This window comes from Electrona antarctica, assembly GCF_951216825.1.
Source record: "Electrona antarctica genome assembly, chromosome: 11".
Classification (NCBI taxonomy): domain Eukaryota; kingdom Metazoa; phylum Chordata; class Actinopteri; order Myctophiformes; family Myctophidae; genus Electrona; species Electrona antarctica.
In genome coordinates this window covers 32,406,572-32,478,660 of record NC_136792.1, presented here as the reverse complement: position 1 = coordinate 32,478,660, position 72,089 = coordinate 32,406,572, and the positions used below count along the sequence as shown (strand labels likewise).

At 43.1% G+C, this 72,089-nt stretch overlaps 3 protein-coding genes across 6 annotated transcripts in view; 2 read left to right on the top strand and 1 right to left on the bottom strand.

Annotated features, from left to right (window-relative positions):
- Positions 1–748: 748 nt before the first annotated feature.
- On the bottom strand, positions 749–21,479 carry serpini1 (serpin peptidase inhibitor, clade I (neuroserpin), member 1). The gene is made up of 9 exons (XM_079513591.1): positions 21,344–21,479; positions 15,838–16,147; positions 12,795–13,025; positions 9,724–9,918; positions 7,295–7,499; positions 4,954–5,051; positions 4,071–4,157; positions 2,785–2,874; positions 749–1,373 (listed from the first exon to the last, which is right to left on the bottom strand). Exons 2-9 carry the CDS (start codon positions 16,118–16,120, stop codon positions 1,297–1,299), a joined length of 1,266 nt encoding a protein of 421 aa, XP_079369717.1. The 5' UTR covers positions 16,121–16,147; positions 21,344–21,479; the 3' UTR covers positions 749–1,296.
- Positions 21,480–38,839: 17,360 nt separating this feature from the next.
- pdcd10a (programmed cell death 10a) lies at positions 38,840–55,410 on the top strand. Of its 4 annotated transcripts, XM_079513593.1 has the most exons (10): positions 38,848–39,176; positions 39,802–39,874; positions 42,108–42,190; positions 42,239–42,386; positions 47,412–47,465; positions 48,890–49,007; positions 52,139–52,265; positions 53,100–53,178; positions 53,321–53,403; positions 53,904–55,410. In XM_079513593.1, the coding sequence occupies exons 4-10, from the start codon at positions 42,294–42,296 to the stop codon at positions 53,983–53,985; spliced, it is 636 nt and encodes a 211-aa protein (XP_079369719.1). In that variant the 5' UTR covers positions 38,848–39,176; positions 39,802–39,874; positions 42,108–42,190; positions 42,239–42,293; the 3' UTR covers positions 53,986–55,410. The 4 variants fall into 4 exon arrangements, with proteins under 4 accessions (XP_079369722.1, XP_079369719.1, XP_079369721.1 ...); XM_079513595.1 differs by having other exon boundaries at positions 38,849–38,990; positions 42,108–42,386; XM_079513596.1 differs by lacking the exon at positions 39,802–39,874 and having other exon boundaries at positions 38,840–38,990; positions 42,108–42,386.
- Positions 55,411–59,930: 4,520 nt separating this feature from the next.
- Positions 59,931–72,089, top strand: part of LOC306932112 (cilia- and flagella-associated protein 337-like) — a 47,602-nt gene continuing 35,443 nt past the window's right edge. The window contains exons 1-8 of the mRNA XM_079513814.1: positions 59,931–60,057; positions 60,548–60,859; positions 61,252–61,425; positions 62,080–62,163; positions 63,385–63,556; positions 66,127–66,294; positions 66,893–67,041; positions 69,733–69,975. Coding sequence (XP_079369940.1) covers positions 59,977–60,057; positions 60,548–60,859; positions 61,252–61,425; positions 62,080–62,163; positions 63,385–63,556; positions 66,127–66,294; positions 66,893–67,041; positions 69,733–69,975 — 1,383 coding nt within the window. The 5' untranslated portion in view covers positions 59,931–59,976. The remainder of the gene's footprint in view (positions 60,058–60,547; positions 60,860–61,251; positions 61,426–62,079; positions 62,164–63,384; positions 63,557–66,126; positions 66,295–66,892; positions 67,042–69,732; positions 69,976–72,089) is intronic.

Here is a 72,089-nt window from a genome sequence, read left to right as displayed (position 1 = left end):
AGCATCCCTCCCTTCTCTCTCTCTCTGCTCACCTGACCTTCATCTGACCATGGCTGTGAATCAACAATGTATATGTGATATAAGGCATAGTATAGGAATTCATCAGCAGTTTAGCCAGTTTAGCCTATAGCGTAAAACAGTGGTTCTCAAAACTTCTTTTTAATTTCAAGGACCCCAGTATGGACCCTCGTAACTCTGACAGCATACACATTTGGCCCATTTGGTTCCTAACTATCAATATAGCTGGAGACCCCCTAGAACCCCCCCAAGGACCCATGGGGGTCCCCAAACCCCACATTGAGAACCACTGACATACAAAAACAACAACCCAGAACTGACGAAATACTGGATATGGATATGGTGTTACTAAGATGGTGTGAGGAAAATTAGCAGTGTATGCTTTTTTATTTCTTTCTTTTTTTTAGCAATAAATATCTAGCATATTTAATTTTTGTATTTATATATATTTATATATTGAACACAATGACCAATGTACAGGAAGATAATTCAAATGTGGAACGCAAAGTACACAGTCTGGACAAGCAAGAGTGTTGATATAGCCTATGCGTATATGTAAGGACCGAAAATGTCTGTGTGTGTGTGTGTGTGTGTGTGTGTGTGTGTGTGTGTGTGTGTGTGTGTGTGTGTGTGTGTGTGTGTGTGTGTGTGTGTGTGTGTGTGTGTGTGTGTGCATGTGTGCATGTGTGCATGTGCGCGTGTGCGTGTGCATGTGCTTGTACGTGTGCATGTGCGTTTGCATGTGCGTGCGCGGGCATGTTTGCATGTGAATGACTATAGAACTTAAAGAACTAGTGTGTGGATTACATGGTGTTCTTTTCTTTGTCTAATATACGGCAAGTAATATAGTACAATCCACCCTTAATGCGTATAATATTTACATCTCTTTCATCTCTGTATCCCAAGTGTTCAAAGCGTACAGTATCAAAACACAGTCACATTATATGTGATATTTCAATACACCATAAAATCATCAGTGTTAATTCAGCCGTTTGTAACTCTGAGAGTGTACAGGTGGAGCCAAATGGACCCATTTGTACACTCTCGGAGTTAAATTAATGGACATTGAGGATTTCACTGTGTATTGTTTAACATTGGCTTCATATAATATTTCCATAAAGAGTATAAAACACAGCTGGAGATGGCGAGAGAGGATAGGTAGCGCTTTATGACGTCAGGGATCTGATTGGCGGTGAGTGCGTGACCTCATATAGCGGGATCGCAGCTGGCAGGGATCGGGATCGGCGGGTCGGTAGGTAGGGCAGGCGATCGCTGTGGTTACATGGAGTCAAAGTCGTGGTCGTTAGGATCGATGACCTCCGGGGTCATGACCCTGCCCATGAACAGGATGGAGCCTGGGGGGGAGGAGAGTGGGTTTCAGTGGTGGAAAACATACTCAAATGTATCAATGCTGCAATATAGAAATATGATGTTACAAGTAAATGTCCGGAATTCAAAATGTACTTAAGTAAAATTACAAAGGTATTGGCATAAAAATGTAGCCTACTTAAAGTACCAAAAGTAAAACTACTCATTGTGCAGAATGTCCCATTTAAAGTTTTCAAATGTATAAAAATCTTTTGAAAATGGCAGATCTACAAGCTCACAATGCATCGCATCGCATTGTGAGCTGTATAGGGCTGAAGTGGGTAATGCATGTTTTCTTTTTAAATAATAAATATGTACAAAGTAACTAGTAACAAAAGTTTTCAAATAAATGTAGTGGAGTAAAAGTACAATATTTGCCTCTGAGATGTACTGGAGTAGAAGTAGTTACTTTACACAATTATGAATATCCTTGTGTATGAGTTATATTGGATGGTCAATTTTATAATGTATTGGAGGAAAGGGATGAGGACCAAAACCAACTGCTATTTACGGTTTGTCTGTCGGTTACTAAACAGCATCATGTTCTCATCCATATCCAAAGACTATGGCTCTGTTGGACTCTAACGTGTTGAAGCACTCTAAGGTTTCTTTTAGTTTTATTTATTCGCACCATAAAATATAGTACAAAAGGTCACATTCAGTCTTTGTTATTTCCGATTCTTTTCGATGCTAAGAAGCTGGAATTTGCAAGCAGGTGTTTGTTGTGAATTGTGGAGGTATATGTATACTAGTGTAGTGGTCTAGATAGTGGGTAGGCATTAGGCTGCGCGATGTATCATATTTATTATCATCATCACAATATACATTTCCACTATAAACACATCACAACACACACTGGCTGAGTTGAAACAGCAGAACACACGCACGCACGCACGCACGCACCATGCACACGCATGCACGGACGGACGCACAGGCTCACACTCATCTCTCATCACTCTACTCGTTTGCAAGCCTGTGGTCAGTCACGGTCTTATAGTTTGCAGGTTTTCCATGGTGTTAGCTTGCTAAGGATCACAAAGTGCACTGGTTTTGTCTTACAAATATGAGGTTCCATGCTGGACAAAAGTAAATTAAATCCTCTTTGACTGACGCCATTCAGAACCAATGAGACTTGGGTGGGCACACTGTGGGCCAATCAGATCACAGGGTGGGTCAGTGCCCATCCGTGCAACTGGTAGATCCACCCCTGAATGCACTCTCTAGTCTCAAGTCAATGGTTCTCAAAGTGTGGTACCCTATTGGTTCTTTAAGGGGGTTCCAAATCGACCCATTGGACCCTCGAACAGTCCATTCTGTTCCATTTGTTCACTTTCAGAGTTATGGGGGTCCTTGACATAAAATAAATTGATAGCCACTGCAATAAGTACACATACACACCTGTCTTCCGGTTTCTGATGACAAAGAAGAATGGGTGGTCTGCCATGACTTGTGGATACAAAACCAAAGTCCTCGTCAGGGCTATCATTCCTGAGAGAGAGAGAGAGAGAGAGAGAGGAGAGAGAGAGAGAGAGAGAGAGTAGGTGATGGGGACTCCTTTGTCACTAATACACACTAACAGATGGGGGCAGTGTTTAATGATATTTGAGAGATTCTGAGCACCTTAAAACCATGTATGCAGGCTACTGTATTGTATGGAACTTGTATAAATTACATTTTATACAAATAAATGCCAACATGTTCAAGCCCAATCATGGCCTTCATCAGGGCAGACAAGAGACACCACAAGAGAGACACCATAAACCACAGCATCCATATTGTGGGGAAAGATTTTGCAGAACATAGCAGATGGACAAGCGTTGCAACGCGTTGTAAGCTTGTCGATTGCCTATTTTCAGCGAAAGCTTTCCCCGCACAGGAACAGAAAAGTCACTATGGAGCCCTGAGGCATTCCTGTCAACCATAGGGTTTAAGTTGTTAGGTGTCTTTGAGATGGCCCGGGCTGGCCTAGCGGTCCAGGCACCTAGGCTGGTAATCCTACTGTGATCTATCAATAAAGGCAAAAAGCCCCAAAAATAAAAACCAATGACAGCCAGGTGTTATCAATTATTCTATCACCAGGGTTAAAATAGAGTTTGAAGTTACAATGGGTTTGTATAGGGGCGTGTCTGACAATAAAATGAGCATCAAATGACTAAATACTGAATCAAGCAACTTCTAAACTGTCTAGTGTGCTCACAAAAGCCTGAGGAGACGTTAAAAGGACCCTAAACATGTTTGAAATTGAAATATACAGTACTACTGCTTTACTGCTACCCATGACAATTTATTTGTGTCCTATACTCAGTATTCAGTATAGTATACTGAATTTAGTCTGTGTATTCCTGTGCTTATATATTGCATATTGTGTATACATTCTGTACCTTGTTTGTATTTTAATATACTTAAACCTGTCATGTTTATTATTATTGTGAAATTGGAGAATTGCATAATTGGTTTGGGCTCAGGTGGCATTAGTCAGCGCTCATCACTATAGCCAATCAGCTGTACTCTTCCTGTATAAAGGTGCACTGGGTGTCACACTATTCCTGAAGAAGATCCCAGTGATCGAAACGTTGAATCAATAAACCAGTGGAGCTGACTCTATTTCTGACTCTATTTCTTCCTCTTGAAATTGAAATATCCCTTTTAATTATGACGATTACGATGGTGGTGGCGATGCTTACCTGATCCAGCAGCTCCCTCGGAGCCCTCCTCAGTCACCTCTAGGTAGGCCTTCTGCACTGCCTTTCCAACATACAGGTCCTTACCATCTGGGAAACGCACGCACGCACACACGCACGCACGCACGCACGCACGCACGGACGCACACACGCACGCACGCACGCACGCACGCACGCACACACACAGGCACGCACACAGGGATACACACACAGATACGATACACACACACACAGACACAGATGTGCACAAAAACACAATTGATTAAGTGAGAAAGCCACTTGTTGATGTGAGGGAGTTTGTGAGAGAATGAGTTGCTGCTGATAAACTAATCTCAAACTAAAACGGTATATGCATTAAACTCCACTCCAGTTTTTGTGAACACAGAAATAGCACCATGTTGGTAGTAAGTAGTAAATGCCAGTTGATTCATACTAATAAGAAGGTTTTTGTTGGGCCAGTTGAGTTCCAATCCTATCATGCCTTTGTGAAATAGCATGAAATGAGCCCCCCACACTAGCGCTCTATTTCCAAAACAATTACAATTCTGATGCATTCTAAAACTACATTATGTTCCTGCTGTTCTACAGACAACCAGTTGAAGGAAAAAGTGGGGTTTTGCTTTTATGAAATATGAATCCATTAGGGTGTTATGTTAGATGCTGCTGAACATGTATTCTATTGCTTGTTTGACAACTTCAAATACTCTTTAATCTTAAAATAAAATGTATATTCTTGGTGTAGCGCTTGTCTTTACCAGTCACATGATGCAAAGCAGCAGTGTTAAAGTTACAATCCAGGAGAAAGACATGCAGAATGTGTGTGTGCGTGCGTGCGTGCGTGCGTGTGTGCGTGCGTGCGTGCGTGCGTGTGTTCCTGCCATCTCACCAGTCATGGCAGAGAGGTCAGCATCCTTGGTAAAGATGTTCCTGATGCCCAGAGCCTGCAGAGTGTCCCTCAGGTCTACCTTCTGCTCCACTTTGAACCTGAACAGGTGTTATATTTAAGTTGCAGTTGAATTGTGGAATCTGTGCAATATGGAGCCCTCATTAGTTTTTCTTTTCAGAGCTGGTTGAGGGCCCTTAGCTGGTTGAGGGCCCTCAGCCGCGTATATCTAATGTGCAGCTGAGCATAGACATGGTAACGCCCCGTCTGCCTCTGATTGGCCTACCAACACTGTCCTCCGAGATGCGCGGTTACTCCGTGGTGGGAAAATAATACAAGAGAATGACAGCTTGGCACGCACGACAGAATGCGAGAATACAGCCTTGTAACTAACTTGTAAGTTTTATTTTTGTAGAAGAGCCAAACTAATATTGTTTATGCTGTTTGCTTTGATTGAATAATTGATTGAACACACATGTACGATGTAGGCTACTACTGTGGTGTGTACTTAATACAATAATGTTTCACGTTTACACATACAAATAAATTACACAATAATGAACACATTAATTAGAACACACCCAAATTAAACCATATTACGGCGAACATGTTCAATCAATCATTCAGCAGAGATCAGACTATCCAGCATACCGTAGCTATATCCACCTCAGTGGACAGTCAAGACGGGCAGTGTCGGTAGGCCAATCAGAGGCAGGCGTTACCATGTCTATGCTCAGCCGCACATTAGATATACGCCCCTCAACCAGCTCTGAAAAGAAAAACTAAATTCAACAATGCTGAAAAGGAACTGATTAATAACAGAACACTGAAAGGTTTTGGGGGGGTGAAATCCAATGCCAACTGAAAGAAACAGAAGACTTCAGCATTCACTGTATGTGCGTTTTCTGGTTCTATAAATGTGTTCATTAATGGAACAAGAACCAGCCTAATTCAGCCCAATCCTTAACTCCACAAACAAATGCACCAGATAGTGCTCGACTATTAATTGCCGTGATGGAATGGGATTTGTGAGGGAGCTTTGAGGTCAACAACGTGTCCCACAAGGAACAATACAAGTATATATACATTGTAATACATTGTAATACATTACAATAATTATAATAATATAATATAACCAGTAAGACGCCTGAGGGCGAAGTCTCGTGCACGCATCCGCCTGGGTGACAGCAGACTGCTGGGCGAGCGCTGGCGCTTTGGCATGGGGGGTTAAATCAACATATGGAATTAATTCTGTACTGGCCATATGGAGCGTGTCTTGAGTCTACACTGTACAGGGTTTGATGAGGGCCCAGTTAGGGCCGGGCCTTAATTTTCGGGCCTGATGACAACTCTACTTTTCGCCGGCTGCCGGGCATGGGTGCACTAATAATTTTGGGGCAGGGACGTCTAGAGTTTAAATGGACAGGTATCAGTCAAAAGGGAGACATCGAAGCGGAAGGATGGATGGATCAACATATGGCATGTCAGAACAGGACAGCTCCATATATGGGCATTCCCATATATGGGCTTTGATGACATCAGGGATCTCCATCCCGGGAAATGCACGATTTCAAAGTAAATGCGACCTGCGGTCGCAATAATATAATTGTCATCAAGAATCATAAGCAGCTAAGAACCTAATAGCCTATCTGTCTAACAGTAGAAGTGTGCAGTGAAGCTATGAGTATACATTCTAGAGTGCTATGTGCTATGTCTACATAAAATGTTACTTATAAATCTAGTTTAGCCTTTGTATACAGGCATTTCACCATGTGTGCAACTGGCGATTGGCATAACGACTAAATTGGCAGAAAAAAGAAAAGAAAGATTGAGGTAAAAAACAACAAAAATGTTAGCAAATCCAGCGAAATGCATGGTGGTCAATATCCTCCTATTCTTTGTAGTCCCTCCTTGAATGAATTTATGCATAATGGATACTTGGATAATGGACTTTGCAATGACACACAAGGGCAAACTGCATTTCCAAGCTAGTGCGCCTGTTTGATAAACACCACATGTTTCTAGGCACAGTGCATCTGAAACAAGTCAAACAAACGTTTTCAAAGGTCATTGTGTGTGTGTGTGTGTGTGTGTGTGTGTGTGTGTGTGTGTGTGTGTGTGTGTGTGTGTGTGTGTGTGTGTGTGTGTGTGTGTGTGTGTGTGTGTGTGTGTGAGTTAGGAGTTTTACCTGATTTACATATACTTAGTTGCTCGCTGGTGTAAAAATGGCATTCATAAAATCACTGTCCTAAAATGACAATGTCCTAACAAGTATTGTAATGCGTGCGTGCGTGCGTGCGTGCGTGCGTGCGTGCATGCGTGCGTGCGTGCGTGTCTATCTCACCGTGGCATGTAGACCTCTACTTTCTGCCTCTTGACGTTGTTGGCCCACTCCTCCAAGAGCGGTGCTTTGATGATGGGCTCCAGGGAGGCCAGGGGCACCTCCTGCCGGGGCAGGACGATCATCATGGACATGTCCTCTCCCTCGTAGGGCATCTCCAGCACCTGGTACACACCGCCCGCCTCCTGGGAGCCGTCGCTGAACTCGCCTGGCGGAGGGGAGGGCGAGAGGGGGGCATATTACACCACCGACCGTGACCATGTGAGCGAATGCATACAGACACGTATGGGTCCATTTGGTTCCAACTGTACACTCTCTGTACACTGTCGGGGTCAAATTAACAAACTGTGATCCTAGAGATAACACATCTTATCTATCACAATCTCTATCCTATATGCTGATGTTCGCAGTGCACCTGCACTGCACCTTTCTGAGTTAATTCCCTACGTGAAATATAATAAAAAGTCATACGGTCGGTACCTCACATGAGAAAACCTCATAATATTAATGTTCTTTTTTATCGCAGTGTGCAGGACTCTTAGTTTACCTCCCAGTGAGTATGCTTCTCAGTGTTTTTCTGTGCGTGGGTGTAATCCTTATGTTTGGAAGGATACTGCAATTCAATTTCTTCGAACAGCATAGAACATTTTGCTCTCCCTTGCCAACATGCACGTGCGTGCGCACGCATGCACGCACCCGCGCATTTTACCATCTCCAAGACCTGATGATAACTTCCTTCAGATGCAGCCACTACAGCACAATTAAGTCGGGCTTTGCTGACATTCACAAACACTATTTCTCTTTTGAAGATACTCAATAGGGCAAAAACAACAGACTGAATTTATTTTTTCTCCATCAGTTTTAAAACTAAAAACAGAGTAAAAATGGGGGCTGAAACTGCTGAACATCCTCTCAGTGCATAGTGTTCTAACTCTGGGTTTAGAGCAGCATGGGCGTAATCCCCTACAAACCAGTGGGTGCTCACTTTTTAGAAATTGCATCTGAGCCAGTCTTGCATCTTTTATTTTGGCGCTTTTTCCATTTAGTTGGTTTATGAGTTAAGTAGATTGTGTGCTCTTGGTGGTATTGAATGAAGGTCAAAGCACAATTATCCTCTGCTCAAATGGACTTTCTGTTGTATCAGTAACAGTACATATTTTGGAACTCAGTTAATTACAGCAAAAACATTAAAAACCACAGCAACTTGTGCGCAACTTGTGCGCACACACTCAAGGGCACACATAAAGAATAAAACAGTCCAATTGCAGTGTAGTATAAAAGTGTATAGCCAGACAATACCAAAGCAGGCCAAAAATAATTAAAAAAAACAATAAACTGCCTCCGGATCCACAATGGGGAAATATTCCACATGATATGAATATTTCAGAAAATATGAACCAATGTCTAGAGACACCCTGGAAACAACATGGGCCCTAGATAATAAACACACCAAACTCACATTATCTTCTCAGTTCTTCTCACATACAGTATGCACAGCCCCGCATTCAAATATGATGTGTTCACCCAGAACCACAATGAAATATACATACACCTCCTCTCATCTCCCTCATACACACATACATTATGTATTCTGTACATGTGTATTGTACAGTATATTGTCACTGTGGGGGAAGACTCCTTTTACTGTATCTCCCTTTGGATAAAGGAGCTATATAAATGCACCATTTATGTATTTATGACGCATTTACCATTTATGACAAATATTTGAAAAACTTTGCCTGCCTTGACATACACAAAATAGAGATGCCAGTTTAAGTCTGTTTGTGGGTTTTATGAATATTTTATCAATGAAAACAAGAGCCTGTGACTAAATAATTACTACGTTTGATCCATTGGAGCACAGCTTCCTTTCCTCCAGCATGGTTTCCATCCAACAGAGACAATGTAAGATATACATACAGTATGTAATAATGCATGCATACAACTGCTCATCAGTACCAGTGGTGGAAAAAGTAGCCTACTCCGTTACAAGTAAAAGTCCGTAATTCAAAATGTAATTGAGTAAAAGTACAAAACACAAAGTACGAAATTTAAAGTACGAAAAGTAAAAGTCATTATACAGAATGTCCCATTTCAAATGTATAAAAATCTTTTGAAAATAGCCGATCTACAAGCTCACAATGCGTCGCAATGTGTTGTACTCGGCTATTTTCAAATGGCCGAAATATACGGTTGAAGTGGTTAATGTATATTTTGTAATAATAATCAAAATCTACAAAGTAACTAGCAACTAAAGTTTTTAAATAAATGTAGTGGAGTATGAGTACAATATTTGCCTCGTAATGGATGTAATGGAGTAGAATAAAAAGTATTGGAGATTGAAAATACTCAAGTAACCTCAACCTCAAAATTGTAGTACAGTAGGCTACTTGAGTAAATGTACTGAGTTACTTTCCACCACTCATCATTACCATAGTAGAAGTCTCCCTGCTGGTACATCATGAGGGTCTGGACCTCGGAGCCGTCGTCCTTGCTGAAGGAGAAGGTTCTGGTGTTCTCTGGTCGGAACTGGTTCTTCCAGGAGCCTCTGAAGTAGACGGCGTTCACCAGGGTCAGCCTGGTGATGCTGCTGAAGTCCTCCGCCGACAGCAGCTCACGGATCTTGCCTGCAAGGAGGAACACGTGCACAGTAACAATCCTCAGTGTTCATTTACCCACTTGCATCCTATAGTGTCCCTATTCCGGGAGCGAACATTATAAATAGCAATAGTCGATCTAGAAGCTCACACCGCGTCGCAACGCTCCTAGATGGGGTTTAGCCTATATGGTACAATATATTGTACCAGTTCTACTTGAACGAAAAGTGCTCGGCTACATATAGCGAAAAGGTCCTAATATCGTAGGCCCATATGGTCTCCTTCAACCAATTGTAGACGGCGTAAAAGTCTTTATTAAAGAACCGGTTTGACCCTCAACCTCCTCACCTTTCCTATTCTTAGAAAGTGTTCATTAGGAAAGTGAATCCTAGCATCCCTATTCCGGGAGCGAACATTATAAACAGCAATAGCCGATCTAGAAGCTCACAACGCATCGCAACATGACGTGCTGTGCACTATTTTCGGCTAAGAGATAATGTCTATCTATGATCTAGTATAGAGTCCTGTGGGACCCCGGACAAAGTTAAGTACTGTAGCCTATATACAGTGGGGTTTAAAGCGGTTAAATCCAGTATACGTTAAGTTTTTTTAAGTTCTATCGCTTCACTATCATTAAAATCGTGGTATTTGGGGCCCCACTTTGCAATACCCTCGCAACCCACCAGTGGGCCTTAAGTTAGCCCACAGCCACAGGTTGAGAACCACTGCTATAAACTCTTGTCACTATATTGATGGAAACAAGACATACCAAGACTCATACACTGTAACAAACTCACTCTAGGTGTGGTTCTCCACCCAGCCTCATACTGTAACAAACTCACTCTAGGTGTGGTTCTCCACCCAGCCTCATACTGTAACAAACTCACTCTAGGTGTGGTTCTCCACCCAGCCTCATACTGTAACAAACTCACTCTAGGTGTGGTTCTCCACCCAGCCTCATACTGTAACAAACTCACTCTAGGTGTGGTTCTCCACCCAGCCTCATACTGTAACAAACTCACTCTAGGTGTGGTTCTCCACCCAGCCTCATACTGTAACAAACTCACTCTAGGTGTGGTTCTACACCCAGCCTCATACTGTAACAAACTCACTCTAGGTGTGGTTCTCCACCCAACCTCATACTGTAACAAACTCACTCTAGGTGTGGTTCTCCACCCAGCCTCATACTGTAACAAACTCACTCTAGGTGTGGTTCTCCACCCAGCCTCATACTGTAACAAACTCACTCTAGGTGTGGTTCTCCACCCAGCCTCATACTGTAACAAACTCACTCTAGGTGTGGTTCTCCACCCAGCCTCATACTGTAACAAACTCACTCTAGGTGTGGTTCTCCACCCAGCCTCATACTGTAACAAACTCACTCTAGGTGTGGTTCTCCACCCAGCCTCATACTGTAACAAACTCACTCTAGGTGTGGTTCTCCACCCAGCCTCATACTGTAACAAACTCACTCTCTGTGTGGTTCTCCACCCAGCCTCATACTGTAACAAACTCACTCTAGGTGTGGTTCTACACCCAGCCTCATACTGTAACAAACTCACTCTAGGTGTGGTTCTCCACCCAGCCTCATACTGTAACAAACTCACTCTAGGTGTGGTTCTCCACCCAGCCTCATACTGTAACAAACTCACTCTCTGTGTGGTTCTCCACCCAGCCTCATACTGTAACAAACTCACTCTCAGTGTGGTTCTCCACCCAACCTAATACTGTAACAAACTCACTCTAGGTGTGGTTCTACACCCAGCCTCATACTGTAACAAACTCACTCTAGGTGTGGTTCTCCACCCAGCCTCATACTGTAACAAACTCACTCTCTGTGTGGTTCTCCACCCAGCCTCATACTGTAACAAACTCACTCTCAGTGTGGTTCTCCACCCAACCTAATACTGTAACAAACTCACTCTAGGTGTGGTTCTCCACCCAGCCTCATACTGTAACAAACTCACTCTCTGTGTGGTTCTCCAACCAGCCTCATACTGTAACAAACTCACTCTAGGTGTGGTTCTCCACCCAGCCTCATACTGTAACAAACTCACTCTAGGTGTGGTTCTCCACCCAGCCTCATACTGTAACAAACTCACTCTAGGTGTGGTTCTCCACCCAGCCTCATACTGTAACAAACTCACTCTAGGTGTGGTTCTCCACCCAGCCTCATACTGTAACAAACTCACTCAAGGTGTGGTTCTCCACCCAACCTCATATAACAAACTCACTCTAGGTGTGGTTCTCCACCCAGCCTCATACTGTAACAAACTCACTCTAGGTGTGGTTCTCCACCCAGCCTCATACTGTAACAAACTCACTCTCTGTGTGGTTCTCCAACCAGCCTCATACTGTAACAAACTCACTCTAGGTGTGGTTCTCCACCCAGCCTCATACTGTAACAAACTCACTCTAGGTGTGGTTCTCCACCCAGCCTCATACTGTAACAAACTCACTCTAGGTGTGGTTCTCCACCCAGCCTCATACTGTAACAAACTCACTCTAGGTGTGGTTCTCCACCCAGCCTCATACTGTAACAAACTCACTCTAGGTGTGGTTCTCCACCCAACCTAATACTGTAACAAACTCACTCTAGGTGTGGTTCTCCACCCAGCCTCACACTGTAACAAACTCACTCTAGGTGTGGTTCTCCACCCAGCCTCATACTGTAACAAACTCACTCTAGGTGTGGTTCTCCACCCAGCCTCATACTGTAACAAACTCACTCAAGGTGTGGTTCTCCACCCAGCCTCATACTGTAACAAACTCACTCAAGGTGTGGTTCTACACCCAGCCTCATACTGTAACAAACTCACTCTAGGTGTGGTTCTCCACCCAGCCTCATACTGTAACAAACTCACTCTAGGTGTGGTTCTCCACCCAACCTCATATAACAAACTCACTCTCGGTGTGGTTCTCCACCCAGCCGTTGATGTGGTCGGCGACGGCCGCAGACTCGCCGAAGTCCACCGTGTCCACCTCGGCCCGGAAGTACTTCCTCATCAGGTGCAGGAACTCCGGGTTGAAGGTCACGCCCTCCTGCAGGAAGAGGCTGTTGGCAAAGCGAATCACGTAGTGGCCGGCGTCCTCCGACAACGAGGCCGTCAGGTTGTGGAGCAAGGAGAACTCCTCGTCTGGGGAGCAGACACACACACACACACACACACACACACACGCACGCACGCACGCACACACACGCATGCACACACGCACAGAGAGAACAAAAGGAAACATTGATTTGGGGAATTAAATACATTTTTGTTCACTCAGAGGGAATTTCCCTAAGGTGCTTTTTAAGTGTACAGACCCGGAGACCATTGATTATGTTAATATTGTGTGCATGCAATGCAAGTGTGAAATCGTGTGTGTGTGTGTGCGCCGTAATATATTCAAGCATTTACTGTAGGCTAGGGGGGGTGGGGGGGGGGGGGGGGGGGCAATGGGGGTATAGGAGCTTCAGAGAGAGAATGTGTGTCGTTGAATAGTGTGTATTTCTCTACATGTGCAATGTACTGTATGACTGTGTGTGTTTTACTTGGTTCACTTCAGATGCATGTTGTACGTAACACACTTATCCCGGTTAGCTGGCCAATAAAAATAAAGCCCTTTTATGTGATGCATCTGTCTCCTTGTGTATTTAGATTAGTGTCTGCTGGGACACTAAGCTAAATCAAGAAATTGAGCGATCAGTGCCAGGTTTCTTGTGCATGCTGCCAGTAGGCTATGGAAATAACCTGAATATCGTCTCTGTCAAAAAATAACAAATGCTCAGCACGAAGCGCGTCGATTTGTTGATTCGTTGTTGATTTAATTCGTCATTAGTTTTGTGTGACTATGTAGTCAGTGTAGTATGATCAATTAGGGCATTCATTTCAAAATCTGGAAAAGTTAAAATATGGAAATAGGAGCTGGTTTCTGCCCGACAGCGTAAAATGTATAATATTTTTTCTAGACTTGTAGTCTATCTCCATATTTCACTTAATGTTTTTCCGTCACATACTTATACTGCCACTAGCTGACGCACAGCCAACCTCAGACTGCCGAGCGCTGCCGAGGCCATTTCAATGCTGCACACGCTGGACCCACATCCTGTTTTGGGCGTCCATGTGTTAATGCTAAATAAATAGCGTCAATGCAAAATGAAGCCATCCTTGCTCTAGAAAGCGCCAATGTTCCCATCTAGACCACCGAATAATCAGCAAAGACCTCCGAACATTGCACGTTTTATCCAAACCACGGAGAGCTCCGTAGATTTCGAGTTATTCAGCTTTTTAGTCAGCCTGTATAATGGGAGGTGGACGGCAGCGCGGTTGCGCAACCCGGTCTAGGATCGCTAAAGAAGTTAAGGCCAAGCCAAAATAATAATGAAAAAAATAGAAATCAGCGATCCGGTTTGATATCAATAATAAAGCTTATCAGACGGAACATTACGCCAGAAGCAGTTGCCGGTTGGATTCCTTTTGAACGGAACGTTCCGCCACGAGCAGCTAATTGGTTAATTCCCTACCTGGTCGTACAAGTGTGTCAAGATTTAAAAGTATTGGGAAAGTAGCCGATCTACAAGCTCGCAACGTTTGAATTGTAATCTAGACTGAGGTATTAGACTGGTTTTGACTACGTTAGCGTTCTGTGGTATTGTATACGTGTGGTGAGTCTGTTGTATGAATGAATGCATGAGTATTGATGTAATGTTTGTGATGCTGCTGGAGAACCCAGGAAGAGTAGCTGCTGTAAAAGCGCAGTAGCCAGTAGCTAATGGTGATCTAATAAATAAATCAAATCATCATCTCAAACTGGGGCGGGTCGTTCCTTTGAAATCCAAAAGGTGGCGTAATCAGATCACATGGTCTAAGCCAGGGGTTCCCAACCTGACCCGTGACCCAAAACAGAAATAAGATATTCGCCCGCGACCCAAACTCGTGCCGCGTTGTGAACTTGTAGATCTGCTATTTTCACTACTCACTATAGTCTAATTTATGGAATGTCTTAGACTTTTCTTTTATGGTCTCCACCAGGCCGAAGGCATGGGGAGAGAGTATGTTTTGCACTCTGTCCGTGTGTGTGTGTGTCCTTCCGTCCGTCTGTTACCAGCTAATCTCCGGCACCATTAACCCGGTCGATGCCAAACTTTGTACACACACTCCCTGGATGCCAACGATGAACCTCTGCCCCACATTTTCCAGAACGGCCTGTTATAGCGCCACCATGAGGCAGCTTTTCACATTTTTTACCTAAAACTGCACCGATCTGCGTGAAACGTTGCATGCACACTCCCTAGAGGCCAAGGACAACCTTTGACCTGCATTTTCCGCATCTGCCTTTTATAGCGCCACCAGGAGGCCGACTTTTGTAAAACACATTTGTTGATATTACTCCTCCAGATTCTGTCCAAAAATCTCACAAATCGTTACACAGTATCTCTATGGTCATGTGCTCAAGTCGGATCTGTCCGATATTTCATATTCCATCCTAATTGGCTATAATTGGCTTTCACAGTTTGCAAGATTGCCCCGTTTTGAACAAAAGCCTCAAATCATGAACGCAGCATGCAATTTACGTGAAATCTTTCACACATTTTCTTACTAGGCTGAGGAATATATCCCACCCTTTTCACATTGGCCTGTTATAGCGCCACCAACAGGTTGATTTTTGCAAAACAAATTTTTGGAACAAAATGCCTCAAATCATCCAATTGCTATCAAAGGCGTATGAAGAAATGGCACCCTTTTCACATTGGCCTATTATAGCGCCACCAGGAGGCCACAACCTGACCTGCCCTGGTGGAGACCCGTGCCCCGAGGGGCACTTTTTCTAGTTTCTTCATAAAATTACTGAAAAAAATTAATGATGTAGGAAACAAAAAATAAGGGGACCCACAACTATGTGTCCGCGACCCACAAATGGGTCCCGACTCCCGACCCAGTGTTTGGGAAAGAGTGGTCTAACCTGTGGCCAGGTGTGCGAAGCCCACCGCCTGGCGGATCTCCTCCAGGGACGGGCCCCGGGCTCCCAGCTCCACCATGCCCAGCGCCACGGCCACGCTCAGTGGCGAGAAGATGATGTTGTCCTCTCCGGCCGCTGCCAGCTGCAGCCGGTGATACAGTTTGACCGAGAACTCCGACGTGGCGTCCTCGGGAATGTCCGCCCCCCGGCAGCCGTAACCCGGCAACGAGACACAGAGGAGGAGGACGAGGAGGGGGACGGGACATGGAACACCCAGGATCGACATGCTGGTGAGACGCTTGCCCCTTGAGAGCTGAGAGGGAAGGGACAAAGAATGTGATTTAGATGAGCATGTTATAGACGCCTTAACAGACGACGTCACACTGATAAGCAACAGCATGTGCACGCATCCTTTATTTACCAAGGGAAGTAGCTGAGCACAGGTGCTCATTTTCAGCAACACCCTGCACATAGAAACACACAGACAGACACGCACTCACACACATTAAAACCTGGGAGCTGACCAGTACAACCACAGTCTTATACTGTTGGCCACTAAGCAGCTCCAGGGGGCGCAACTGGGGGTTCAGTGCCTTGCTCAAGGGCACTTCAGCGGTGTTGGGTGAGTGATGACAATCACTTCCCCACCCAGATTTTTCCTGCCCGTCCGGGGAATCGAACCAGCAACCTTTCGGCAACAAGGGCACTCCTCTAACCCTTAGGCCACCGCTGCCCAAAATAACGGCAGCAGAAGAACACCACCTCGCATAAGATGCAATGGAAAAGTTCTAACTGCACTCACGTGTAAAAATGCCCCATCAAACTTTCAGATGCTGTTTTTCTCCCAGTGTGGAGGAAGAATGATTAGGATTATTATTGTGAACTCTCGCCCTTGAAATATATAATCCTTGGTTTCTGTTGTGTTTGAACAATAATAGCAATTCAAAACAGTTGTCCTCAAAACCACACCTCCAGTCGCTGTCATAAGAACGGGAGGTGCGCTCATGAACACGGAGCAGAGCCTATTTGTGCACGGCTGCATGCGCACCTGCAGCCCATCAAGTATAATTTATGCTTCGTCCCGTGATGGTGTCGCGCACGCAGACCTCTACGCTCACAACAGTCGCATCTGTGATGCGATGTGAGCTTGTATATCAGCTGTTCTCTGTGCGCAATACTGTTGGGCTTTGAAGTATAAATGTCTCCTAGGGTGCATCTCACTAGCCAACTCACAAGAGGAGGTTGAATGGACTGAAACCAGCGCTCCCCAAAACAACAGGTTTGGAGATCTGTTGGGAATTGATTAAATTAAACAGTCACCCGTGCGCCCAGTCCCAATGTTTGTAAACAAATAATTGGTCTATAGACGCCTTAACAGACGACGTCACACTGATAAGCAACAGCATGCGCGCGCATAACGGCAGCAGAAGAACACCACCTCTCATAAGATGCAATGGAAAATATTCTGTCTTCCCTGTGTATTTTTGGTTTCTTCCTCAAACCACTTTATCATACAACAACAGCTGGGGGCGAGGCTTTAACTTCAGGTGGGTGGTGCTATGGTGAAAATGGTGGGTGTGGCCACATAAAAACGTAATTTTAACACTTTCTGTATACCTTTTTTGGAAGAAATCTTCCTCCTAGTATAATCATAGTACCTGATGAAAAAAATCACGGCACTCCATCTTTAAATTATTGTTAAACATCTGAATTACTTAATTTACAAGAAGTCTACACAATTAGAACATTTAGAAGAATTGTTATTTTGATATTTTGCCTGTTATCTCTCCTAAATACAGCATAGAATTGTGGACAAAAATAAAACAAATCTTTAGTTTTGGGTCTAAACCTCAAATGGTGGTCCGTTCAAATGCTGAATAAATCGTGGGCCCTGGTATCAAAATGCTTGAAAACCACTGGTCTGTCTTATAGTTTCAATGTACAGAATTGTATTTAGATTTTAGCACATATTGTTTACACAGATGCTTTAGGTTCATTGTTTAGCTGGTGTATAGTTCCTTATTGAACTACACTGTTCTCGCAGCGTATGTGTTATTTGTCACTCTGGATAAAGTCTTTGCTAAAATGCCTACATTATAAATTGTAATATAATATTGTAAGGCGAGAGAGAGAGAGAGAGAGAGAGAGAGAGAGAGAGAGAGAGAGAGAGAGAGAGAGAGAGAGAGGTGGAGCGTAAAGAGCGATGATGGTGAGTCACAGAGGTAGATGGATGGAAAGGAGGTGAGTACACAGAGAAAGAGAAAGGACTAGGGTTGAAGGAAAGGAGGAGAGAGCAGGGCCAGATATAGAGAGAGAAAGAGAGAGAGACACACACACACACACACACACACACACACACACACACACACACACACACACACACACACACACACACAGACAATGAGAACAACAGAGTGAGAGCAAGAACATGTCATGCCAGTATAGTGCATTAGTGTGAGAAATGAGTCAGACCGACATGGTTTAACATAAACAGAGCTATACTCTCTTCTGTCAAGAGGCAAAGATGAACCACTAAAGCTCATATACTTATACTGTATCAGTCATATACAACAAATCGTGAAATTGGCAGATCAACATGTTCACAATGTACTGTATCATGATGCAATACGTATATATATATATATGCTACAAGTTTGTAGATATGCTACTTTTACTATTTTTATATCTTTTATAGGGAAGCCATGCCAGGGTAAAAAAAAAAGAAATATGCACGATGGAATTGGATAAAATAAATAAAACGACTGACGAACCCTGCAGTGAAAATACATGAAGTGAAGTGAACAATATGAGGATAGCAGAGGAAGTCGAGAGGATGAACTGATGAAGAGAACTCAAATGAAAAGAGAGGATGATGGAGAATGAAGACAAGTTAAAACTATGGTCCTGTGGAACTGAAATAATAGGAGAGAGAGAATTAATGATAAACAACAGATGTGTGCACTTTTTTGGACAGATGTCAGTCAGTCTGTCAGTCAGTCAGTATTGCTGTTCAGAGCAGATTCACTGTGAGCTCATGCATAATTCATAACTCGCTTTTATCTTCACTTAAATCTTCCTTTTTTCTCGCAAAATCTGCTCGTGTTTGTTTGTGCGTGCGTGCGTGCGTGTGTCTTTGTGTGCGTGCGTGTGTGTGTGCGTGCGTGTCTGTGTGTTTCTGTCTGCAATGCATGATTGAGTAGTCCCTCATCTTCCCTCTCTGACCGCCTTTCTCTTCCGCTCCCCTGTCTTCCATCTATCTATCTATCTATCTATCTATCTATCTATCTATCTATCTATCTATCTATCTATCTATCTATCTATCTATCTATCTATCTATCTATCGATCTATCTATCTATCTATCTACACACACCCATCCATCAGTCCGTCCGTTCGTCTGTCTATTCACTGCTTAACATGTCTCCACTCCATCCCTTCCTCTCATCCATGTTACAGTATCTCTCTCCTCCACTCGATTCCCTGCCTTCTGTCTGACTGTCCAGTCCTCTCTCTATACCTGTAAATGACATGGAATGTGTGTGGAAATGCACACATGTGCACGCACGCACACATGTACACACGCACGCACACATGTGTTACATTTCCCTCCCTCTGTCGTTGCTAGGCAACTTTGTTTTTGGCACAAACAAAGACAAACGGAGTTTGTTCTACTGCATGGAGAGAAAGAACAAGAGAGAGAGAGAGTCGCAGGCAGGCAGGCAGGCAGGCAGGCAGGCAGGCAGACAGACAGACAGACAGACAGACAGACAGACAGACAGACAGACAGACAGACAGACAGACAGACAGACAGACAGACAGACAGACAGACAGACAGACAGACAGACAGACAGACAGACAGACAGACAGACAGACAGACAGACAGACAGACCCTGCTTGTTATTATTGTATGGGTGAAAAGTGTTGAGGCCCTGGCACACATGTTTTGTTGTGCTATACTGCTTACATAGATGCCAGTGCAGTCCCACACTGGACTGGAAGCTGCTGGTTGACTGACTGTATACAGAATATGGACGTGATGGCAGCAGTGACATGGAATCTGAGTGTCCCCAAAGAGACAATGAGGAGCCACCAGAAAGATGAATGCCCCAATACTATATGCTCTGTGTCACTCTGCACAGCCAAATGCTGCTGCTGCTGCTGCTGGGGAATTCATCAGAAAAAAGGCGCTAGAGTGCAAAGCAGATGGGCAGATTTTACTCTGAAAAGCCCCGCCTTCCATTTCCCCCTAAAACCGGGAGGTGAAATCTTCCTTACTTCTTAATTGTCTCCACCAGGCCGAAGGCATGGGGAGAGAGTATGTTTTGCACTACGTCCGTCCGTGTGTGTGTGTGTGTGTGTGTGTGTGTGTCCGTCCGTCCGTCCTTCCGTCCGTCCGTCCGTTACCAGCTAATCTCCGGCACCGTTAACCCGGTCGATGCCAAACTTTGCACACACACTCCCTGGATGCCAACGATGAACCTCTGCCCCACATTTTCCAGAACGGCCTGTTATAGCGCCACCATGAGGCAGCTTTTCACATGTTTTACCTAAAACTGCACCGATCTGCGTGAAACGTTGCATGCACACTCCCTAGAGGCCGAGGACAAATCTTTGACCTGCATTTTCCACATCTGCCTTTTATAGCGCCACCAGGAGGCTGACTTTTGTAAAACACATTTTTTGATATTACTCCTCCAGATTCTGTCCAAAAATCTCACAAATCGTTAAACAGTATCTCTATGGTCGTGTGCTCAAGTCGGATCTGTCCGATATTTCATATTCCATCCTAATTGGCTATAATTGGCTTTCACAGTTTGCAAGATTGCCCCGTTTTGAACAAAAGCCTCAAATCATGAACGCAGCATGCAATTTACGTGAAATCTTTCACACATTTTCTTACTAGGCTGAGGAATATATCCCACCCTTTTCACATTGGCCTGTTATAGCGCCACCAACAGGTTGATTTTTGCTAAACACATTTTTGGAACAAAATGCCTCAAATCATCCAATTACGATCAAAGGCGTATGAAGAAATGGCACCCTTTTCACATTGGCCTATTATAGTGCCACCAGGCACTCTGCATTTCCTCAACAAAATGAAGAAAATTGTTGCAAAAAACTAACAAACAAAAAAACATGTTTATATTACTCCTAAACATTTTGCCAAACATCTCACACAGTCCTATCCTCCTGGTGGAGACTTGTGCCCAGAAGGGCACTTTTTCTAGTTACTACTTGTAATGCGCTACCTCGTCTGAGGTCTCTTTGGAAGTGTTAATATTCCAAACGCGATGCTTGATTAAGTCAGAAATGGATTACAGTGATCCAGTTTTATATCATTAAAAAGCTTTATATGGCGGAGAATTCCGTCAGAAGCAGACAACGATTGGATTTTATATGATGGAGTATTCCACCATAAGCAATAAATATGTTTAGGCATGAATTCTTCAAATGCAGGCAGTCTTGCAATGGGACAATGCCAAGCCTATTGATGCACAAAAAAGTACTTACTGAGTCAGGGATGCACGCTGGGACACAGAATCCTATGTTTTTTGTGCTAGAAAAGAAAAGAAGAATGAGGAATAAAGTCGCCCTTTTTCTCAAATGAAGTACTTCATTAGACACCCTGGAGTCCTTTTTATGTGCAATGGTGTATTCCCTTTGTATTTAGGGTTTCTTCCTGGAGGCTGAACCCTTCAAAGTCAAACAGGCCAATGAAATAAACAGTAATATAGTGACACCACACTATCAGCCCCTCCCCTAACCCCTCCCCCTTTATCATACAACTACAGCTGTGGGTGCGGCTTCAGTTCAGGTGGATCACCACCCATCACCACCCACCAGGCAAACCAGGCATACTTAATGAACTGGTGGGCATGACCACATAAAAGCATGATTTTAACAAATACTGTACACTTTTTGTAAAAAGTTCTTCCCCCTTATATTATAATAATACCTGATGATCATGTTTTAGGGTGGAAAAAAATCATGGCACTCCATCTTTAAATGACTGGTAATGCCCTATTTTGACAAAAAACAATATGAATGATTCCAATGGTTCGAAGAGTTCCTGAGACAAACTTCTACAGTGCATTACCCTCAATTAACCATCTCCATACCAGTTTATGTGATCTATGGTTTTTTTTACCTCACGTGCGTCATATCTGCCCTTGGGTGCATGTCATGAAAGCACGTCATCATGTTTGGTGACATCTCTACAATGTCACAAAACTGACATTGTAGAGAAAGAGAGAGAATAGGAAAGGCTGTGGGGAGTGGGCGAGTGGTTGGCAGAGGAGTAAAGGGAGGTAATGTACCCTGACCTTCTGAGTTGTGGGAGCTGAACTTTTCTAAGCAGACAACCAGACTTCTGAAAGGGAAATTACCCAGCCACCTAAGCCAGGTAAAGCATATTGGTGTGTGTGTGTGTGTGTGTGTGTGTGTGTGTGTGTGTGTGTGTGTGTGTGTGTGTGTGTGTGTGTGTGTGTGTGTGTGTGTGTGTGTGTGTGTGTGTGTGTGTGTGTGTGTGTGTGTGTGTGTGTGTGCTTACATACAGTATGAATGACTAAAGGTGAGGATGTGTGGACGTAGGCGTACGTACGCATTTTGTACTATATGACACCCATGCTGCAGCCATGTGAGTGAAAAGGACAAATATCCATGAGTGGGTGGGCTATTAGCTGTAATGGTGACACCATTCTGACCTTTGGAGTTGCGGCATACTGTACTCTCTCTAAGAGTATCATACTGTACTCTCTCTAAGAGTATCATACTGTACTCTCTCTAAGAGTATCATACTGTACCCTCTCTAAGAGTATCATACTGTACTCTCTAAGAGTATCATACTGTACTCTCTAAGAGTATCATACTGTACCCTCTCTAAGAGTATCATACTGTACCCTCTCTAAGAGTATCATACTGTACTCTCTCTAAGAGTATCATACTGTACTCTCTCTAAGAGTATCATACTGTACCCTCTCTAAGAGTATCATACTGTACTCTCTCTAAGAGTATCATACTGTACCCTCTCTAAGAGTATCATACTGTACCCTCTCTAAGAGTATCATACTGTACCCTCTCTAAGAGTATCATACTGTACTCTCTCTAAGAGTATCATACTGTACTCTCTAAGAGTATCATACTGTACTCTCTAAGAGTATCATACTGTACCCTCTCTAAGAGTATCATACTGTACTCTCTCTAAGAGTATCATACTGTACTCTCTAAGAGTATCATACTGTACTCTCTCTAAGAGTATCATACTGTACTCTCTAAGAGTATCATACTGTACTCTCTCTAAGAGTATCATACTGTACTCTCTCTAAGAGTATCATACTGTACTCTCTCTAAGAGTATCATACTGTACTCTCTAAGAGTATCATACTGTACTCTCTCTAAGAGTATCATACTGTACTCTCTCTAAGAGTATCATACTGTACTCTCTAAGAGTATCATACTGTACTCTCTCTAAGAGTATCATACTGTACTCTCTCTAAGAGTATCATACTGTACTCTCTAAGAGTATCATACTGTACTCTCTCTAAGAGTATCATACTGTACTCTCTCTAAGAGTATCATACTGTACTCTCTAAGAGTATCATACTGTACCCTCTCTAAGAGTATCATACTGTACCCTCTCTAAGAGTATCATACTGTACCCTCTCTAAGAGTATCATACTGTACCCTCTCTAAGAGTATCATACTGTACCCTCTCTAAGAGTATCTAGTACACTGCCAGTTTAGTCCCCATCAACTGTAAACCCCATGGTGACTCCAAAGTACTTAAAGGGGATTCCCCATGTCTCCCACATATAAATAAATAAATAAAATAAATCCAAAAACCCTTGCGACTATAGCAGACAAATGTGGTTGAATCCATCTAGGCTGTGGTATGTGGCGGGTGTTTTAAAGGATATTTCACTTATTATATATATGTCATTTTATCGTCTACTCGGTTGATTTAGTTGCGACTGTAGGTCACAGATTACTATGAAAGCCTGCAAAACCTGTCTGTCTGTCCTTCCGTCCTTCCGTCCGTCAAGTCACACCACCATATGTGGCCATCAGCCCGTTACGCCTCGTGACACGTCACACCACCATATATGGTTGACACCCCATATATGGCCATCTCCATATATGAAGGTTACGACACTGACCTCATCAAACCCTGGATAGCCATTAGCCAGACATGGAGAAGACTGGATCATCACCTAGATCTGCATATATGGAGCCGGCCAGCAACTCTACATCTGACCTCAAACACTTAGATCTCCATATATGGAGCTGACCTGTTCTGACATTCCATATGTTGATCCTTCCCTACCCGTCCTTCCTCTTCGATGTCTCCCTTTTGACTGATACCTGTCCATTCAACAGGCCCCAAAAAAGCCCTAAGTTGCTTCTCGCACTCAGGGCGTCCTGGTATTTTGATACTTGATATTAATTTTAGCTGCCCTGCCCCCTTCCTATACAAACCAGGCCCATTGTAAATTCAAACTCTGAAAACACCCGTCCTTGGTCCTGCACTGATAGGGCTCCATTTTCGTCACCGCTAAACCCCTTATCCCTAAACTTCTTTGCCTTTTTTTACTATTTTGCTAAACATTTTTTAATAGTTAAAATGGCCAGTCTACAAGCTCACAACATGTCAATGTAGATTGGCTAGTTGAACTAGCCAACTATGTCTTTCAAAATAGTAAAAAAAAAGGCAAAGAAGTTTAGGGATAAGGGGTTTAGCGGTGACGAAAATGGAGCCCATAGTGTCCTCCTAATACATGAGGGGAGAGTGTTTTTTTATTACTTTATTAATACGTTTTTGAAATTGAACTCACAGGCCTTTGAAATCACCTCTTATAACTCCATAACTCCATAATCCCAGAATTCCCAGACAGTTCAGTATAGCTCATCAGTTGACATTTTGATGATTAATACGTGACGTCATCCAAAACCGCACCTTGCTGTGTTAATCCGCCATGCCATTTAAACCCAATACCTTAAGACGGTACGCTTGGCGGACTGACGGAATTTCACATGGTGATCCTCCTGCCCTGTGTGACTCATGCGCACGCTACATTTACCAGTAAGACGCCCAAAGGGCGAGGTCGCATGCACGCATCTGCCTGCGTGACGGCAGTCTGCTGGGCCTGGGCGAGCGCTGGCGCTTTGGCATGGGGGTCAGATCAACATATGGAATGTCAGAACAGGTCAGCTCCATATATGGAGATCTAAGGGTAGCAGCGGGGGCAGTGTCTTGAGTGTACAGGGTTTGATGAGGTGAGATCAACATATGGAATGTCAGAACAGGTCAGCTCCACATATGGAGATCTAAGGGTCACCCTTAGATCTCATATGGAACTGCCCCCGCTGCCACCGGGGCCCTGTCTTGAGTGTACAGGGTTTGATGAGGGCCCAGGTAGGGCTGGGCCTTAATTTTCGGGCCTGTGGAGAAATAGTTTTTGCGGGCTGCCGGGCCCATCTAGAGTTTGAATGGACAGGTATCAGTCAAAAGGGAGACATCAAAGAGGATCAGGTGGGGTATTTATATGCGGCATGCGCAAAGTGAGACTCAGCATTTTCTCCATCGCAATACTAGTGTATGGGACAACTCCTCCACACACCTGCTCCAGTTATGTCAGTTTCACATGCACTGCAGTCCTTTAGTTCACGCACGCACGCACGCACGCACGCACGCACGCACGCACGCACGCACGCACGCACGCACGCACGCACGCACGCACGCACGCACGCACGCACGCACGCACGCACACACACACACACACACACACACACACACACACACACACACACACACACACACACACAGCAAAACAGCAAAACATAGAAAGTACAGATGCCCTTTCTCTTCATCTCTGTAGACAGTGTAGAGTCGCCCATGATGCACTTCTCTCCTGTGCTGTGAGTGCACTTCTCCACTCCAATCAGTCCAAAAACATTGTTCACTCACTGTGCACTCAGAACATTTTTAAACTGCCAACAAGCACTTTGAAGAATGCTGTGGAAACGCTTGTCATCAGTCTCAGAATATTCACGTATCATTCGTGGGAATTAAGTCTTGCGCCAAGTTTCTCCATGCCCTCTTCCTGAATTGAATCAATCACACAGTAGCCTACATATGTGTGCCTGTGTGCAGATGCTGCTGAAAGCACATGCACACGTACATGCTTTTGGTTGGCAAATGCAGAAGTGCATGAGCGCTCAATGTTAAACCCCAGCTGCATGGGGTTTACTCGTGCTAAATACACGTGCCGCTTGCAGTCCCAGTTTTGACCAGTAGGGCCGACGGCTTCAACGTTGGCCAGCCGTTCTGTGGGCTCGATCCATCGTCATCATTATCACTTCATCATCAGTCAGAGACATTGTGTGTGTAACATGAAATGTGTATTCTTATATGGTTATTGTTCCGCTGGATATAGTAATCAGCGTTTGGTTTCTATTAATAAAATATGCACTGTACAACTAACCAATAGTGTTCAGTTACCACTAAGGGAAGGGAAGTGACATGGGATAGTGTTTGCCATAAAATGGAGCAAGCACCAGGCTTCCTCTCTACAAAATGCCTCACACACAGCGGGGGTGCTGATAAGGGTGGGAACAGCCACCAGTTGTGTAAACAAGAGCCACTAGTCAGCATTACTAACCCAATGACTGTGTCTAACTATAAAACATGATGTCTGCATTTATCTGAAGGTGGATATGTAATCCCAATGCCTAAAAGGAATGTAAATGACTAATGTGTTAAACCCTAAATAAGAGAGGGGGCAAACTGCCATGAATAGCTGAAGTCAACAACAGAACCATTATTTCCTCCAAACTGCCATAGATGGAGAGATAGCACCTCATGTCACTGTCCTCCTCAGGGACAGCCCAGCACTTCCTGGTCAAGGTTGAACCACCGGGAAGGCTGTTGCCAGCAGCCAGTAGGGTTAGCTGGTTTAAGCCCTGCCCGCAGGGCAGGTCCAGTAGAAACAGAGGTTTTAAAAGGCCTTGCGAGAGTGTCTAGAGACTCAGATTCAATGCAACTAAGATGAGTCCACACCTCGTGTAGCAACACTACACGATGAACGACACAGCGCACATTGACCAACGGTAAATATATTAATAAGCAATGAATAATGTGTTATCCGTGTGTTGTAAACCTGCCTGTAATTGACGAATGTATCATGTATATCTCTGTCTCATGCAGGTTTTTTACCTAACCAATCACCAACTAACCGAACCCTAAATAGCTAGTTCATGTGTTAAATGTATGTCTGTGTTAAATGACAATAAAACTTGAGTTATGTTAATTTAGGCTGGAGGTTTGAGTAAAGACAAAACTCTTTGTGTAGCTACATTTCCTTCCAGAGGGAGTAGCCAAAACAATATGTTATCAACTTAGCAAAGAAATCGTAAATAGCTATAAATCTGGACAGTTATGGCTGATTGTGATGACGTGGTCCACCGGCTCGCTCCTCCCATTACACAATTTCAATATATTGAGATATGGAGAATATGAGTCAGAGTGGGACAAGAAGAAGAAGAAGAAGAAGAAGAAGAAGAAGGACAAGACAAGACAAGACAAGTCAAGTCAAAGTCTGCATGTGCATCTAAACGTTTGACCATTCAGTCTAAACTAAATTGCTCTTTAATTTACTGGTCTCTGGTGCGTACTACTGCTGCTTCAGCATTCTTTTTTTATGATGTGATGTTATACTCATTTAAAAAAAAGAAAATCTAGGCCATTATCAAAGGGTGCCTTCTCTGCAAATATTACTGTACTTCTGCTCCCAAGTACAGTAATAGTGGAGCGTGTCGAGGGAATAAACTGTTGTGATAGAGAACAAATACTTGTATTTATTCTCTATTACCATCTGTCTCCAAGCAAGCTGCAGAACAATAATAAGCAATAAATGCTTATGTTTGCTGTGAGTCATAAAAGTAATTTCTGTCTTTTCTCTCTAGTTTCTTATGAGTTAAATGAACACCATTATTCATTTGCAACTCTTACAGTGTACAAAATGTCACCAACTGGACCACTTGGTTACATTTTGTACACTCTAAGAGTTAAATCAACCCTCAGGACTGCTGCTATGTACCGTGTAATGTCTCCTTGTTTAAACAGATACTAATCAGCACTCATGCGGGTGATGAAGGCCACAATGTACTCACACCACACCAATCAAGTGGTGTGGTCTAAAAAAAGACACATTTTGCTACACAGTCAAATCCTCAGTGTTGATTTATCCATTGCAGGTCCATTTGGTTCCATTTGTACATTGTCGGAAGTTAAACTAGCACTGAGCATTTTACTGTGTAACTGCTGTACCTTACTTAATCACTGATGACACCTGAAACAAATGCTGAAAAATTATTTGCGTTGTTAGTCTTCTGGCCAGAAGGAATGTTACTCTTTCATCTTATGCAATAAATATATGGTCTGCCCTGTGTAATGCCATGAGTATATGTACGCAGTCATAGACTACTTGAAGTAGTATATGCAGAAAAATAACTTCATGTTGTCTACACAATGGTAATTAAAAATGGTAAATTGTGCATAGTGTCTTTCTCTAAAGTGCTTGCGGCTTCTCAACGTGCATTAGACCAATGGCAGTAGAAACCATGCAAGGCTCCAACCAGCTCATTGAGGGCAGTTAGGGGTTCAGATCAGTTTCTTGCCCAAGGACATTAACCCAGAGGGGGAGCCTGGGATTAATCCGGGAACCTTCCGATTTCCAAGGGGTATACGTATACTGCCCATCGATCTACCTCCTGAGCCACTGCCGCCCCTATAATGTCGATGATAATCCCCTTCCCCTGCTGTCGACACTATCGATCTCCATCTGTCTGTTTTTACTTCAATGGACTCATCCTATACAAAATAAAATGTAAAACTGACACCCTGTTTAGATATGAAAGCCTGAAGCTAGAGAATGAAGCTACCGGTGAGCATGAAGCTGTCACTCACGTGTGTGTGTCTGCTTGTTGAGGTGAAGAAGCTGGCGCTATGGACAGAACCGCATATATATAAATGGGAAAGGAAGAGAAATAGATAGTGAGAGACAGAGTGAGAGAGAGAGACGGAGAGATAGCCATGGGTGATTTATTATTATTGCCCATCTTATTAAAAGGCCAATATGTGTTTTAGTAAAGAGTATAGCCTAGTAATTTATTAGGGGTTATGTATGGTGTGCATTTACAGTAGTGACAGTGTTGCTGTCCATGGTGCTTAAGGGTGCTTAAGGGTGCATAGACATAGACATAGTCTTACAGTAAGATGGTGTCGAAAATAGTGAAATAGCGAAGACAGCAGAAGTACAAGCTCACAAGCTGGTGTGGCTCTATGAGAGGGTCTGTGTGTGTGTGTATTCCCCCCCCCCCCCCCCCCCCCCCCACACACACACAAGTTGTAATGAGGTCTGTGGCCTTGTGTGTATCAAAAAATGATTGACAGAATTATGGAGTGAACTGTTGTGTTGTAAATGTTGCCAATAATTGTGCTCATTAGGTCAGGTGTCATAGAATGTGCCTGAGGGCCCATGATGCTCTCTGCTCTCTCCACAGGGAGCTACAGAGGTCATGCTCTCTCTTCCCTGTTAACAGATGGACACACACACACACACACACACACACACACACACACACACACACACACACACACACACACACACACACACACACACACACACACACACACACACACACACACAGGCAGACAAAACAGAAAAAACAGATGCATTTACAGATGCATTTACATACATTCTTATATATATATATTAGAGCTGGGACTCGATTAAAAGTTTTAATCTAATTAATTAGAGGCTTTGTAATTAATTAATCTCGATTAATCACATTTTAATCGCATATCAATATTCGACCTGGGAACAGTGAGAAACATTTTTTTCAAATGTTTTTTTGTATATCAGTGAATCAATGAATATTGACTACATAAGCTTAAGCAATAAAACATTGTATTATTTTTTTAATCAAGGTGGTACGCTACTTAACCAGGACCAACAGATGCAGTGCAGGTAGTCTATATGAATATTCAAATGTGCTTTACATGGGGGGCATGAGAAAACAAATAAAAGCTACTTTATTAGGCGGGGAACTAAGATGATAGAATAAAATCAATCAAAACAGTGGAATGAGCTATCTGGGGAGTTTTGGGGAGAAATCAATGCATTCCACAGGGTTGGGGCAGCAATTCCAGAACAGTGGAAAACATGGCAATTAGAAAACATCACTGTTGATTTATCAATACCAACATTTTAGTTAATAGGCCATAACCGTTTTGCCTGGTCGAGTGTGGGTTGGACTTGGACGTGGGTTCAACTCATAGCTTGAGTCGCACTAACATTGGCCCCATATGGAACGTCACTCTGCTATAATGTAGCTCTACATATCGGAAGGAGAGGTTCCATGTGGGGCTGGACTTGTGTCGACATCCTAGCTTGCTTCAGTATGTTTTGCATCAGGACAGCTTCGTGCTGCCATTAATGTGGTGAAATCACCGCAGCGCATCGTTCGAGCCTCCAGGTTGTTGAAGCAGCTAGCATAGAAGCTAACGTTAGTGTAGCAGCCATAGAGCTATAAAGGAGGTAGCAGCCCCATATATCGAACCTTCCCCTCCGCTATTGCACACAACCGTGCTGTTATCGATAGCTTTTAAATCTAAATGTCCCATTTACGAGGCAAAGGCGATATAAGCGCCTTCTTCATTCCCTTGAGAATGGTGGTGTGTTGTTGTCTGTCTGACTGACGGCACGCAATGCATTGGAGGCTGTTTGGTGCGCCGTTTATATCGGTCCGACTGCCTGCCCTGAAACTCGTCCTGTGAGAAACGTTCCGGTGTGAAAACAGGAGTGCGATTAAATGCGTTAATTTTCTTAACGCAATCATTTTTCTGTAGTTAATTAATCGTAATTAACGCGTTAAAGTCCCGGCCCTAATATATATATATATGCACCATTTTTCATTTACCATTTAGAAGAGATTAAGAGAAGAGGGCTCTACAAAACCGCCCTCCGCAGGAAATATGGAATATGGAAGTGTAAGTAAGGAAATAAAGTTGGATTCTGAGCCAGTGCATCCAGTGACCCCTGCATACCCATGGTTTACTGTAGCCTACTGTACACGCCCACGCACGCACTTGCACACGCACACACTCACACCCTTACACAACACGAACGCCACAGGCACACATGCATGCACACGCACACAGTACACACACACACAACGCACATGCAAGTACAGTACACAAAACACACCCACATCCACATGTACACGCACATACACGCATATAAGCGTGCGCACAGTCGCACACACACACACACACACACACACACACACACACACACACACACACACACACACACACACACACACGCACACACGCACAGCTGTGGGACTGTACTCGAGAGGTTTTGAGCTGTAATTGGATCGCCCTCTATTTGGGGTCAGTGGTAAAACGTGAAAAGACTGAAGGTATTTTCCAATGGACTAAAGACCAGGGAGACAGGACCAGGGCACAGGAAAGGTTACTGTTAACTAGCCCTGGGAGAGGAGAGGTGGGGAGGGGAGGGGAGAGCAGAGGAGGGGAGGGGAGAGCAGAGGAGGGGAGCGGAGAGGAGAGAGGGGAGAGGAGAGGAGAGGAGAAGAGAGGAGAGGAGAGGAGAGGAGAGGAGAGGAGAGGAGAGGAGAGGAGAGGAGAGGAGAGGAGAGGACAAAGGAGACAAAGAAGGAAGCAGCGATGCAGAATAGGACATAAAGGTATATGTTAGTGAAAGGGAGCTTAGTGCAATAATCTTACAATATGGACAAACAGAAATGAAAGGAGGATAACCAGCGGGAGGGTGAGAATCCTGAGTGAGAGATGGAGAGAACAGAGGGAGATGATGAGGGAGGTGATAATAAGGGAGCTATTTCAATCTTTCATGGACTGTGAACAGTGAACTCCTTCGTTTGAGAGGGCGGGGGGGGGGGGGGGTGTTAGTCATAGAAGAGGAGGGACAAAGCCAGCCGAGCAGGGACGCAGAAAGGCAATGAAATGTGGTGCTGATGAAAGATGAAAGACAATATGAGAATACATCTGGCTCGTATAACCATCATAATTGCAGTGAGACAGTGAGCATGAGGGGTAAAACATAGGAAGGCCTATTGCAAAATCCCTTGAGCCAATTATGATGTTATATGTATGATTTGGCAATGTAAGAAATATTTTATCATACCAATGAAGCATTTTGAAATAGAACTTTTGAGGGGGGCTTGCTGAATTACAGTGATTTAAAGGGATAGTGCACCCCCAAAATGTCCAGCAGTGGTTCCCACACAAAGGAGACTATTAGGGAACCACTGCTGGTCACCACATTATTGGCCTATGAAATTTGTGCCCTTGAATGTCCTTGGATAGAGATAGGAGGAAAGAGAGAGAGAGAGAGAGAGAGAGAGAGAGAGATGGAGAGAGAGAGAGAGAGAGAGAGAGAGAGAGAATGACAAGAAATGCAGTCGGAGAGGAATTACAGGAGAGCGATAGAGAGAGATAGGGGGCTAAAGAAGATGAGGTGATGATAGAGGGAGGTCAGGAATCTGCCTCTATCACTCATCCCTCCAGATCAACAATCCGCCCGAACCACCAATCAATTGACAGATCAATTCCAGGACTGTGTGTGTGTGTGTGTGTGTGTGTGTGTGTGTGTGTGTGTGTGTGTGTGTGTGTGTGTGTGTGTGTGTGTGTGTGTGTGTGTGTGTGTGTGTGTGTGTGTGTGTGTGTGTGTGTGTGTGTGTGTGTGTGTGTGTGTGTGTGGCGCACACGCACACACGCACTCACTCTCTATCTCTGACGCACTGATTGGACTCCTGACCTCCTCTCTCTCCGTATTCCCCCTCCTCGTTCCTTTCTCATCCTCCTTCTCCGGCTGAGGAGAAGCTAATCCCCTGTGCATTCACCACAGTGGCTTGTTACAGAGGACAAACCTGCTGGCTTCTCTCCATGTGTGCCTACAACCGTATTATACAATATTCACATTAGTGAATATTGTTACTGAATAATAGGGATCGCCATTGGCAGGGAACTCGCTATACCGATTATACAGGAGTCATGGTGTGAATACATTTGTCGATATAACATGCATGACCAAAATGCCAGGTGATAAAGTCAGAAGAATCTTCTATGGGCTTTATTTTCACGGTATATGTTTTTAATGTACTCATTTCTTTATCCCTCTACATTGCAGAGGGATAATGTTTGTCAAATAGAGCAAATCTACAACGCTTCGCAACACGTCGCTTTGCGAGCTTGTAGATCGGCTGTTTTTGGTGAAGATATTTTGTCCAGACTCATGCAGGTCACAAAGGAGCGTGCCAAGGATTGAGCTCTTGAGTATCCAGGACCAGGTCAACAAAAAACTAACGAAAACATTATCAAGGCAGCAGTGAGGGGTTAAGCGTCTTTTCAGGGACACTTTCACATATAAACCTGGCCTGGGGTAGGCCTCTCTAGTCGCATTCGGCTATGGCCGCTCCCGATATTATCAGGTCAATATACGTAATCCTAATATTCGATATTCTGAGCACATGCAGCTCTACTGAATACCACCGCGTCTCTTTAAAAATCACACTGTGAATGTGTGAAGTGAGGGACACTCTTATCATCATACATTATCACATTCCGTGCTCAGGCTCAGCCAATCAAATCATCACAATCCGTGGTACAAACACACACACAAAGCTGTGCATAGGCAAACACATAATACAACATGAGAACAAAATGACAAGTAGAATTTGTATACATTCATCATGGTATTCATTTTGTGATTTAGGTTATTTTGATGCCAGCACCAAATACCGAAAGCGCAATAGTTTGATGTTTACAGCTACAGTTCAGGGTGGGTTGCAGCCTTCTCTTGCAGTGAATCACTCTTTCTTTCCCATCAAAACTGCACAAATCCTCTGTATACCAAGATAAAACACACATCAACTATAAACCATTTCTTTGAAGGGCAGACCTCTCTTTCCCTTGTTGCAATCGAAACATATACTGTAGCAATACCAGTAAGACGCCCTGAGGGCAAGAAGCGACCACGCGTGCATGCATCCGCCTGGGTGGCGGCAGACTGCTGGGTGAGCGCTGGCGTGGGGGGTCAGATCAGCATACAGTATGGAATTAATTCTGTACTGGCCATATATGGAGTGTCTTGAGAGTACAAGGTTTGATGAGGTCAAATCAACATATGGAATGTCAGAACAGGTCAGCTCCATTATGCTGATCTGACCTCATCAAACCCTGTAGACTCAAGACACGCTCCATATATGGCCAGACCTCATCAAACCCTGTACACTCTAGAAACTGCCCCCGCTGCCACCCTTAGATCTCCATATATGGAGCTGACCTGTTGACATTCCATATTCCATGCATATTCCATGGTAGGGCCGGGCCTTACATTTCGGGCCTGTTGAGAACTCTAGTTTTCGCTGGCTGCCCTAATAACTTTGGGGCGGGCCCGTCTAGAGTTTGAATGGACACGTATCATTCAAAAGGGAGACATCGAAGAGGTAGGACGGTGGGGAGGATCAACATATGGAATGTCAGAACATGCCAGGTCCATATAATATATGGACCTGGCCAGCATCTCTCAAACCTCGAACCCTTAGATCTCCATATTATGGAGATCTAAGGGTTCGAGGTTTGAGAGATGCTGGTCGGCTCCATATATGCAGGTGACGATCCAGTCCTTTCCATGTATGGCTATCCAGGGTTTTATGAGGTGTCGTGATATTCATATATGGAGACCGCCATATGGAGCGTGTCACGAGGCCTGATGTCAAGAGGCCATTATATGGAGGCGTGACCTGACTGACGGACGGCCACGTTTTTCAGATTTTCATAGTAATCTGCAACCTACGATTATGATCCAAGTGGCAACATGGCAAACACTAGGCTGGAAATGTGATAAGCTGTTGGTAACAGATGTTGTCCTAGTTATGAGAAAACCATTTGTTAGTGTCACACTAACATGCATTCCAAAAGTAGCATTCAGTACAGTATTATTTACCTGTATAGGGTGAGTTTTAATATTCTGATTTCCTCAGCTCTGTAACAATGTGTGCTTCAGTGATGCCAGCTTTTCTTTTTCTTTTTTGTGTTTGTTTATTAGTCTCTGTTTTTAAATTCAAAGTCAAAGTCATACGATGTGTCACACACGTTACTGCTGTGAAATTTGTTCTCCGCATTTGACCCGGTGAGCGGTGAGCCACAGCCAAGGAGCTGTGAGCTGCAGCCGTGCCGCGCTCGGGAATAATTTGATTAGTTGATTTGACCCCCCAATCAAACCCATTGATGCTGAATGCCAAGCAGGGAGGCATTGGGTCCCATTTTAGTAGAAATAGTCTTTGATATGACCTGGCCGGGGATCGAACCCCGACAAATGTAACCAAATTAAGTAATTAACCCTTACGGATTCGATCAACAGCACAACAGCACAACTCTTCTTGAGCTAGAGCGAAGTCTTTTTATTTTTTTCTTAATCTAGTGGTTCTCAAAGTGAGGTTGGGGTACCCCCAGGGATCGTTGAGGTGGTTGGGCTCCCAGCAAAATTAGTTATTATAGCATACAAATCAATTTAACCACCCCCAATGTGAAAATAGCAGATCTGCTGGCTCGTTGTGAACCTGTAGATCTCAGATCTTCTTTTTTTCTTTTTTAATCATGAAAATATTTGTAATATTTTGTAAATATTTTAACAACACAAATCTATTGGAGTCCCCTGGCACGACATCGTTTCAGATGTGGGTTTGCAGCCAAATACTGTAGCCTACATACTATTTTGGAGGTCTTTGACATGAAAGGATCTGAGACACCTGTTCTAATCCATTCTGTGTCATGTGAAGGAAGGTGCAGTGAAAAGTGAGAAATCCAGTGGAATCACAAGCTACAGTATAGTGACCACTGGGCTAGTGGAGGTATTACTCTCCAGTAACAACCCAGTATGTGGTTTTAACAGACAGACAGACTGGAGTATTTCAGATTTTCAGTACTTTTACTTCCACTCCACTATATTTCAGAGGGAAATATTGTATACTTTTTACTCCACTACAATTATTTGAAAACTTTAGTTACCTGCATCCCTACCAGATACACTACATCAGCTATTTGAAAATAGACGATCTACAAGCTCACAATGCATCGCATTGGCACGCATACTTCACAATAGTTTATACGTTTTATACATTTGAAATTTGAAATTTTTAAATGGGACATTCAACCTGATTTCCACTTTTGGTACTTTTTGATAGCAATACCTTTGTACTTTTACTCAAGTACATTTTTAATGCCAGACTTTTACTTATTTAATATTATATATGTAATATTTGTTACATGATGTACCTAATTAAATAGGTCAACCAGCGGTATTGCAGCTGTTTTTACTCTAAACGGACGTAAATAGGGACATAGACATACATAGGGACACACACGGCCAGTTATTGGAGCGGTGTGCAAAACTTAATTTTTTTATAAATGCAACTTACAAGATGTATTTATATCAGCGAGATGATGTCTTACATAGTAATTTACTGCCCTAAACAAACATTAAAGTCCATATACATAGCTGGCATAAATTTACATCATAACTATACCCTAAACAAACATTATAGTCCATAGACTTGGCTGGGGACAGGGAATTTAAAATGAGGCTCTAAACAAACATTATAAGTCCATAGACTTGGCTGGCCTATGACGCAATTTTGGAAAGCCATACTTTTTGAGTGGTGTAAACCACTCCTACAACTGGCTTTGTTAGTTTACGTGTCTGTTCGTACCAAAAAATGAGCATGGTTGCTATGGTCACCCAGTTCACACAGGTGTGATTTCATTACGTCAGACATTACGTCAGACCACAGTTGATCAGTCTACATAAGACCTTACACCACTCAGTTCACACGGGTGTGATTTTTCCATCACTGAGAAGTGTACAATATAGCCTATAGACTACTCACATAGACAAACACGTATGCACGCACACAAGGTGCAGAGAGAGCGCTGCAGTGTTCAAACTTGGTCAATTCCCTCTCTAATACCTCTCTGGATTCACAAAGCTGATGGTGTTACAGGGAGTATTTAATTATTGAAATGCAATTATAATGCTCCGCTCACAGCAGATCAGTGGAACACACACACGCACGCACGCACGCACGCACGCACGCACGCACGCACGCACGCACGCACGCACGCACGCACGCACGCACGCACGCACGCACGCACGCACGCACGCACGCACGCACGCACGCACGCACGCACGCACGCACACACACACACACACACACACACACACACACACACACACACACACACACACACACAGGGGCGGAAGCTCATGGCAAGCCATCAGCAAAGATTAACCAATGACATTGTGATGATATGAGATTATGTGCTGAGATTAAGATTAATGGTTACATTCTGGTTCTATGCAATTTAATACATAAGCCTATAAGTGATGCATTATCTTGGTTGTATATAGACGGAAAAAGCGTACAGAGATTAGATAAAGTGCGATAGGGGAGAGAGGGGTGGGTGAGCAACAGAGAGGAAGAGACACATTTTGTAGCTTCAAAAGCAAGTCTCTATTTTATATCTCTCTCTTATTATCTCTCTCTCTCTCTCTCTCTCTCTCTCTCTCTCTCTCTCTCTCTCAGTTCTATAGAGTTTAACCTATTTTAGGACAGATCTCTGTTATAGCCAGGACAATCTCAAACCAACACACATGTTTGAGAATAACAAGTGGTGTGTGTGTGTGTGTGTGTGTGTGTGTGTGTGTGCGTGCGTGCGTGCGTGCGTGCGTGCGTGTGTGTGTGTGTGTGTGTGTGTGTGCATGTGTGTGTGTGTGTGTGTGTGTGTGTTGCGTGCTGGGGTGTGAGACTACTATAAGAATCTGCCTCATTCATCCACATGATGCTCAGAAAGTGCGTGCGCCTTTGCCTTCATTTCAAGGGCAAGAAGAACCGCACCGCAATGTCTCGTGGGTTTTGTTTCACTGAAAACAATAATATACGATCAAAGGCTATCGATGATATGGCCTCGGGTGGTTGTGGGCACAAACGGCTTGTGGCTTTTAATAACGTTTAGAGAAATATTTAGATAAATAGAGAATGCACTCCAGCTGTCTTTCCCGGTTTAAATTAGATCATAAACATGTTGATAATAATACATTAATAATTTAATAACCACAACCCCCACCCCTTGGATTCGTTCATAAAATAACGCGGTGTGGTGGTGTTATTTCTACATAAAAATCAACACAAGTATATTTCTCAAGCCTTAAAAGAAAGAAAACCCGTAATTGGATATCGAGCAGGGAATTGTAGTCTATTTCTAAGCCTGTGTAGAACAGGTAATTATCAGTAGTGCATGGTATTGGTAATATGTGCAGTGTGTAGTGTATATAAATGTTATTATATATCGCTCAGTCTCTTACCAGTTGAACGGTGTGTCAGAGGTACAGGGATGAGGAGGAGGATGATGATGCTGTGCGGTCTCGCTCCCTCTCTTCACCACCACGGCAGGTCGCTCGCGGATCATTTGCTGCAGAACCCGCCCCCCTGCGCGCCGATTGGTCCGGTACACAATCGTGCTAATTATGTCTTGAATTGTCTTCTCGTCTATTTGCCTTTATCGAAGAAAAATAATCTCCTCTTTTCTCATGGTGACTTTGTTATTATTATTCCCACTATTTATTTCCCACTATTTTATGTATTTATTATAAAGCCACAACAAAAAGAAAGCCCCGGTTCGGTACTTCGTCGAGCGACGGTGTTGCGCGCCGAGAATAGCAGAGCTGCAAGCCCACAGCGCGTCACGTATGCGACGCGATGTGGGCTTGCAGCTCTGCTCTCGAAGTATGACGGTTGCAGAGAGCGAGCGCGGAGCGTTCCTGGGACTTGTAGTCCATTGTGTCCAGGCCAAGCAGATTAAAGCATACGATTGCACGTGTAGTCACACACGCGGAAGAACTACAATCCGAGACCAGCTGACAGCTATGGAACCAAACCCCGCCCACTCTGGCTCTGTTTGGCTTCAGTTTTGTGTCATGCAGACAACTTCCGTGAATGATACTAGAATGAGAGACGCAGTCACAACAACTCAGCAACAGCTAAACCATTGTCCTTGGTATTGATATTTGATCTTTCACGGCTATAACACCAGCATTTATTTCTTGATTTATTCTTACAACCGCGAACACGTGATATAAACGTAACGAAGCGGAGTTGCTAACGTTGCCTATAGCTAACGTTAGTTACCTCCCTCTGTCTCCGCCGTTCATTCTATCTTTACCACCGCTGGGCATTTTGGCAGGTAAGGGCAAAATGTGCATGTTTTCTTTCCCCACCCATAATAAAGGCCATCTCATTATGACACACAGACGTTTGGAGTCAGTGGAGTTGGATGGCTAGCTAAGCATAGCTTGATAGCTACTAGTACTACCCTACCGTTACCTGGTTCCTTAATCCTAACAGACATGAAATTAAATGTGTCCCCGGTGTGCTGAAGTGTACAGTCAGGACTCGGAGGTACTGATGTAAAGGATTAAAGAAAGGTTAAAAAGTTTGGGTTCATGATTATGACTATTGAGAGTGAGACTCAATGCAGATACTCTTACTGTTGATTACTTTAGCTATCTTTATGCAAATGGCATTTGTCTATCTTGACTATATACCATTATACATCATGTGTGTATATATATAGTACTGTATTTATTTTTATTTTATTTTTGAAGGTAGGGTAAGTGTAAGTCAGTGATATTTTTTGGTTAATTTTTTTTTGTTTGTTAAAAGGTTAAATCACTCAGATTAAACATCCATGATTGATATCATGGAAGTTTAATCTTGAGGTGTTTAGCTAGTCAGCTTGTACTAGACTAGTACTTGAATGTCAGTGGGTGTGTTGAAGATAAGATAACTTCCTTTTGTGTAATTTCCAGGCAGAGTGGTCATCTGGTGACTCATTTGGTTGTAAATTAGACACACACACAGACAGACAGACAGACACACACGGTACGTAAGATATACTGTAATAACATACTGTGTGTAGTAGTAATCAATGTATAATTAAGGTGTTTAATGTTAAGTAGAATGAGGAATGAGGACATACTAGACTATAGGGTGTAGGCGTTTAGCTCAGTGCATACTGTAGCCTGTCATGCAGCTAATGTGTTGAGAAAGTAGAAGTGGTGCATGTGGTTGAGAGAGAGAGAATAGAGGGTATGCACGTGACATCATCATCATCATACCCGGAAGGGTATGGCAAAAAACCTTCTGGCCTTGACAGCCCATATATTTAAACAGAAAAGTCTTTTCCCATTCAGATTGCATTAAACAACGTTAAACTCACTTTGCCACTCACTTTATGCATGCGCTATTAACACCCGGGAACACTTGTCAATCATGAGACGGCTACAGAGTTTTTATTATGGAAAGATAAAGGTAAATGTTTTGACTGTATTCAACACCCTAGCCTAACCTCGGTAGGTACCCAGGCTAGTGCTCACTCAGATCGCTGAACCAATAGGATCCACTGCCTGTTTTCGACCGGCACCCGCCCCTCCACCCTGGGCAAGACCTACGCAGTAGAGGCTATCATTTGTTTGGGCGGAAGTTGCGGGATTTTAGCGGAAGTATCGCCCATGGAAATGACATTGATGCTTTACAAATCAGTTTACATTCTCTGCGAATGAAACAAGTGTTGTGATTGGTCGAGAAAATGTCGTATCCGGGGGAAATACATCTGACGGATGTTCCGGACGATACATCCGCCAATAGCTTCTCTGCCTTACGTTGTGACCAGGCTTTTCTTTTCGCAGATAAGTAAGCCTGGGACCGAGGCTACCGCCCCTCTAGATCAGAAACCACACAGGCTGTGCGAGGCTAACAACTCCCTGACACATATTAGTATATACACATTATACAGTATGAGTTTAATGTAACACATCTATAATGCAGCAGATCTACAAGCTCATAGCGCGGCACAGAGTGCCGCGCTACAAGGTTGTAGATCTGCTATTTTTGAAAAATCGTGAAAACGTGGCGCAAGTCTTGAATATATATTCTTTCGTAGCGAAAGATTTTAACTAAAATATTGGCTTCTGGGAGGTCCCTGGAACAACATATTTTCAGATGGTGGTCCGCAGCCAAATACAGATAATTCTGGGGGTCCTTGACATGAAAAAGGTTGAGCACCACTGAGTCATAGAAACATAGGTTCTTCAGAAAACAGAGAACTTAGAAGACATTTTTTTAGAATCGTCCTCAGGTCGAAATGGGTTAAGGGTAAGGCTATGCGACTGTCGACGTCTGCTAAAATAAAAATAACGATTTCGCTACTCACCAATACAAAGCTGGTTTTGTGATGAACATCTACATCTACATCTACTTTCCCTAGTGGACGCACTCTGAGACCCCCACCAAATGTATAAAATGCACTTTTTGGCCAGAAAGGAAAAACATTCAACAGAAGAAAAAATATATTTTAGTTACTCCACTCTAGAGATATTGTCAAGAGAAGAACCCCATTCACCGGATTTTTCCTTCTGGTGAAATATTTTCCTTTCTAGCCAAAAAGTGCATTTTATACTTTTGGTGGGGGGCTCAGAGTGCGTCCACTAGGGAAAGTAAACTTTTTTTCATCAAAATACCGTTGGTGAGTAGCGAAATTGTTATTTTTATTTCGACAGGCTGTGAGTATTTCATGCCAGTGCAGGAAGTGGAGAGTCCCATAGCCTTAAGGGAAGTCCTTAAGGCTATGGACCAGAGCTACTATAGTGTGTTTGTTCAGTAACAGGGGTCTCCCTGTCTCTCCAGCTCTTTAATAAACAGAAAATACATTTTCTGTATCCTGACTGCGTTCTCTATCATGATTGGATAAATTTGGTATTGCAGTTTCAGTTTCTGATGCATTTTCTGTTTAATAAAAAGCTCGAGAGACATGGAGACTCCTGTTACTGAACAAACACTAGCAACGAGTACTATACAATATAAATTTTTACTTATTTTAACCCATTTTGGGCGGGAACCCCTTTTGGTGTTAGCATTATGTTATGCTTTAGCTATTGAAAAATGACTGACGACTGACATAGAAACATAGCTTTTTCAGAAAACTGTCAGGATGTAGAAGACATTTTTAGAATCTGATCTCAGGTCAAAATGGGTTAACCAGCGAAAATCACTTATTACACTACCTGTTGCTCTGCTCACCATGTGTCTCATTGTCTCCTCGTTTTGTCTTTCTCAGATCCTTGCCTGAACTCTTACTCTTTGAATGAGGTGAGATTGGCTTCAGTACACACACACACACACACACACACACACACACACACACACACACACACAAACGTGCCCACACACGTACACGTGCCCACACACGTGCCCACACACGTGCCCACACACGTGCCCACACAGTACCGCTGACAAGACAAGGATGATCATGGAAGACATGAAGAATGAAGCTGATACTACTACCTCTGCGGTCTCCATGGCTCTCTACACTGTGATGTATCCAGTATTTAAACAGGTAACAGCAGAAGAACTTTATTGAGCTTTATTGTTACATCTTGTGTACAGGTACATAAGAGTAAAACTTATTTTTGTTTGGCTTCCTTGTTCCTTGTTCGGCTTTTCATTTCATTTCAGGTATTTGTATTTGGCCTCGGAATGGATTCCCATATGAAAATGTGTGAGAGAGACATTGTATGTGTGTGTGACTGTGTGAGAGAGACACTGTATGTGTGTGTGACTGTGTGAGAGAGACAGGGTGGAGTGCCCACACCATGACATGAGCATAGCACACTGTCTTTTGGGTTACACCCTGGCAGAACGGAAATACACAACCTACTGTAATTGCATATAAGTAAAGAGCAGCACACATAGAGAACAGAGAATGAGGCTGTATTCACACGTGTCTAATTATTGCTGTACAGTATGCTTGTATTATGCATAATCGTTGCTGTCAAACATAAACATTGTATCTCCATTAGGGATGCAGCAGAGCTCATTGAAAACCTTTCTTGTAAGCAAAACCTTTGAACTCCATGTAGAGATGAAAAGCCAAGGGGCGGGGTGGGTCTCAAAATTACTTAATACTGTATAGCAGTAGCAGGGGTATTCATTCAACTAGATTAGGCAGGGGTCCACAATTGTAAGATTACTTAAAATTGGGGGCCACAAGACCACAAAAAGTAACGATTTACCATTGTGCTGGAAACAAAAGTTGCATTGTACACATTTTCAGTGGCACATCAACATAAAAGAGCACAACATGAGTTTTGAGTGCAGTTCGTCCATTACATGACACTTTTGTAGCTACCTTTTTCTTAGAGCAGAATGCGAACGAAAATAAAAGCCTGGGTACCGAGGCTACTACCTATTTCTCAGCTTTGTGTAGATTTTTTTATCATCACACCAAATAAATAATAATCTATCTCCATTAGCTTTTACACCGTCGTATGTTTCATCCAATCACTCAATAGTTTCCCGGGAGGAATGTCATGATGCCCTACCTCTCAATCTCTCTCTCTCTCTCTCTCTCTCTCTCTCTCTCTCTCTCTCTCTCTCTCTCTCTCTCTCTCTCTCTCTCTCTCTCTCTTATATATAATAGCACATAACCATAGACATAAATGTGTAATATTAGCACACAACAACGGACAACAATGGGTACCCCCACAAAAACATGCAGTAATCCTGGTCTCTAAACTACCTCCCCCTGGCCAGCCGGGGCACCTGATTGAGGGGAAAGGAACTGGTCGGAATAACGTGTTCCTTCCACACGCTTCGTCCGGCTGGAGAAACTCTCCCCTGTCAGGTGAAAAGAAGCAGCTTGGACTCCTCATGCATAGAAAGAAGCATGAGGTCAGTCCACTGCCCCCCCAGGTTGGCAGAGGAAGTGTAGCGCCCAGGATTAGATAATTGACACTGGGTGAAAAAATGGGGTGCAAAATCATGGGATAATTTAAAAACAAAACAAAAAATAACAATGGACAGCATTATATCTTAATGTGAGCACCTTAACCCTTAGAAGATGAAAGACGCCAATTGGCGTCTTCATCAGAATTCCGTAAATGATCAATGACGCCAATTGGCGTCTTCGCCGTTTTTGATTAATCTAAACATATTAATATGCTCCGAAGCGCTGTTTAAATTCCTGAGCTTATATTCCAACTACATTACCCAGAAAACCCGTGTCACGTGACACACGTGTACGTGTTGCCATTGGAAGCTGGTCCCACCCCCTGTAAACAGTGGGGGCAGAGGGAGTCTTCATAGTTTTCATTGTTTTGCCTGTTTACCCGTCTCGCCCGAGCGATTTTCTAGCAGAAAAAGTTGAAAGCAGTACTATTTATTTGAGCGAGTTTTGTGGTAGTAGTATTGATCCATACGCGTCCCAGTCGCCTTCTCCAGGCGGAGTAGCCCTGGTCCAGTGCTTACAGCGAGACTCGCTGCTCCCTCCCTCCTTTTTTCATTGTCTCCCCATCGTCGTCCGATGAGCTATACCGGGAAACCATTGAAGAAGACGATCAACCCGGAATGTTTTGAGGTAATCTTATTGTAGATCCTTCTATAGTGATCAGAAATCATAAGATGATCGCTACAAATAGATGCTTGGATAATTACTACTACTAGTCAGATCATGACGCCAGAATGACTCACCACGATGGCCCCCAGCCATTAGCCAGCACCTTTGATGGGGGGGTTGGTGTCGGTCGGTGCATTGGTGCTGGCTAATGTCTGGATGGTGGTGTCGATCGGTTGGTCGGTGTAGTACAAATGTATCGTAGCAGGCATGCACGCATGGCAGTACAAGTATTTTATATTGTAGCGTGCCTTATAGGCGATCTGATCTTTAGAGTAATGTTCGCTCCTTTTATTTACTGTCTACAAAGACGGAGAACAAACATGCATCGTTTACTGAAGCAACGCGTGGTTGTTGATGACCTTGCTACAAGGATCGGAGGGGGGACGGGGAGTGAAGCTAACAGTAGCGTATTATATAAGATCTGTATGACGTTTCATTGACGTCTGAGCTTGCATGATAATCGCATTCATTGAATATTGTATACTATCATGATTGTACATTGTTTAGTGTGTCTCCGTGTGATGATGATGATGATGACGATGATGTCAGATAGCCTACGCCCCCCCCCCCCCCCCCCCAACTGGCTATTGGCCGGGCTGACTACAGCTAAATGTTTATTTTTATATATTTAGAACTGGCATCAGATGAGGAGGAGGAGGATGATGATGATGATGATGATGATGATGAAGACGAAGAGTCAAGACTGCGATGGAGTTCTCCGACACTGAACCGGATGCATTCATTCATTTCAGTTGTTGTTTTTTTTTAAATTTAGCCTACACACACACACACACCGTCAAGAACAACTGGAATGCAGTGGTTTGGGGACACTGGGGAGTTTGGGGACAACTGTTTTGTATGTAGGCCTATTTATTTTCTGTAATATTTATTATAATTGTATTATGTTAGTAGTCATAAAAAATAAAAGACGCTTTTACAATGAGTTAGACCTGTCATGGCTATTTTGTTCACTATTCTGAGGTTTATGGTTTGACTAAGCGAGTTTCAACTGTGATTTACTCTGTAACGGTAGATGGTAAGAACCCAATTTTTTGTTATAATACAGTATACATTCAAGTCTATATTTTGATACATATCATGGGCACAAAGTCATATCAAAACAATGTCCTTGGATGTGTTTTTTTATCAAAACTGTTTCTTCACAACAGGTTTTTGAGATACATGCATGAATAGACAAGGTACTGGTAAGACTATGTAAACATGGTATATATCAAAATGTGCGTTAGAATGTCTAATTTTACCCCAAAAAAGAATTGAGTTTATATGATGTTCCATTTCAGAGCTAGGGGGACTTTTAGCTGGATAGGTCAGATTGATCATGACTGACCATGCTATTTATAGATGGCAAAATATCTACAGTGGTACATGTGAGAAACTTTTTATTTTATTTTAATTGAACTAGACAACTCACCCTTTAAAATGAGATATTGCATGGCTATGTACGCCCAGCAGAAAAAAAGTTATTTAGAAAATAAAACTTCAACCGGGCATAACTTTTTTTGTTGTCCTAGAAACACTACCCAGTGTAAATGCAGGCTCTTTTAAATGGCTTCCAACACAAAAACTAAACATTTTATCAACTCAGTTCATTTTTTTCCTGGAAGCAGACAAGCCAAGCTTTCTCTGAAGGTCTTTCGTTGTCACACATTCACAACAGAGAATTTTCAATAAATCATTCAAAAACGCCATTCTGCCATAGAGAAGTCTAAAAACTATATAGAAATCCATGAAACTCTCAAAGAGTTAATAACTGGAGATAGCCACACCACCCATGGCCATATTTAGCATTTTAAAACATTTTTATTTTATTTTTTGGAATATGGATGGTGTTCCAGGGCCACAAGAAAAAAACCCAGGGGCCAAATTTGACCCACAGGCCGCCAGTTGAATATCACTGCTGTATAGCATCATAATCAGTTGAACTACTGTAACCCCTATATTTGAAAATGGCAAGCTTAGATCAGCCATTAAAACATATATATTGTTCCACATTGTGAAAGCAATGTGACATGTTTTTAATATTTTATGAATCTTGTATGTAGTTCCCTGGCACAAATTATTTTCAGAAGGGGGTCTGTGTCGAAATACATATCATTTTAGGGGTCCTTGAAGGCTGTGAACCATTGGTTTGTTTAACTGGGACATCACATTTCTGTACGACGGTTAACTTTCTGTGCCATACAAAAGGTTTGGCAAAAGGTAAAGGATGCAGCTTATGTGAAGTTTGATCTGACCATGGTTGGCGTGTGCTTTCTTGGAGAACTCAGTGGACATGGGCATTCAAATGATTCACCAGGCTGTGAACGCATCATTAGACCATGATATGCTAGCTAGCCAATCTAGACTTTCATCACAGTATGGATCATTTCTTGATAATTATGTCAATCATTCACATATAGAATTTTTATGTTTACTTAATATTTGTTTTATGATTCTTTAAGTTTTCCCGATGCAAAATATACCCAACTGATATACCTTTGATCACAATATATTGAGGAAAAACTGTAGTAAGTCATATTGCACGCCGTGGCACATATACAGCTGTAGACCTCTACGTTATCATTGTGTGTTTTAAGTACAATTTGCCTTCTTTAAACAAAAATACAAGCAAAAAGAAAAGAAAGAACCGCTTTATTTGAGGATTTCCAATCTGATTGGATGCATTAATGACACTGGGATTCAGATTAAATCTGTCTCTGTCAATAAGGGAGATGGTATCAATTTAAAAAAGTGTCTTCACAGCATAAAATAAATGTGCAGGGAATTGCAGAATTTACGAGCCAATAGTTCACAATTCTGCTTATTCATTACTCTTTATCAGGTTCTCCACCTGGCTACTTTTTACTGTGTCAAGATAATTTGTAAGAACATAAAAACGTTGTTGAATGAAAGGAGCTCTGCAAAGTGTTGAGCCTAACATGTTTGTCTGTGGGTGTTTTGTTGCAGTTGGAGAAAGTAGATTTATCAGCAGCACAGACCTTGAGGGCAGCCTTTATAAAGGTAAGAATTTAAGAAAGGTCATTTTTTTTCTTGTTTGTTTTTCTTGTTTACAGGGAATGTCTTGCAGAGTGCTGCTATCCCCTCTCACTCCCATTCTTAATGTGTTGTTGAGTCAAACTCAACACGGGGTGATAAAGACCCCTCGGCTTCATGTCCAGATCTCATCACCCTGTAATAATTACTCATTAACAACATCATACCTAGGGTTGGGACTCGTTAGGATTTTAACGCTTCCGGGTCCTTACCGGGTCCCTCTTAACGAGTCTGGTTCCTAACGGTTTTCTTAACGGTTCCTATATATATTTTTTATTATGTTCATGTATCATTCATTCTACAGTAGAATTAATGAACACTTTAATAATAATTATTATAAGTAGAATTTCTTCTTACTACAGTAATAAAGTGATTCCCTGGTGTGATTACTAGGCTACAGTAAAAAATAATAACACTATTATTAGACATTGTACAACTATTATTTCAACTTGGGCGGGTCTGATTGGTCACGTATGTTGTTGGGCTTTGGGTCGGGTCGGACTAGGCATTCATTAATATATGAATGAATTTGTAATTGTAACGTATTCCGCAGGTGCGCGCCGTTGTCTCTCGCTGCTGTTGCTGTACAGTAGTTCAGGCTGCTACACAGTGCTGCCCTGACAGTCCACCACAAGGTTGCAAACACAGTGGATTATTTTTGATCAAGCAAAACGCGAGCCAGCAAATGGAACTTGACGCAAACTTGTAGCGTATGTCTGCTCTGCTCGTGCCCACCACAGTAGCTTAATAGTGTGACGCAGCAGCGGTGGTATTTTCGGAGACATTGATTAGATAATATGATTAACCTTGTGTTTCCGTAGAGAAGTTTCCTTAGAGTCAATGTGCCACTGCTACCACGAAAGGATTTCACCCACTGGTAAAGTCTAAATACGGAGAAGAAATACGGAGTAGTGGTGCGTGGGTCCTTAGTTGTAGAAAACTGCAAACAGGTGCTCTTTGGAGAGGGTTTTACTGAATACACAGGACAAGAGTTCTTTAAAAGTTCTATACCTTTGAGTTTGTATAAGTTCACAATGGAAAGAGAGCTGACGGTGGCAAACTTTAAAGAGGATCCAAGGCAGCTCTGTTAGTTGAAGTAGAAAATCCTTTATTGCATGTTTTTTTCTTAACAAGCAAGTGTTTAAAGAGCCGTGTGTGTGTGTGTGTGTGTGTGTGTGTGTGTGTGTGTGTGTGTGTGTGTGTGTGTGTGTGTGTGTGTGTGTGTGTGTGTGTGTGTGTGTGTGTGTGTGTGTGTGTGTGTGTGTGTGTGTGTGTGTGTGTGTGTGTGTGTGTGTGTGTGTGTGTGTGTGTGTGTGTGTGTGTGTGTGTGTGTGTGTGTGTGTGTGTGTGTGTGTGTCTGTGTGTCTGTGTCTGTCTTTCTCTTTCTCCAGGCTGAGAAGGAGAACCCAGGGTTGACCCAGGACATTGTGGTCAAGATAATACAGAAGAAGCAGTTGGAGATCAATTATACAGAATCTCTGCTTCGCATGGCCGGGGACCCTGTGGAAGGTAGGAGAGGGTTAGGGAGACCTGCTGTGCATTCCAATGGATTTAAGGCTTCTCCAATGGTGCTCATGTAACCTCTTGGTGTCATTGGAACGTGCTGAACTGAAAAGGAATACACTTACAGGATAAGATGGTTGCCTTCCTTAGGAGCTGGAATGAGTAAGACCAGTGGTGGAAAGTAATTAAGTACATTTACTCAAGTACTGTATTTTTACTTTACTCAAGTATTTCAGTATTTGTACTTCTACTCCACTATGTCTTAGAGCTAAATAATAATATTTTACTGTTTTGCAAAACACCTTTGCAATTTAATTCTGCAATTTAAAAATAGCTGATCTGCTATTTCCAAAATATTTTTTATACTTTGAAAATGGGACATTTGGCATAATGAGTACTTTTTCCTTTTGTACTTTTAAGTACATTTTGATACCAATACTTTTGTACTTTTACTCAAGTACATTTTGAATTCCGGACTTCAGAGCATTTCTACATTGCAGTATGATTGATACTTGATGATTGGTAAAAAATGTGAGTACTTCTTCCACCACTGAGTAAGACCCAGCTCTGTTTCTAAATAACACACACTCTGAGTCTGCATGCAGTGATTCTCAACCTGTTTCTCAACCTGTGGGCTGGGATAATATTGCCCCTGCAAAATTGGCAAAACACTAAGATTTTAATGATAATATAATATTGTTATTAACACTTTGAGGGCATAACATACCATACATGACATTTATTCCATTGTCTTTCCACGCGTAATACGATAAACCCGTATTTTGTGTTTAATTCGCCGTTGTTAGAAAAAAATCCGGTTTTGTCGCGGACATTGTGACGAGGCGGATGCGTTATGATGACGTAACCGGAAATCAACCAACCGCCGGCTTGCAAGGGCTTCTGGGAAACTGACTCTAATGCAAAGTGAACGAGGGGGTATAGACGATCTTAACCTGCTTTGCTCTTTGTCTGTGACCCGGATCGTTGAAGTAGCTTATGTGTCGGCTCAATAACACATTTTCAAGCGGATTTTCATGGATCAAAGGCGCAAATACTTTGGCGTATGCTCCAAAGGTAATTAAACAGTCACGGTATCTTGTCAATTATAATATAACGGAATGTGTTAAAAGAATGACGGTAGAAAAATGAGTTTTCATTGTTTTAAAATGTGAACTTAAAACTATACTACGGAACACAATTGATTGATTGGTCATTAAAATGCTCTGAAACGGTCCCCATCTGACCACTTAACACGGCAGCTTATAGGCTGCTGTGTTAAGCAGTCAGATGGGTGGGCCCAAGATTTTCAAATGGGCCCTGATCCAGAACATGTTGAGAACCACTGCATTAGGCCACAGATCCCATTGGATACCATTAGAAAAATCATCTGCCGTCCTACAAGCATTGTTGTGTGACAGTGTGGCAGAGATACGCTATTTTTGAAGGTGAATATTATGTCAAATGTTGTGATACTGCAACACATTCTCACCACAATAGGATAGCTGTATACCGGTAGCTTGCGATGTGTCAATCCTCTCATATAATTGTGCATATAAAATCTCCTTTGCTTTGGAAACAACATTCGTAATCTTTTAATGCGCCACACAGCAGACGCTCATCCATTGTAAATAGTGCCTTTCGTTATTCATTGATAAATGAACAAGTTTCATATTATAACATTTTAAATGGACATCCCTATTGCCTGAATCCGTCTCCCTGACCCTTTAGACATTTAGACCTGTTTGAACAGTGACGCATGGCTGAAATTGCACTATTTATGTATGTCCAAATTGTGGAAATAAGCGTAACTGAACTGAAGCATTACATTCTCAGTCCAAGATGCAACATTTTTGTCCTCCCAACTCCTGGTCAAAGCTTACGCCTTTGGGTGAGAATGTGTTGGGTATGACAGATCTGCAGTGCTCTACCCAATCTGTCCACTGGGTGGAGCTGTTTCTCCATTAATGGTCCCTTGTCCGCCAGCCACTCAAACGTTCCTTTGCTCCTCTGTAATTGAATTCCCTCTGCCATGTACTGTGATTGATGGTAGTAATGAATTCACACACATGCACGCAGTCCCCCCCCCCCCCCCCCCCACACACACACACACACACACACACACACACACACATTCTTTGAGGTGGGCGGAATTTAAAATTTTGTATACTAGTTTGAGGCACATCACGATTTCTACCACTGTCTTTGATTGATGTGTCTCTGTGTACATATCCATACCATACCTGTATGAATATGTAGTATAACATTCACAAATCATATGTACGTGTGTGAGCACGTGCATGTCTGTTTGTAAGTTGTGTGGCTGTGTTAGGGGACCACTCATGTTGGTGTGTTGGTGATTAAAAGTGTGTATTTCTGCATAGGCATTGAAGTAGTATTACTGAACTAATTTTGTTACACAGCTGCTGTGTTATTTACATGTTTATTGGCAGTGGTTCTCAAAGTTGGGTCCAGGGACCCATACGGGTCCATTTGGACACTCTTAAAGTTATGGGGGTCTTGAAATTAAACGGTGTGAGAACCACTGCACTAGGCCTATGTCAGATTTTATTGAAAAAAAAATAACAACAGCAGTACAACAAGTTAAAATGACGGCAAATGGATGATACACAAAATAACTGGACAAAATAGACAGACAACGATACATTTCAAAACTTCAAAATATACAGGTTTAAGCAATTCAACTATGTAACTAAAGACTAACAGACCAATAGACTATTAGACCGTGGCAGCGGTGGCCGAACGGATAGCGGAGCGGTCTTGATACCGGAAGGTCGCCAGTTCGAATCAGCGGTCCGACACGTTAAAATTACCACCGCTGAAGTGCCCTTGAACAACCACTACGATGAAATGTGTTCTATGAGCAGGGCCTGGCTGGAAACAAGTTCTTGAGCTTAGCCCAGATACCCTGGGTAAATATAGTAATCATTTCATTTCATTTCATTTCACCCATAGTAACTCTGAGGGTGTACAAATGGAACCAAACGGACCCATGACTTGTACACCGTCAGAGTTATGGGGGATTGGGGGTGCTTGGAAATGAAACATTTTTTAGAAGTTTGTCAACGATGGAGTCTGTCGCTAAGGGCTCTTGTTGTCTTTCCTGTGGGCGTGTCCAGAGTTTGTGATTGACAAGCGGCAGGTGGAGTTCCAGGATGTGAACGACAGGGCCAGAGCTCTGAAGCTCGTCCTCAGCAGTATCCCTGACCACATTGAACACAGAGTGCGCTTCCTGCAGACCATCAAGTGAGTCCAGGCCTGGAACAACCTTTACACCATCGCCTCATCGCAATCATTTGAGATAAATTTTGTTTGCAAAATTGTTTTCCACAGGCACAGAAAGCATGTGGAAGTTTCTTAAAGTTGCAATTTTGACAGTTATAAGAAGAATTCGCCCCTGAATGAATTCACCTCGTATTGCCAGGATTTCCCCCCCGTTCAACCCTTATTTTGAAGATCCAAAACGCTGCGACCGGATGTTGTGTTGACATAATGGTGTGTGTGTTGTCTCGACCGCGACCATCACAGCACCGGCTATTGTCCGTAGAATAAAACTTGTTTTGACCAGAAAGATAAAAGCCATTGAAAGCAGCACATTGAACGCACGTAGATGTGCACACAATTCAAGATGGCACGCTCCAGTGTCACACTCAGCACACTCGATGCTAACGTGAGTAGCCTATCGACTCGATCGGATCAACACATGTATAAAACATCAATGTATGTCATTTCACTTATTTACGTGCATGGCGGGTGGCCAGACTAAAGCAAATTTACGAGAATGGCGCTTTATGGGTTAACAGTTAGAAACAGGATCGGGGTTTGTGAATGAGAGAGGGGTAGAGAATAAAAGAGCAGAATAGTAGTTTCAGGCTTTTGATTCGGTACTCTTACTGTGTGTGTGTGTGTGTGTGTGTGTGTGTGTGTGTGTGTGTGTGTGTGTGTGTGTGTGTGTGTGTGTGTGTGTGTGTGTGTGTGTGTGTGTGTGTGTGTGTGTGTGTGTGTGTGTGTGTGTGTGTGTGTGTGTGTGTGTGTGTGTGTGTGTGTGTGTGTGTGTGTGTGTCACTCTGTCACTCTCAGAGACATTGCCAGTGCTATAAAGGATCTCCTTGACACAGTCAACAAAGTCGTCAGAACATACCAGTATCAAAACAGACGGGTGAGTGCTTACATGCATAGTCTGCGCACAGCCTCCTTCACAATCATGTGCACATGCACCTACACTTTTCAAAGCATGCAACACACAGACACACACACACTTGTGTTCTTGTGTAGTAAGTTGTCTTGTGTTTGTCGGGTAGGCCCTTGAACAGCAGAAGAAAGAGTTTGTGAAATACTCCAAGAGCTTCAGTGACACACTCAAAACCTTCTTCAAAGACGGAAAGTAAGACGGACACACTGTAAAATGGCTTTGTCTCTCACTCATTCTTCATCTAAGCGTGTTCTTTCTCTCTTTCCCACTTCTCTTGCTTGTTGTCTTATGTATAATATTTTACACACACACACACACACACACACACTCACTCCTAACAACATCTTACGTGTGGTGCATTTACTAGTTTACAGGGAATAAGTGGTTGAATTTATACACATACCAATACCCAAATGTGTTTAGTGCACACTCACTCCCAGTGTCAATGTCAAGTAAGCGGTTGTCGGATGATCACAGGCATGCTACAGTGCACGTCAAGCGAACGACTGCCGCATAATTCCCTTGACCCACTTCCCGCAAAATCGCTTGAAATCGGCTTGTGCTCGCTCAGGCCTGACACTCTCCATTCCAGCCGGATCAAAGTCTTGTCCCCAGATCAATCCCAGTATCTGTTGCCATGGTTTTTACTGCTGTTGTAGCTGATGCGTGTCTCTTGTCATGCCTGTTTCCAGGACGACCAACGTGTTTGTCAGTGCCAACCGGCTCACCCACCAAACCAACATGATACTGCAGACCTTCAAGGCCGTGGCATAGGATCCGGAGAGGACACAAGCACACACGCGAGCGCACACACGCACGGGCACACGCACGCACACACACACATACACACACACACACACACACACACACACACACACACACACACACACACACACACACACACACACACACAGATTTGCTGAGGCTTTTATCTGAGAATATATTTTATTAGCCTTTATAAATTGTAAAAACTTTTTTATTAATTATTTTTGGGATGTATAATTTATCATTTTGTTAAAAATCTTTCAGAAGGGCGATCAGGTAGCAGGAGGTTCAAAGCGAATAATTTTTATGTAAAACTCCAGGGAATTTAGAAAAGAAAGAAAAAATGTTCTTTTATGTTTGTTCTTTTATCATGCTTTGACAGCTGAGTTGTTGATTTTCTTTTTTCTCTTTGTTCCCATTCTATCCTCTTCCTTCCGTTTTATTTCCCTTCTCTCTCGGTGGATTGCAACACCACGACGCACAGAGGCCATCAAAAACACTACCAGTTTTATTGTTTTTTTTTGTTTTTTTTGCATTTCAAATTGTTTCCACTTCACAGTCCGCTGGTAGGACATCAGCCAAATAAATAGAAAGTCGACTTGGACATGCCAACTTACCAAACATACAAATATCCAGTTTTACTTTACATACCAGTAGCTACAGTATATGGACATTAATTTATAGCGGGGGAATGTGTATCTGTCTGTTATGCTCTGCCTCTCCGCTTCTCTGCTTATTGCCTGTCTCACCTGCTAGCCTTATACTGTTGGCATGAATGTAGACTCATTAAGTCTATACGTTTAACAACATGGTGGGAATTCCACCCTGTGTTTTAGGACTTAGACGCTGCTTTGTTTAAACCAATCTGATGTAGCATAATAATGTTTACACACAAAATTGCATTTGACTACAGGACTGAATGTATATTAGCACTCTCTCTTTCTGTCACGCTCTGTCTCTCTCTCTCAGTCTCATATCGTTGCTTTTGGGTGAAAGCCTCATGTCCAATACAGTTTTTAACATTTGTATTATTTTTTAACAGAAATAATAATTTAAATAGTGAAAATAGCTGATCTACATGCTCACAACGCCTTGCATCACGAGCCATTGTGAGCTTGTAGATCTGCTAGTTTCACTACTCTTGAGAAGACGGGCATTAATTAAAAACACAAGACATTTAAATATGGATGAGGTTTCTGCCCGACAGCAACGATATGTCACTTGATAATTCTCGTTTTGACCCCTGAAATGGGCATGCACGCATTGCTCCAACGGTTCCAAACAAATGTAAATACGTAAACTTGGACTTGTGCTTTTGTTTCGCACTCTGACTTATAAACAATGAGACATGACGACGTGTGAGACGCTTTCAATTCTGCAAAGTGTTCAGAATAAAAAAAAGTTCTGTCATTTTGAGAACGGATTTTTCTAAAAGCTGGGTCTCGCTTCCATTTTGTTTTGCCATTGTTGTATGAAAGCCAATCTCTTCCCTCCTCTTCAACTGTATCTCGATCTTTTCTCCCCCTCCCTAGTACTTAGATCCTTACCACTTTCTCTATTACAGCAATATTCATTGTTCCCCCATATATAATGGCTGATTCTCCACGGTGGATTTGAGGCGGGCTATTTTAGGGTTCTGTACGGGCTTCTGCCTGCGCTGCTGTAATCCAATTGTGAAAGCGTTAATTTTTAAAAGCTTTATTATTGAAATTGCTGAGACCTCATTTTCTGATCCTGTCGCAATTGATGAACGCTGTAATCAGCTAATTCAAGTTATTCCAGGCCATTAAGTCCCACTGAGGATTTGGTCTCGGTCACTGAAGAGTTGAGAGAGAGAGAGAGAGCGCGCGAATGTTCAAGCCAAGTCTATAGTGCATATTATGTATCAGTTTAATGCATCACTAAGTGCTTGACTGTATTTCTTCCTTAATTAGCCTATAGACTATTGTGTGCTTTTTCTATGTGAATATGAGACAGATCGTGTGTGTGTGTGTGTGTGTGTGTGTACAATACATGCGTACATTCACGTGCGGTGCGTGGGTGCATGCATGCGCTGCCATGGAAATGAAAAGAGTCACCCATTGTAGTTTGGACACAACCACTTCAGGGATGACTCTAAAGCAAAAACAAACACAAAAAACTTTTGAAAGTTTGTGTCAGTTTTCTGTTTAGTGTTCCTTTTCTATGTGGCCTGGCCAATGACTTCATGGCCATTTTATTGGTTATAAACGTGTGTGTGTGTGTGTGTGCGTGCGTGCGTGCGCGCGCGCGCAGGAGGTAATTATACCTTGTTCCAACTTAAGACAAGCTCCCGTATGATGCCCGCGCAGGAGGTAATTATACCTTGTTCCAACTTAAGACAAGCTCCCGTATGATGCCCAATCTGTGAGTAGAGTACGGTAAATAGACACACACAGTCACACACACTCACACACACGGTCCGGACACAAACAAAACCCTTTCTTACTACTTGGTTGCCAGGAAACTTAGCCCGAGGCTTTGAGAGTGAGGGCTAATAAAATAAAAGAATTGTGTGTATGTGTGGGGGCGGGCGCGCATGCATGTGTGGCCTCTTTACCACTGTCTAGGCTACTGGGGGCAGTTAACTCCCTGCGAGTGTCTGTGTGTGTGCAACAAGCCACAACTGTTTGTGACCAAATGCCTCTCGGACACCACCGGTTGAGCCTTGGACTGGACTGAAGTGTTGCATGGTGGACACACACCCACGGGCCAAGCAGATCCAGCAGAGACTGTGGGGAAGATTTTGAGTTTGTCATAAAATAGGAAAGGAGAACAGGGACACATTCGACTCTGCTTACTCAATAAGGCATCGCCTTGAGACACAATTGCATGGACGCTGATGAAATCTTGTGTGCAGTGCACCCACCCAGGGCCAAATGGAGCAAGCGGAACCTTTTGGTAAGAGTTGTCATGAATGTAGAAATGGTCCAATTTGTCTGTTTCTTTTAGTATCCCAGTCAGATTTGTTAGTATTATAGTGGATAGCATAAGTTGCCAAATACAAGCTGACATGCCAAATAAAATCATGTCTAGGTTCTGTGATAATGGTGTGGGTACCTATTTTTGTGCTGTAAACTGTATATGTACGGTATAAACCTTTTTTTACAGTATATAAACTGGAGTTATTGGACATACAGTACAAGTGTTCCATCTGACAGAGATGACGGTTAGTCACAAGGACACTCACTGCTTAAGAGCTCTCAGCTCTTAAGCAGTATTACTGGTTATTATCTGCTGTTTATTCTTCCTGTTTAGTTGCTAGAATAGACTGTTAAGGATTACAGGCACATTCAATTAACCTATAATGACATGCCCAAAAGAGGGATGCTAGGTTGAAAGTGGTACAGGGCTTCAGGAACGTTGTACTACAGCTTGTACCAGTACAGGGCTTCAGGAACGTTGTACTACAGCTTGTACCAGTACAGGGCTTCAGGAACGTTGTACTACAGCTTGTACCAGTACAGGGGTTCAGGAACTTGTACCTGCAGTACAGGGGTTCAGGAACTTGTACCTGCAGTACAGGGGTTCAGGAACTTGTACCAGTACAGGGTTCAGGAACTTGTACCAGTACAGGGTTCAGGAACTTGTACCAGTACAGGGTTCAGGAACTTGTACCAGTACAGGGTTCAGGAACTTGTACAGGGTTCAGGAACTTGTACCAGTACAGGGGTTCAGGAACTTTATACTACAGCTAGGAGCTGCAAAGAATTTGTCAACATAACACTTAGCAACCATCATCTGCATAATTGGGAGGTGCCCATTGTAGCCCTTTGGATGCCTTGCCTCTGATTTCCCCCAGCCAGCCAGCACAGTCTTTGAAAAGCACTGAGCCATAGGAAATCCCTCTTGAAAACTCATGAGGTTGAGTTATACATGTCTGCGTGCGGGTGTCGCGCACCGGTAATATCAGATCTACAAGCTCACAGTAAGTTGCGGTGCAATGCGCTGCGGACATGTAGATCTGATATTTTCGGGGCACAACACGATCCGCGACCAAGTAAAAATGAGTCATTACACTCTTCATTGCTGACATGCTTGCATGCTGTGCGTCAACAAAAGAGTCCTGTATCCATGCGGTGGGTTGGTAGGTATGATTATGGAGCCATGACAACCTACTGTCAAACAGGTATGGAAGGTCATTAGTGGGATTATGAAAGCTGTGAATGGATTGTTTTTCCATGTGACACCTAGAGATGTGGGGGAATTTTTACACAGCAAAACCCTCAGTGTTGATGTAACACTGATGCATCATGTTGGCATAACCACTTCTAACAAGGCTTATGAAGTAGCCTACATTATAACTACCTTGTTATGCAGAATTATAAACATTTATATCAAGTGTTAAGAAGCCTTATTAAGCACATTATAATGCATTATGAATGAGATTGTAATGCAACCAAACTATATTTTTTAAACTATACCTTCATAGTTTTTTTAGGTTTGAGTTGTGTATAGTTACCTTACCATGATGTAACTCCAAATGTTGACAAGAAATAAAAAATAATTGCTCCAGTGATTAGAAATTGATAATTCAAAATATGCTCCTCATTGACTTACATTGTACACTAAAACAGCTCTCAAAGTCACTCTTTTAGTACGTAAACAAACACAAACAAAGTTGATTCAGACAATATAGAGCATCACCAAAACTCATTTGGTTTTATTTTTTCATACAAATGTTAACTTCCTGTTGATTTGTGGAGCGTACTTATGTTCCCCAGGTTCTATGTTCCCCACCATGCAAAAAAGGTTCTTTGTTCCCCACTTAGAATAAACCTAAACCAGAAACCTAACCTAGTAATTTTAGTAAGACAAAGTATTTTAGCAACTTAGTCTTACGTGTTAGTTTTAGTAGCAAATTCTGATTTAAGCTCAGTCTTTGAACACTCCATTGAACTTTAGGCCTGCCTAAAAATTAACACTGGCATAAAATAAACTAAAACATAATTGACTCAACAAAGATGTGTACTGTACTTATACATACAATTGTATAGTACAAAACACTGAAGTCCTTAAGTCCTGAAGTCCCACTTACCCTAAGGTAAGTGGGGTACATAGAACCTGGGGAACATAGAACCCGGGGAACATAGGGATGACCCCTTGATGGGACCATTTTTATTTGGAAGAAAACCCGGACTGGATCCGGATCCAGATCTTCAAATGGTCAAATCAACAGGAAGTTAACATTTTTATAAAAATAATAAAAGCACATGAGTTTTGGTGATGCACTATATTGTCTGAATCGACTCTGTGTTTGTTTACGTACTGAAAGAGTGACTTTGAGAGCCGTTTTAGCGTACAATGTAAGTCAATGAGGAGCATATTTTAGCGTACAATGTAAGTCAATGAGGGTGTTATGTACTGTTCTGAAGTCTAGGGGTTTACTGCCCGTAACATGTATGAAAGAACAACACCGTTCATAAAAGAGTATCTGTTTTAATACTCAACGACAAAAGTTACAATAAATACAAAGTGGCTTATGTGCATGATGAATGGTATAACAGAATGGCTCTGTGAGCAGAGCACTGAATTACTGAATGGCTAAATAACTTACATGACAGGGGACAGAAGCAACACAGGCGTCCCTATAACCTGTACGGCTAAGCAAGCCTACTAATAAATATATATAGATATAATAGCATTAGCTCTATATATTTAATCAAACATAATAACCAAAACAGCCAGCGGCTGTTACAGAGGGGCATATTTTGAATTATCAATTATTTCTAATCACTGGAGCAATTTTTTAAAATGTCTTGTCCACATTTGGAGTTGCATGGTAACTGCACAACCCAAACCTCTAAAAAAGTGGTCTTAGCCTTTAAGTCTTTGGAGTGACCGGCCCTTTACAAATGCAACTGCAGATTTTACTGTGGCGCTGTTGACCGAGACACACACAGACGGCACCGCCGTGACCTTGTCTGGGGCACTGGTTGTTTGAGAGACAGCTGGCCGTAACCCTGAGCCCCAACTGTAACCATGGGAACCAGGATGGAGGTGGGACAGCTTGAGAGCAGGCTGAACGTGGAGGACTATGAGAACCTGCAGAATATATTCTTGGTGAGACCCTGTGTGTGTGTGTGTGTGTGTGTGTGTGTGTGTGTGTGTGTGTGTGTGTGTGTGTGTGTGTGTGTGTGTGTGTGTGTGTGTGTGTGTGTGTGTGAGAGAGATCGGCTATTTTTTAAGCATTTGGAAAAATCTTGAGACATTTTGAACTAACTATACAGTATACAGACCCAAAAGATAAATTTGGTGTCTGCCCATGAACCAAACTTACAAAAATACATCAATGTAACTTAAGCCCTATATTTTTTTATATTATTTGGAAATTTGTAACACATTTTTAAATAACTATGCTAAATACAATTGGGGGATTTTTGTTGTTGAAAATAGGCGAATAAATCGCAAGAAAAGTTAAAACAGACTATTTACTGATCAATAACAGCGGGTCCGCAACCCAAAAATGGATCACAACCCGAACTTTTATGAAACTCTGGCCTGATATGTTTTCTCAAACGTTTTATTTGTTCATATTTATTTTCTGGACCAGGATGCAAAGGGCGTGCCCGGTTCCCTGTCCCAAGAGGAGTTCACAGAACGTGCGTGCTCATCGGTGGGACGCGGCTCCGCCCAAGAATACGGCCTCCTGTTCGACAGCGTGGTCCTCCTTACCCAGGAGCGCCGTGGCCTCCCATTGGACGGCGGAGGTGCGAAGGGGGAGGGGCGCGTGGATTGGGAGGGTTTGAGCTCCTTTCTGCTGCTGGAGCTCTCTGACAAGGCGGAACACGCCAGAGCCAATAGCGTTCCTCGCTGGAAGCCGCCGCGAACCGTGACCTCCCCGCACCGCGACCCTGTTCAACAGGTAACGCTCCACTGACCCCGCCCTCCGGAGATTTCCTTTGGGGTGGAAATGTTTCATTTCATTTCATCAGATCTGCTGTCAGGAAGAAACCACCTATTTAAACATTTCAGGAAATGAAGAAAACCTTATATTTTGAAAACAATTAAGCAATACTGCCTCATCAAAGTTGGTGTTGTGACTTTATATAGTGTCAATTACTTACATGAGAGGAGGAGAGGTGGTGTAGCTGTTTTAGCAGACAGTTTGACGGTCCAATGGAGTGAAGAGGTTTTGTTATTTTTAACACTTTCCATTGGTTTTACCAACACAGAGACATATCCTCCAGACAGCAACGATGGTATTTGATGGTAATTAAAACCCAGTTGTGTCTTCTTGTCCTGCGGCCGGCTCAGGTGTTGTACCTGCACCATTCAGGGCGTTACCTGTCCGTGAGTAAAGGGGCAACCCTGGTGCTGTGGGCTGGAGAGGACCTCTCCCCTCTCCAAACACATCGACTGCACAATGACTCTGTCAGAGCCAAAGACCTGTGGGTGACAGACATGGTGCTGCTGCACAATGTACACAAGGTAAAAGCCCTTTAAATGGTCATATTAAGTGATCTCATCTGTATGTGTGTGCACTAGTGTATAGGCCTATAACAAAAATAATCCATAATAAATTCATACAATAATAAATAATCCAATCGAACCCGTTTTTGGGTATACCATTATAGACAAATAAAAAGGCAACTACAACAATAATAGCAATGATATCCATACTATAGTCCAGATTCAGTCTGGTCTGAGATTTGCAGTGCTGGTCTGGTTTTTCATTACTAGTAGCCTAGGTGTTGTTTGTTTCACCACCAACTGACAAAGGGGACTTTTTGGGCATCTGTTCTTGAGTTTGCAATGCTTTTAACACCTCTCTCTCTTTCTCTCTCATCCCTTTGTTGCATGCAATCTGTCATTTTCTTTCTTCCCCGGTTTACTGCTCTGGCATTTCCCAGTGCTCTCAGATGCGTGCACACACGCACACACGCACACACACATGATCTGGCCCATAGTTTTATTTTGCAATGTTCTTTTTTGTTTGATCTCTGGATGTGTTTGCTTCTTTTGTTCTCTGTAAGAGTCTTTGTGGCAATCCTATTTTGTTAATTGACCTGATTCGACTGTCATACTCTCTCTCTCTCTCTCTCTCTCTCTCTCTCTCTCTCTCTCTCTCTCTCTCTCTCTCAGCTTGCAGTGTCATTCACCAGTAGAGAGGTGTGTTTCTACGACCTCCTTTCTAAACAGGAGTTTGGCTGTCAGTACAAGCTTCAGGTAAAACTGACATAACAATCTGACTGACACGTCTTGATCACTGTATGACTCCATAGAGAATGTGTAGCCTATACCATTTTGCGTACGTTTGGACAAAATCTGTAACAGAAAATAGAAAATGAGGAAATCTTGTATATGGGAAGTTGTCTCATGCATGATCCAAGCAATCCAGGGGAATTGTTTTGGGGATTTTATAAGCTACAGATATAGTGCCACCATGAGGCCAATTAGAAAAGGTGGAGGTTCTTCATGTTGGCCCAGTGGAGCCGTGCTTAGATTAGCTGCTCACAGTCAGACGACCATTCAGAGATAAATATGTTAACTTCATGATCCATCAGATTTATCACTACATAGAGAGTGAAAATGTTCATCCCTCTAGAGGTAGAAAATAGGAGAATAGGTTTAAAATGATGTAAAGTGTGTGTGAGTTAATTTATCTCCATTATGGAGCAGGAGAAGACTGATCTCACTCATTTAGATAATGACTGTCAAGAGGATTTCAGGGTCATCGGAATGTTATTGTTTTTTTAAGTTCTTGTGCAGTCTTGGCCCAGTGCTCCTCGAGTATTAGCTTAGAGTATTAGACACTATTGTTCTGTTGCACTTTACTGCAAGCTGCTCTGAAAAGACTAGATGCCTTAAATGTAATATATTTTCTATACTAGGCCTTTATAGTAGAGCCTTGGAAATACTACTTTTATTTTCTCTCTCTCTCTCTCTCTCTCTCTCTCTCTCTCTCTCTCTCTCTCTCTCTCTCTCTCTCTCTGCCTCTTCTACAGGGTCTGAAGTTTGCCCCCTTATGTTTGGATTACTGGGCAGATCCCTCTCAACCAGACAAGGCCATCCTCACCATGGGGGACACTGGGGGACAGGTGAGATGGATGGACGGACGGACGGACGGACGGACGGACTGACGGACGGACGGACGGGCTAACAACGCTTTGTGGGACCTTGTAGACCTGCTATTTTCACCACTTTTGTGCAACACTCTCACATGATGACCAATGGAGATACAGGGTTTCTGCAACAATATCGATAAGCATCACTGATGATTATTATTATCATAAATCTCATTGTTTTAATACTTTTCATGAGAGTCCCAAATTATATCCCCACAATAATATCCATCATATCACAATAACGTATTTGATTTTGTCAATATTGCCAATATTAGGCCAAATAAAATACTGTGTGTGCATGTGTGTGTTTTGGTTCTTCCAGGTCAACGCTGTCTGTTTCAAATCAGCCCAGATCTCGCTGTTTGAAAGGCCCCGCCCGGGTGCAGAGTCTGAATCCACTGACATCATCAGGTGGGAGGAGCTAACACAAGGAAAACACCGCTGCTGTTATACGCTCACACACCGTGTACACGCTCCGGCCTGGGTACGACGAGGTGGGGCACGCACACACGCACGCACGCACGCACGCACGCACGCACGCACGCACGCACGCACGCACGCACGCACGCACACACACACACACACCCTGATAGCTCGACTGTGACAACCACAGCATTCATTTATTCACTGTCGCCATGGCAATAGCTTATGCAACACGCCAGAAATGCTAGAAACGTGCATCAGTAACTAACTGGGTTTCCATTAAACTATGAGGCACATTTTCAGAAAGTCGGAAAATACTAAATGCGAATTTATGCACGTTTCCATCCACTAATATTATGTGATTACTGATTATCAGGTAGAATGCTCATGCAATAAGTAGTGGGTGACACTAATTTCCCAAGCTGGTGAGATGCATATTATTATGTGTCTGGTGGTTGTTTTTTCGCTGTTCAGACGTGATGAAAACAAACTGATTCCAATCTGGATAGGCAAGCACATCAGACATGGGCTGCCTGTCTGAATAACAGTGGCTTAGCCTCTGGAAAGCAACACGGAGCAGTAGCCAGTCAACATCATCTGGGGAGAAAGCTTCTCCTGAGGACGCCCGGCCTTGTGTTATTATGAGTGCACTTTGGTCGCTAAGGCCCGAAGGGTGACGACAACAAAGGGTGGAAAACAAAGGCAGAAAACCAGAGAAATGGGAACAATGGGGAGGAGACAAACAGTGCAACATTAAAAGGACTGGCTAATTGAAAATGTACAGGCTCTGGCAGAGGCAAAGGGGGGGTGATAAGTGTATATTGCTGTATGTGCGCTGCTGAGAGGAGTGTGTGTGTGTGTGGTGTGTGTGTGTGTGTGTGTGTGTGTGTGTGTGTGTGTGTGTGTGTGTGTGTGTGTGTGTGTGTGTGTGTGTGTGTGTGTGTGTGTGTGTGTGTGTGTGTGTGTGTGTGTGTGTGTTTGTTCTTTTGAAGTTGTCTATACCCTACAGTATGAGGGGGCTGTTTACCATTAGACATGGCTGCTCAGACCCACCAAACCTCGAGGCTCTCAGGCCACCAGAGAGAGAGAGAGGCAGGGAGGGATGGAAGACAGACGAAAATAGAGAGGAAATTAGGAGGAAATTGGGATTGACACAGGCTGTGTGTGTGTGTGTGTGTGTGTGTGTGTGTGTGTGTGTGTGTGTGTGTGTGTGTGTGTGTGTGTGTGTGTGTGTGTGTGTGTGTGTGTGTGAGAGAGTGAGATAGAGATAGAGAGCAGAGTATAAAATATAAACAGTATAATATGTTGCTTTTTACTCGACAAAATGTGTGACATTATACATATACACATTGACCTAGAAGGAAGTTTCAACACTGCCATTCCACTTTTAATTACATTTTAACAGCAATGGTGATAATGGAATGCCCTGCAAGCATGTGCGTGCGTGCAGTGCAGATCTGCAATAGAGACTAAATACATGCATGATCTTTCTCTTCAGTGGACCAAGAGGAGATGCAGTAAATGTGATGAAGCAATAATTAATTGTCCCTATTTGCCGGCTCTTTGATCTCGGAATGTTCCAGGTCTGTCGAACGTAGATGTAGGAGCCTAGGAGGCGCACTGTTACCTATTGTACATTAGTGACATTCCATAAAACTCGAGCCCTACCCACACACTCGTAGTGAGTCTTCGTGGACAAGAACATGAGCCTATAATTACGTAAAAAGGGGAATGTTAGAAAGCATCCCATGCATTCTTTTTGTTACGCTTAATTGGTGACATGCTGAGCACTTAACATTGCTTGATTGGTTTAGTATTCAGTGCATTGGGCACAAATCTCCAAGACTGATTGTCTTTCTGAATCCAATTTAGTAAAATTGTGGCATCCAAAGGTGGTCTCATGCAAGGTAATAAGAAATATCTGAGAACTCTTGACTGGGTCAAATAAAACGCAGTTTCTATTAACATTCTCATTTCATTGAAGTGAAAGTGGATTGGATCACTCGAGCCCTGCTATGCAGATGTCACTCGTCACTGTCGATAGCCCACTTCTTACACTACTCAATTGCCTAATCTGAATTCGTACTGAACTACTGCCGCAATGTTGTTCTACCCTTGAGACGAATTGCTTGTGTAGTTCACGTTTGAGCTGTCAGCAAATGATTGAGTGTTGTTCCCCTTTCAGAAGATGACAGTAATGATCAGCAAGCAACCGAGAGCGAAACAATAGCTTTGTGTTACGATCGCCTCGTCACTTCCACTTCACATTATGTGAGAACACAGCGCTCTAGGGAGGAATCTGGTGATGGCTAACTCCCTGCACTTTATGAGGTTGCACAAGTTTTGTGTGGGTGTGTTTGAAGGTCATGTCATGAAATGGTGTTATCCAATCCGTCTTTTTTTTATGACTTATGCCTTCATTTGATAGGACAGTAGACTGACAGGAAAGGTTGAGAGAGATGGGGAGTGACACGCAGCAAAGGTCGTCGGGATCGGGATTCGAACCCGCGGCACGCTGTCAGGATCAGCAGCCTAGGTGCCCGGACGTCTACGCCAGTCCAATCCGTCTTCACAAAGCCAGGACATGTTTTTTTGACACAGCCGCTTTCCCTGTTTCCCGCTTCCTTCTTATTCAATGCAGTGCGTTACCTCAGCTTTCTGGAGGCCTTCGTGTCGTGCAGCGCCAGTCCACAGAACAGCATGGTGATTGGCTGGAGGGGAGGAGAGGGTGGGGCCCTCCGAGTCACCTGCTTCCGCACACAGCAGGGGGTCAGGGACTTGGACTACCACCCAGAACTCAACTTGATAGGTGAACCTAAACACACAAGCAATATGAAGAGATTCATTCCAAAATGTCCATTTTAGGAACACACACTGGCACACATACACACACACACGTTCATGCATTCCATTTAAGACAACAAAAAACGAATTGCGTGTGACTCAAAGTGAATGGATCTGCAGTGCTGCACACATAAACATGAACACAGAATCCTTTGTGCATGCACACTTTCATTCACAGGCATGCAAATGCATCATACCTTCTCAATAAACACACATACAGTAGGCTACATGTGTACAGCAATGGACTGTAAATCATTATGGAAAAACACTATAGTATGCTGAATAGGTTAGACTGGCAGCCCATATCCAGCCCAAATCTGATTTCCTATCCAGACTGGAGTCTGATTGGTTTCATGCAGTCTGACTCTGAACACGGCTAGGGAATGTGTTTGAAATTGTGAGGGAAATTGAGATTGATTTGCAATGTTTTCTTGTTGTTCAGAGTCAGACTGCATTAGAACAATGAGACTCCAATTTGATAGGCCACAAATCAGATGTTCCTGAAAATCGTATTAGAGATCCTATTCAGAGATCCTACTGTAAGCCCTTCTAATTGGTTGCAGCCACAGCGGGAGTGGACCACCGGGTGTTGCTATGGAAGCCTTATGTAAGCTCGGAACCGGCGGGTGTGCTCAGTGGACACGTGGGCTCTGTCACCGCTGTACGCTTCATACACGCCAAGAAACAACTGCTCAGCTACTCCAAAGACAAGGTATAGGACTGTGTGTGTCTGGGATTGTGAGGTGTGAGACTGCACACATTGGAACTTACAAAGTGAGACTTTTGCGCGAGTGAGACTTGGTGAGAATGTGTGACTGAAACACAATGGAGATGGGGTGCGTGCGTGCGTGCGTGCGTGCGTGCGTGCGTGCGTGCGTGAAAGTTACACTCACACTGGGTGAATATATTTAAAATGTCCCATACTGTGTCTACAACAGTGGTTCTCAACATGTTCTGGCTCAAGGCCCACTTTGAAATATTGAAAGCATTCACAGCCCACCCATCACTTAACAATACAATTGGGTTGCAGATTAAACCTTTTCACAGATGTCATAGACTTGTTTGACAGCAATATATTCAGTGTTGTATAAATTGTATTTTGTTTTTCACATTATCTTTTCTAATATGTTGGATTCATGTTAATTCTGTATTTTCAGATTAACCACATAAAGTATAGTTAAGGTCTCTAAACCCTTTATACGTTGTAAACTTGATTTTTGGCTCTATGTGGTCTGCTTGATCGGCCATTTGTTTTTCCCATAGAACTTTACAAAAATATTGAAATATAAATTATTTTAAGCCTAGAATAAAGCCATCCAGGATCCTGGTGAATCATGACCATGCAACCTTTGATTCTGTTAAGAATTTAAATAAAAAAATGCTAAACAAAGGGTATTTATTAATGTAGTATATCATATAATTAAATATTCAATATAATTTTTTCTACAGAATCAAGGTTTTATGATCATGATTCACCAGGATCCTGGATGGGTGGATTCTAGGTTTAAAATATTTTTTGTAAAGCTCTATGGGAAAAAACGAATGGACGATTTTTCTGTGTAACCAGAAAACCACGCCCACTGCTATTATACATACTGTACAGTAAGTACTGTAGCAAATAGCAAAGATGGTCTATTTATGAAGATGGGCGAACTTCATTGGAGCCACTAGAGGCAAAATGGTACACAAAGCCTACAAATGGTCTCCTAAATATAGTAGGCGTGGTTTGCTTCTCCCCATTATAATATTCACATATTGTCATCTTAAATATGGGGCCAGTGCCCCCTATGTATTGTCCATCAAATTGCAGATGGACAGAGACAGGCTTCCGGACTCATCTCAAATCTCGCAAGAGTTTGTTGCTGGGATAAAGAAATGTCATTAACAAAAAGATTTTCTCCTGATTTGTCTCGCTAAAAGAAGCCATTTTAGTATGAATATCTTGTAAATATTGTGTGCCTTGTGATGATTGGGTCCAGTATTTAGTTCAGTGACCATGGAGTTAAGGAATGGTTCAGAAGCTGTGTTCACGTTCATTCTCCCATTGGAAATGAATAGACTCCAACATTCTTCCCGTCTCCTAATAATGTTACCTCCCACCTCACGCAGATACGGGAAGTAAAGCAAAGTTGGCCTCTCTTGCTATTGGCCTCTTGGATCGTAGTATATGTACCTAGCATAATGTGCTGTCCGTGGTTCTGAAGTCTGTAGCCATTTTGCAGGCTGCTGCGTGATGTGCTGTCCATGGTGCTGATGTCTCTCTCTGGAGGAGTCCTATGTGTCTATCTATGGTATTTCTACATGTTTCCCTATAAAGCGTCGCAGTCCCGCCCCCGACGAGCGGCCCGGAAGATAATTTCCCATTATTTCTTCCCATAGACGTTTCAAAAAGTAAAGTAAAGTATATTAAAGTAGCCTGGGCCATGGCTCAGTGGTCCAGGCACCTTGGCTGGTAATCCAGTCTGGCAGTGTGCCGCGGGTTCGACTCCCGATCCCGACGGCCTTTACTGCATGTCTTCCCCCCCATCTCTCTCCCCATTTCCTGTCAGCCTACTGTCTGTCCCTCCATAAAATATATAAAATAAAGGCGAAAGCCACAAAAGAAAACATTAAAAAAAAAAAAAGTATATTAAAGTAAGACCTTTAAGCCTCGGACAAACTAAAGCCAACTCGACTGCTGTCAAATTTTGGGCCGAACAAATAATTAGAAAGAAGAAAAATTATAATTATTTGTTCGGCCCATTTTTTTTTGTTTATTGTCATGATTTGTCAGCAGCTGAGTTGGCTTTTTCCGAGGCTTAAAGGTCTTTAAATAAATACTTTCTGAAACATCTATGGGAAAATGAATCTTCCGGGCCGCTCATCGTTCTGAATGGGGGCGGGACTGTAACGCTCTATAGTGGCTCAGGGGATGGAGAAAGAGCTCGCCTGGGAATAATCGGGAGGTTCCCGGTTCAATCTCAGCTCCTCCAAGCATCCTCAAGTCAAATTGTCTTTGAGTAAGACACTGAACTCCCCCTATATAACGGCTCACTGGGTGCTGGTGTTTATCCATGTCTATTTATTTGTAACTCTCCATTTATAACTCTGCCATGTAACTGAGTACGGGTCCATTTGGTGACATTTGTACATTCTCAGGGTTAAATGAACCCTGGGGAATATTGTTTATTGTTTTTGAATGGATCCCCATTAGCTGACACCAGGGCGACAGCTAATCTTCCTGGGGTCCAAGATGCATACAAACAATCATAAATACATAATTACAATACATAATAATACGTGTGTTGTGTGTAACACACACACACACACACGCGCACGCACACCACACAAACCCAAATCCAAACGAAACGTCCATGCTGGCATCATCTCCTTCCTTCCTTCCTTCCCTGCCTATACACTCCAGGTGTTGTGTGTGTGGGACGTATCGAGCGAGCTGTGCGTGCACCGGCTGACCGGCGTCTTCCCAGCGGCCCAGGAGGAGACGACACGCACCCTGCTGTACTTCCACGAAGAGCGGCAGCGCCTCCTGCTCTCCTTCAACAGCCTGCTGCTCCTGCTGGAGGAGGAGGCCCGCAAGGAGGATAGCAGAACCACCAGCCATGAGCACCCCGTCACCTGTGTGCTCTACAACAGTCTGTTCAGACAGGTGTGTCACGGTCACCGTGCCATCTGACTGGGTCTCGCTGCATTGGGGGTTCTGGCTGCATGCAGAGGGATTCTGTGTTGCAGAATATATACATGTACAGTACTAGAATTTCGCCGCCCTTCGGGCGGCTCATCCTAGTTCCGTTGCAGCGCAATGGGAAGAAGGAAATTGCGAGATTTGACAGACTCCACTTCATGTTTCAGCTGTGTTTTTAAACCCAGTATTGTGCCCTTCACATGTATTAACGGATGGGTATTATTATTATTTGTTGTATTTTATTTTCACATCAAAGCAAATTAAATTAAATTAAAATAAGCACACATGAAACTGCTTTTTACTGTTTTTGTTTACTTACAATAAGTTACTGTTTTTGGAAACCAAAAGATGTTGAGAATGGAGCAGAACATACTGTAGTATATTTTTGTGGGGACCTTGACTGCATTATAGTAGGCCTACAATCTTTTGGATTGCAGTGACCCCACATTGTTTCTTCGGGAACAATATTTGTAGTTACAATGAGGGCTACATGAGCCGAAGGGAGAGAAACACGTCGCCTCTCTCCAGTCCGTGCGTATGCTGCTGCTGGTGGCTGAATAACAACGGATCGCATCGCTGACTGACATAAACGCACAGTTACAATTCAGAGGCACTTCAATAAGAAAACTCAACTAATAACGCTTGTGTGTGTTAATCTGCCCGATGCTGACGTTAGTATATAATGTTGAGATTGTTTTCCTCTTGTACATGCGTTTGTGGGCACAGTGGCAGGGGGTGAAAAGCCGATTTGTCCCATGGTGTGCACTGCGCAACTGTGCAGTGTAAAACATGCTGAAATCAAACCACACACACACACACACACACACACACAGTCACTCAGTCACAAATCCTCCACAGTGTGATTACGTGTCTGCAGTGACACTGATGCGAGGTTACAATGAGTCCGTGGTGGGGTGAGACTGGGAAAGGAATAATGCGCGGAAGAGCTTGGCATCCGACTGCGCGCGTTGTGTCGATGAGATGGGCGCGTTGGGAAATACCGCACCGAAGCACACTCGCCTATTAGTTTGCATTGCATTTGCACAGTGCGCTCAGTGCGATATTTCCGAACGTGGCCGTTGTGTGTGTGTGGGTGTGTGTGTGTGGCTGGCTGGCCTGTGTTTTGCTGCGTGGGGATGGCCATGTGAGGGGGCTAGCCAATAAGGGCCCGGTGTTGCATGTGGAGAATTGTGTAGGTTAGTGTGTGTGGTGTAGCCGAACGGGGTGGTGAGAACATGAGGGGGATGTAGCACAGCAATCGGTGACCCCTACATTAAGCTGTGTTGCTCCCAGCATGCAGTGCAAATGCGTGTTGTAGCAACCGTAGCCGAATGGGAAAACAGGATGCAGTGTTGCCAGGTCCGCGAATTGTAAGAGAGTTGTAAGTAGCGTGTTGAATGGCATTTTTTCTGGGCTTGTTTTCATAGACCTGGCAACAAATTAGGCGGGGGTGTCGGTGCTTGTGGCGTGTTTGTGTTTATTATTGATAGTGATATTGTTTGTGAGTCTGGACGGGAGGCGGCTTTAGTGGCAGTGCAATGACAATTTTTACGCGGTTGATGTTGAGTGTGGGCGTGCTGCGCGACATGAGGAGATAGCGGAGGGTCGACGCGGAGGGTAAGTCTGTGACGTGTTAGTGTGTTTAGTGGGTTGTTGCAGTGTGTGTTGCAGTGTGTCAGTGACGTAGTAGCTGGTGCCTTTTGTTCCTGTGCGTGCGCACAGCTTTTTGGGCACACCTTTTCAATTGTATAATAGATATAGCAACATACATTTTATTATTTTTTTTATTTTTTTATAAGATTTTCAGGATTTAGAAGGCGTTTTTAGAATTGGCCATAGTTAAAAATGGTTTAAACTATGCTATATTATATTTCATTTTTAGCCAGTTATTCCACCCCTCAATTTCTCCCACATTAGACAAATTGCACCCATGTGTGTATATGTTACAGCACCTTACAGACTTCACTCAAGTATAGCTCTTTTGTTTCCCCAGGTCATTTTCAGTCGGACATATCAACTTTGGTCAATCCAAATTGTACCTGTTTTAATTGTTGTTCATAAATGATGTGATGGAATTC

Excerpts from the sequence above, each read along its gene's own strand:
- serpini1 (XM_079513591.1), bottom strand. The coding sequence starts at position 16,120 with ATGTCGATCCTGGGTGTTCCATGTCCCGTCCCCCTCCTCGTCCTCCTC. Across the intron at positions 7,500-9,723 it reads GCAGGGAGACTTCTACTATG|GCGAGTTCAGCGACGGCTCC; the intron begins GTAATGATGAGT and ends CCCCTCCGCCAG. Across the intron at positions 1,374-2,784 it reads CATCAGAAACCGGAAGACAG|GCTCCATCCTGTTCATGGGC; the intron begins GTGTGTATGTGT and ends CCTCCCCCCCAG.
- pdcd10a (XM_079513596.1), top strand. The coding sequence starts at position 42,294 with ATGATCATGGAAGACATGAAGAATGAAGCTGATACTACTACCTCTGCG. Across the intron at positions 53,179-53,320 it reads ACCAGTATCAAAACAGACGG|GCCCTTGAACAGCAGAAGAA; the intron begins GTGAGTGCTTAC and ends TTTGTCGGGTAG. Across the intron at positions 53,404-53,903 it reads ACCTTCTTCAAAGACGGAAA|GACGACCAACGTGTTTGTCA; the intron begins GTAAGACGGACA and ends GCCTGTTTCCAG.